The sequence below is a fragment of the Hyperoodon ampullatus genome (assembly GCF_949752795.1).
Source record: "Hyperoodon ampullatus genome assembly, chromosome: 2".
Lineage (NCBI taxonomy): Eukaryota > Metazoa > Chordata > Mammalia > Artiodactyla > Ziphiidae > Hyperoodon > Hyperoodon ampullatus.
Genome location: NC_136915.1, coordinates 33279816 through 33350207, shown reverse-complemented (window position 1 = coordinate 33350207; position 70392 = coordinate 33279816). Strand labels below are relative to the sequence as shown.

At 51.1% G+C, this 70392-nt stretch overlaps 2 protein-coding genes and 1 pseudogene across 4 annotated transcripts in view; 2 read left to right on the top strand and 1 right to left on the bottom strand.

Annotated features, from left to right (window-relative positions):
• Nucleotides 1–32536: 32536 nt before the first annotated feature.
• LOC307048627 (bone morphogenetic protein 8B) lies at nucleotides 32537–60181 on the top strand (the record flags this gene model as incomplete). 2 transcript variants are annotated; one of them, XM_079697742.1, is made up of 7 exons in its annotated part: nucleotides 32537–32873; nucleotides 47751–47940; nucleotides 48672–48820; nucleotides 56475–56669; nucleotides 57450–57529; nucleotides 58086–58196; nucleotides 60032–60181. In XM_079697742.1, the coding sequence occupies 7 exons, from the start codon at nucleotides 32537–32539 to the stop codon at nucleotides 60179–60181; spliced, it is 1212 nt and encodes a 403-aa protein (XP_079553868.1). The 2 variants fall into 2 exon arrangements, with proteins under 2 accessions (XP_079553868.1, XP_079553867.1); XM_079697741.1 differs by having other exon boundaries at nucleotides 58086–58253.
• LOC307069280 (succinyl-CoA:3-ketoacid coenzyme A transferase 2, mitochondrial-like) lies at nucleotides 50498–52563 on the top strand (annotated as a pseudogene). The gene is made up of 2 exons: nucleotides 50498–51938; nucleotides 52199–52563. The product of its transcript is annotated as a succinyl-CoA:3-ketoacid coenzyme A transferase 2, mitochondrial-like (transcript).
• Nucleotides 60182–66552: 6371 nt separating the features above from the next.
• Nucleotides 66553–70392, bottom strand: part of PPIE (peptidylprolyl isomerase E) — a 16001-nt gene continuing 12161 nt past the window's right edge. The window contains exons 9-11 of the mRNA XM_079697743.1: nucleotides 68287–68472; nucleotides 67103–67245; nucleotides 66553–66902 (exon numbers count right to left, since the gene is read on the bottom strand). Of these exons, the coding sequence (XP_079553869.1) occupies nucleotides 66834–66902; nucleotides 67103–67245; nucleotides 68287–68472 (398 nt within the window). The 3' untranslated portion in view covers nucleotides 66553–66833. The remainder of the gene's footprint in view (nucleotides 66903–67102; nucleotides 67246–68286; nucleotides 68473–70392) is intronic.

Below are 70392 nucleotides of genomic sequence, written 5' to 3'. Positions count from 1 at the left end.
CCCGTTTCTGTTCTTTACCATCCTCCCGAGGGTCCCCCAGTTGAGAACAGCCCATAAGTGTACTGAACTTCATTCAGATGCCAGGGTTAGGTCAAAACCAGCCTCTGAGGAAATCTTAAGCTATGGCCAGCCCTTTCATTCAGCCAGCAGATATTTTAGAACTTACTATGTGCCAGGTGCTGTGCTGGACTCTGGGAATTCAATGATCAAAGAAGTCCACATTGATCAAATAATTACAGCTGTAGTAAGGGCTATAAAGAAAGGACACTCACGGTGAATGCAGGTAATCCACAGTCCTGCCCCTGCTTGGTGTGTGGGAGAGTGTGTGTGTGTGTGTGTGTGTCTGTGTCTGTGTGTGTTGGGAGGTGTGTGTCAAGGTGCATGGTGTGACACAGCAGGATGCTGGGGCAGGAGTCTGAAGCCAAGACTGCACGTGGTATCCCGTGATCTGGAAAGCTGGGCTTCTCAACTTGACTTCAGTGGCTTCTCCTCCCCCAGTCTGTGGGATATCCTGGCCCCCTTGAGTTTTATTGAGACTTACCCACGTTAACTGATTTGAATCTCAAGAATAAATGTATTCCTTGGTCAGAGAAGAAATTGTCATTGAATCCACATCATCTTATTCTTTAGATTAAATGTGTAATTTTCCCAATCAGTTTATTAACCACTTCAGGAGCTAATGGGGTGGGAAGCGGCATCTTCCCACTGGAAGTGGAGGTGAATACTTATTGTGAGCCAAGGGGGACCAAGCAGTTTATATACATTAGCTTCTCATACAGCCCTGGGAAAGAGATGCTGTTTCTATACATGTTTACTAATGGGGAAACGGGCTCAGCAAAGGCACCCACCTAGTAAGTGGCAAAGCCGGAATTGAGACGAGGCCACAGAATTAAGAGTTCAAGCTGTTGAGCCCTGTGTTAAGGTGGCTGGTTTTAAGGAGGAACATTAGTCTCTGAAATGCTCTTCACAAAGTTGCTAAATATGTTTTAAGGCTTAAAAAAAAGTTTCAGTGGAGAAGCAGGAAAAACTAGTTTTAATAATCCTTCCTTAAAAACCTTTAATCCGTCCATCTGAAATACTTGGAGTAGTAACTTCTCGTTGAACTAACTCACTGCTATCTCTCTGGCAGTTGGAAATCAGGGATTTCTTGAAAAAGAAGAATCAAAGTGCCCAATATTTAACTAAGTTTAAGGCACTGTGGTTGTGCCTGCTACCCCTGTTCTTAGACTCAGCAGGATGGAATTCCTTTACCAGCAGCAGAGGGCCTGAGGAAGGCAGAACCCTCACTAGGAATCTACTTGGTGCCCTGGTCTGAGGCACTGCCTTGAGGTAGATGTCCCCTCTCTGCCTGCTGCCCTCTGAATGACTTTGCTGTTGTGCGTAGGGAAGGGAGTAGCTCTAATGATTTTCCTATATGTAGAGATGAAAGGCTCCTTAGCACCTTCTTGTACGGATGGGGAAACTGAGGCCCAAAACGTGGATGTTCCACAGCCACAGAGCAAGTTTTGACAAAGCCAGAACAAGCCTGAGGTCTCCTCTCTCACTCAACTGCCCAGTCTCATACCAAATCTCATTTGAGAGCAGGAAGGGGCCAGCTTTGGGCATTTTGTTCAGCCTGGAGTGAGGATAAGGAATGCCATTTTGTACCATCTTGCCTCAGATAATCCCTAGACAAGCAGAGCCTTTCAGTGCAGGTACCCAGAGTCTCCAGTCCATAGCAGTGCTATCTAAATAGCTTTGGCAGTTAATTCCAGCGCTCAGCAAGCTATTAGGTCCATCTACCTCTGTCAGTAAAAACCTTTTCCCCTCAGTTTTATTGAGAGATAATTGACAGGTAAAACAGAAATCTTGACTAGACTTTAGACACTTCTTGTAGTTCAGACAATGCTGTTTTAAGTAGGTAGGAAATACTTTGACTCCGGAAAGAGAGGTGGATTCTTAGTCTTTAAAATACCTTGCTTGTTTTTTAGGGCTCAGCAAAAGAACATTTCATCTATAGTCTAGGTACATGGTTTGAGCCTTTGTAATTCTCAGTAATTATTTATGTTCTTAGCCTCAATCCCACATTCTACAAAGAAGATTTTTCTGCTTAAAACACTCAGCACAACATTAAAACAACAACAATAAAAACAAACAAAAAAACACTAGAAAGTAAGCTTTTATGAATGCAGTAACCTGTCTCTGTATCCCCAGCATCTAGAAAGTCAAATATTTGTTGAATTAGTTGCGTGAAAGCCTCACAGTTAAGTGGATTTCTACATAAATAATCTGCTTTAATTGTTAAATAGCTTTTAACTAAGATGAAGAAACCTTGGGATAGTAGCCACAGGAAGGAATTTCATTATTTGATTATCACCTACTTGGGTGGTTAGGGCTGTTTTCTGAAAAGATGGCCAAAGGGTCATTGGTAAAGCTATTTTGAATACGTACAAAGGACGCTGCCTGGTTGTATTAGTTAGGGTAAAAGGCTAAGCTGCTGTAACAAAGAGACTCAACAATACAGTGGCTTAAAGAACAAAGAAGTTTGTTTCCTCCTCACATAACAACTCTGAGGGGAGTTAACATTTCCGAAGTGAGCGGTCCAGGTCAGTGGGGCAGCTCCACTCTAAGCGGTCATTCAGGGACACAGATTCCCTGTATCATGTTGCCTCTCCACCCTCTGGGGGGCATTGTCGACACCTGCCTGGTTCAAGTTGGCTCATCTCTGGTTCCAGCCAGTGGGAAAGAGACAAAGCATGGAGCAGGCACGCCAGATGCCTTAAGGCCTGGACCCTGCAGTGGCACACATACTTTTGCTCACTTTCTTTTGGCAAGAACTTAATTACGTGGCCACACCTAACCTGCAAAGGAGGCTGAGAAATGTAGTCAAGCCAAGAAAGAATGGGAGAACAGATTTTGGTGGGCAACTTGGAGTCTCCACTAAATTAGTCTCATGGAAAGAACACTGGTTTAACTAATTAGCTCTGCTAGCTCGCTAGGGGCAAGTCTCTCTATTTCCCCATCTGTGAAATTAGTGAGTTGTATGAGCTGACCTGAAATATTTCAAAAAGTAAAGTTTGACAAAATCTTGGCTGCTGAGATTTTAAGATGAGAATTAAAAATCGTTACAGTGAACATGAGACTGAGCCTTGGGGCCAATGGCTAATGCTCTAAAGATGGTGGAAAGGAAAGATGGAAGGTATTTTGGTGGTATTGCAGAATACCTGAACTAAGGGCCGTAACCATCTACCTCCAGACTTCTTTTGATGTGGGGGAAAAAAAAAGAAACTGCTATTTGTACCTGCAGCTGAAGGCTTTCCTGTCTAATATGCTGTCTGTGCGGCCCTGGGAAAGTTGTTCAAGCAGCCTGCATTTCCTTGTATATAAAATGGAGTTATTACCTCCATTCCAAGGGACATTGTAAGGATTAAATGAGGTCCTTCTGAAAGCAGCATGGTGTTTGGCACTGCAGTGCCTAGTAAGTGGTAGGTATAAATTGGATTTATTTGCTTCATTGGGGAAAAAATGGTTAATGCTACTAAAGTGTTGGTTTATAGTATGGTGTCAGTTCCCAGAAGTTATCAGGGCAAGCTCTGACTCAAAACTGACTGGTTTGGTGGTCCACTGGGCTACTGGCTAAAAATGGGGCTACTGGCTAAAAATTGTGCCTCAAGCTTTATCTGTCATCGAACCAGGCTTCAGCTGTTAGTCATTACTGCTGTTGTTTTTTAATGCATATGATTTCTTCATGAGTTAGCTCATTTGCTCGAACAGTCTCATTCACCTGAAATGCCCTTTCCCCTACTCTTCACTTAGTGAACTCCTGCATATCCTTCAAGGCCCAGATCTGATGTCCTCTCCTTAGACAAAGCTTCCTTGGCTCCTTAGGGAGGTTTAGTTTTTCCTTCCTACGTGTTCCCATAGCAGTTTATTACATAATAGTAGCATATGGTACTACGTGCCAGGCACATTCTAAGTAGTTTACATATAATTCATTTAGTCCTTACATCATCATTGTTGTTATTAGCTCTGTTTTTCGGTTGAAGAAACCGAGTAGAAGAGTTAAAGTGATTTTCTGGAGGGCAAGCTGGGATTTGAAACCAGGTGGGTGGCTCCAAAGTCTGTGTTCTTAGCCACCATATTCTCTTCCCTCCTCATTACTCTGCTACAGCACATATCACCTGTAACTATCTCATGCTCTCGTTGGAGAGTAAGTCCTGCCATGACGTGAGTCCTATCTTAAGGCAAATGTGAGGCGCACAGTGGGTACCCAATAGATATTAAGGCTGGTTTAGACAGGACATGACTCCATGTCTAAATGTAAACATGGCTACTCTTCATTGGGTGTTTTGCTGTGTGTCAGGCATTTTGTGTTAAGTACACTCATACCTTATAATGATTTCTTTAAACAAATGGACAAGGAAATTTATTATTCCCATTTTATAAACAGGCATATATATACAGAGAGCCTAATGATGGTTGGCACAGAGTAGACATGCAAACATTTGCTGAGGACTAGAGAGAAAGTCCTGTGAGGACAGGAATTTTTGTCCACTGTTAACTGCTTTATCCCTGGCACCTACAAGGGGCCTGCTGCTTGAAAGGCACTCGGTAAACATTTCTTTCTTTTTTTTTTTCAATATTTGTTTATTTATTTATTTATGTGTTTATCTGTTTAGGCTATGCTGGGTCTCACGGGATCTTAGTTGCAGCATTCATGCAGGATATAGTTCCCTGACCAGGGATCGAACCCGGACCCCCTGCATTGGGAGCATGGAGTCTTACCCACTGGACCACCAGGGAAGTCCCTAAACATTTCTTGAGGGGGGATATGAAGCCAGTTTGGGCTGCCTTAAAACCTATGCTGTAACCATTAAGCTGTACTTCTCCAAAGGCATTCCTTTAGGGGTTTTCAAATGTACAAATTATTTATATCCCATCTATGTATAAGAAGGAATCAAGACAAGAAAAAGCAAAAAAAGATTCCTGAAGAAGTAACCCTTCTACTAAGATGTTTCTGTTAGGTAAGACTTATGGTTACAAATGAAACAAGCCAGATTCAAATGACCTTAAGCAAAAAGGTGATCTTATGATAGGGTTATTGAGGTATCTCATCAAATTCAAGCACAGGAAAGGATCAAGGCCCCAGGTACAACCAGTACCACCTACCCTGGTGCTGTGGAGTCTCCCTCTCTTTTTTCTGTCACTGCAAACAGGCTTTCTCTTTGGTGGGAGACAGGACTGCCCATAGCACCTAAGCTTTACCTCTTCCAGCTTTTACATCTGAGAGAGATTGTGCTGATTCTTTCTCTGGTTCTAAGTTCAAAAGTGCCAGGATATCTCACACCCATTAGGATGGATTCTATTTAAAAACAAAAAACAAAAAAACCCAAGTGTTGATGAGGATATGGAGAGATTGGAACCCTTGTGTTGGTGGGAATGTAAAATGGTACAGCTGCTATGGATAACAGTTTGGTGGTTCCTAAAAAACTTAAAAATAGAATTGCCATAGGATCCAGTAATTCCATTTCTGGATATATACCCAAAAGAACTGAAAGCAGGGTCTTGAAGAGATTTTTGTACACCCACGTTCACAGCATTATTCACAGTAGCAGAAGGTTGAAATAACCCCCAAGTGTCCGTCGACAGGTGAATGGATAAACAAAATGTGGTAGATACATACAATGGAACATTATTCAGCCTTAAGAAGGAAATTGTGACACATGCTGCAACATGGATAGACCTTGAGGATATTATGTTAGATGAAATAAACCAGTCAAAAAAAAGAGCAGATACTGGGGCTTCCCTGGTGGCGCAGTGGTTAAGAATCCGCCCGCCAATGCAGGGGACATGGGTTTGAGCCCTGGTCCGGGAAGATCCCACATGCCATGGAGCAACTAAGCCCGTGTGCCACAACTACTGAACCTGCATTCTAGAGCCCGTGAGCCACAACAAGAGAAGCCACCGCGATGAGAAGCCAGTACACCGCAACAAAGAGTTGCCCCCGCTCACTGCAACTAGAGAAAGCCCACGCGCAGCAACAAAGACCCAGTGCAGCCAAAAATAAATAAATGTTTTAAAAAATAAAAAACCCAACAACAACAAATACTGTATGTTTCCACTTATATGAAGTATCTAAAGTAGTCAAATTCATAGAGACAGAATGTGGAATGAAGGTTGCCAGGGCCTGGAGCAAGGAAATGGGGAGTTGTTTAATGGGTATAGAGTTTCAGTTTTGCAAGATGGAAAAGATCTGGAGGTTGGTTGCACAACAATATGAAATGCTTAACACTACTGAACTGTTCACTTAAAAATGGTTAAGATCGTATATTTTATGTTACATGTATTTTACCACAATTAAAAAAAAAAAGAGTCCCAGGAAAGGGATTCATTAGCTTAGCTTGGGTTTGGCGCTTACCCTGAGGCCCATCAACCAGACTAGGATGGAGTCTTGAAAGGATAGGGCAGTTCCCATGGAAACCAAGTGGATGGAATGGAAGTGGAGTGATTTCCAGAGGTAGGGTGTGTGGGTTGCTGGGAGGGAGGGTAACTGGACAGACAAGCAGTGGGTATCCACTGTGGAGTAACTGCCTTCTGGTCAGCAAGACACTTGTTTTTGTAGCATCAGGGGTGGTCTTATGCTACGTCCAAACCACTGGGGTAGCACTTGCATTTATCTTCACCAGCAGACATCTGTCGTAGTCACTCCTTACATAGTTATAGCTCAGTATGGTTTTAACAGAGTTACATATCTCATTAGTCTTTGCCAGAAATCTTTGAAGTAGTTTCTACAAATGAAGAAACAGACTCATACTACTTAAGTGACTTAATGTAGGGTTGGTGTCAGTTGTAAGGGACTAAAATCCAATTTGAACTAATTTAGGTATAAAGAAGGACTTATTGGCTCATGGAACCTATAGACAAGTTGAACAACCAAGCCCCTCCTGAAGGGCAGGTCAGGTGCCTCTGGGCATCAGGAACAACTGCCACCAGGGACTCAGGCACCACCGGCTCTATCTGCCCCTCCTTTCTCTTCTCTGTATGCTGACTTCACTTTTTCCTCCACACCAAACAGTTGATCGCTGGAAGCTTCCACGCCTCACATCAGAAGTGGACCCGAGTCCCAAATTTAGAAATCCCAAGGAAGGACTCTGAGTAGAGCTGAATTCTGTTGTCCACCCCCCACCCCAGATTAATCAAGAGAACCAGTCACCCGAGAACTTGGCAACTCACTGTAGAACCATAGGACTAGAATGGGGCTGGGGGAAGAAAACAGTTTTCAGAAAGAAGGAGGGGATGGGATTGATGCTGAGTAGAGCAAACCCTACGTGTCCACAGCAGTGACACAGAGCAAGTAAGTGGCAGATGAGAGAAGCCCAAGTCTTCTGACTGCAGTCCTCAGTGGCACACACACACTAACTGCTGAGTACTTTTCGTGCAAAAGGAAGGCCCTCTCTGTGCAAGGCCCCAAGGACAGTGCATCTCACCTGTGAGGCTGGGGTCAGCCTTTGAGTCACCAGATTTGGAGTGATGAGCCATCTGAAAGCAAGACTTGGACAAGAACCATTTAGGCCTGTATCTTTTCGGTCTGAGCTTCCTGGTTATTATCAAGGGGATTGAGGGATAAAGATGATTTTGTAGATGTTATTTGTGGATTCAGAAATGTCTCTGCATCCTACTAGATCTGCATAACGAGGTAAAGTTGCATGACAACCAGTGAGTTCTTAATGGCAGACGGAGGTGCCAGCCCACCAGATGTTCAGAGTCCTCACATGCTTTTTAGACACTACCTTCTTGATAACGACACCCCTGCCTTTCATTTGTTTTAAATGTCAGCATGTAAAGAGAGCAGGGAATTCAGTGATCATATGGTTCCGTTTTCAAACTTGCTTTAGCTGTGGATCCTTTTTTTTCTTTCTCTAAGGAAAACCTCACCTGAATTCCAATATATAATATAGATAGGAGCAAAGTGGCTTGGGGTCTTGGTTGGTCACGGGCCTCTGGACCCTCTGATTCAGCCTCCTCCCCTGTGGTACACACTTTGAAAATCACTGATCTAGAGTAGAGTAGCCATTTTATTTTGCAGATGGAGAAATTGAAGCTCAGAGAGGCTAAGTGGTCACCCATAACAGCACAAAGAGCAGCAGAGCTGAGATTGGAACCCTGGTCTCCTGGCTTAGGAGTTGTGTTCCTTCTACTGTGTGATGCTGCTTCTAGGCAAGTCGAGAACTCTGGGAGCCTAATCCAATAAACATAAGAGCTTTATGATTAGGAATGTCTGTTTAAATTGTTCGACAGACTTAATGCTTACTCTTCACCATTTTAGGTGCTAGAGATATATAAGTGAACAAGACAGTTCCTGTCTTCAAAGAAGTTCAAGTCTCTCAGGCTATTTCAGTGGGTGTGATAAATGCTATAATAGAGATGTCCAGGGAATACTCATGATTGTACCTGACCCAGTTCAGAGGAGTCTGGGAAGACTTTCTGAGGAAATGACATCTAAGAAAACAGCAGAAAAAGTGACAGGAGTGAGTCAGGTAGGGAAGTGTTAGGAGAAAGTCTGGAGAGGTCTGTAGGAACCGGGTCATAGAGGGCCCTGAAAACCATTAACCCCAAGAGAGCACCTCAGACGTGTTTACTAGAGAAATCACTCTAACAGGCTGGAGACAGCCTGGAGACAGTAGAGGCCGGGGGGATGGTTCTAGTATTTACCAGGTAGAATTGACAGGACTTGATGATTGTGAGGAAGTAGAAGGGGTCAAGAATTGAGCAGTTGATTGATGGTGGGTCCTTTGGCCAAGATGGAGAGCACTGGAGGAAGAGAATGCCTGAGGATTGGCCTGAGGCGTCAGATGAGTTCAGTTGAGGACTTGTTGAGATTGAAGTGTCTGCAGAGAAACCTAATGGGAGGTACAGTAAGGAACTGGATATTCAGGTTGAGCCCGGAGAGAATTCTGGGAGATAGGGATCTCTAAGTCATCAGCACTCATGGTATTTGAAGCTGCAGGAGATGAGGTCACTGGAGCAGGGGGTGTAGTGAGAAGAGAAAAGGTCCAGAACAGAACTTGAGGAACATCGACAACTGCATAAGAGGAGCTTGCATCGGAAACTGAGGAGTAGTGAGAGGGGAGAAACCAGGAGGCTGGGACCACTGAAAGAGTCTGAGAAGGGAGTGGGCAGCAGGGGAGAACGTGTAGAGAGGCCACATACGATAAGGAATGAGAAACATTTCAGTGGATTTTAGTGACAACATCACTGATAACCTTGGCAAGGGAAGTTTCAGTGGATGGTTAGAAAGTGGAAGCCATATCTCAGAAGTTTGAGGAATAAACAGGAGGAGAGAGAGTGGCCATAGTGAGTGTGGTCTGATCTTTAAGTTACCAAAGGACGGAGAGAGCCAGTGGGAGGCTTGGGGTTGCTGGTGATTTCCTTTATTTCCGAGACACTGTCACATGTTTAAATGCTGCTTGGAAAGGCTAGTAGTTCTAAGTACTAGAAAATGGTTTCCTCCTTTTGTGAAAGATTTGGAGGAGCGTCGGTACCAGTGTGACAGAGCACCTCCTTGACGCCATCTACAGCTGGAGGTAGAGTGGCCAACTCGTCCTGTTTAGTCTGGGACTTTCCTGGTGTTGGCACGAAAAAGTGACATGTCCTGGGAAACCCCTCGGTCCGGGCAGACCAGGATGGTTGGTTACCCTGGATACAGACTTCCCTCCGTAAGGCTAAGTAAGAAATATTCTGCAGCTGCAAAGAGGGTGGTTTATCACTTCTCTGAAGATTCAGAGGAGCTGCCTACCTCAGAAAAAAACCTGTCGCAAGGAACAGAAGAAAATGTAGGCAATGCCTGATGGATGTTTCAGTAGGCTTCAAAAAGATGTACATAAGTAATGCAGAGCTAGCAATCCAACAAATGAATCATTTGTTGGAAGAATAAGGAAGGATTGGGGGGAGATTAAAAATGTGGCTGTTGAATTAAAAACTGCATAGAAGCAGTGATGGCCAGGTTGAACACCGTCGTTGATTTAGTAATGGAAAACCAACTTCAGATGGTCTCCCAGAGCCCAGAGGACCCCGATAAAGCTATGAAAAGAAGATAAAATTGGAGATATGGAGGGCGGAACAATGAAAGGTGAATTTTAAGAATTCAAAAATGAATGGACTAGTGATTAATGATGAATAGTAAGTGAAAACACGTTGAGGCCTTACTCTGTGGCAAGCACTTTGTAAACCCTTTTTTACATGTGTGAACTCATTCAGTCCTCAAACAATACCATGGGAGCGGTACTCTTATCCTCCCCATTTTGCATATGATAAGTCCAGCAACTTGTGCAAGTTTACACAGGAAGCGCGGGGGTGGGGGGTGGGGTGGGGGCGGGGACTGGCGAGCCAGGCAGCCAGCTCCAAAGCCTTGGTTGGCTGCGAAGTGCCGTGCCTGGTGGTCCCATACTGAAACCAAGTTACTCAGGCCTGCCTTCCGTGTTATGTGGTGTCTCCTATGTACCAGACTCAGTTCTGCTGCTGGGAAAATATCTAGGTCCCTGCTCAAATAGAGCTTACATTCTAATACGGAGAGAAAGAAAATATACTAGTAAACAAGGGAAGTTCAACAGGTATTATTAAGTCCTATGAAGAAAAAACTAAAAAACAGGTGAGAGGGTAACTGGAGTTATGTGTGTTGAGGTAGGTGTTAATAGTTTAGATGGGACAGTCGGGGAAGAGCCTCTGAGGCGGTGGTGTCACCTGAGTCTGGAATGATATGGAGTCAGCTGTGCGAAAATGGGGGGGAGGGAAGAGCAAATGCACAGGCCCTAAGAGGGGAACGAATTTGGCTTATTCGAGGACAAGCAAGGTCAGAGTGGCTACAGCAGAGTGAAGGAGGGGGAGATTTATAAGAGATAAAGTCAGGGAGGTAACGGGGTGGAGGGGGGCTGCTAAATTAAAATTCGAGTGATGGTGAGTAAGGATGTCATCCTAATTGCCACTGGAAGGAGTTGGAGAGAGGTTTTTTTTGGTTTGTTTTTTGTTGTTTTGTCTGTTTGATTTTAGCAGTGGAAGAATATAGTCTGATCTGCATGTTAAAAGATAAATCTAGGGCTTCCCTGGTGGCGCAGTGGTTGAAAGTCCGCCTGCCCATGCAGGGGACACGGGTTCTTTCCCCGCTCCCGGAAGATCCCACATGCCGCGGAGCTTCTGGGCCCGTGAGCCACGGCCGCTGAGCCTGCGCGTCCCGAGCCTGTGCTCCGAAACGGGAGAGGCCACAACAGTGAGAGGCCCGCGTACCGGGAAAAAAATAAAATAAAAGAAATCTAGCTGCTATGTGGAGAATGGACTGTAAGGATTTGGAATGCGGAAGCAGGAAAAAGATGTTCTGGCTAGAAGCAGGGCCTGGAGTTCAGAAGTTCTGGGTGGGTTAATGGTTAATGTTAGTTGGCTCTCTGCTCTGGGACATCCCCTCCCCAGTTTATCTAATCACATCTACTAATTTACATGGAGATCTTCCTGTGGAAAAAGGAATCAGAGATTTCCAACCCACTTGGAGGTAAGAAATACCCCTCCCCGCTGGGTTCTAGCTGCTTAGAGCAGTGCAGGACCCGAGGCTGAGTCAATCAGACTCCTCCTCCCGAGAATTTCAAATTGCGACTCAGTCTTTGCTGGGTACACTTGAACGCAGAAATGTAATGTCTGGGCATATACGTAAAATAAATATTCATTGTATGAATGGGTGCATGGCAGAAAGATCTGCAGAGAAGGAGAAAAGAAGCAGATGTGCAAAGGAGGCCCAGACGAGGAGGAGAGAGAGGTTCCTGCTGGCTTCCCAGTTCCTGGTTTCTGACCCCGCCCAGGCCTCAGGTGCTTCCTTGGGTTTCTGGACACCTCCGCTTCCTTATTAAAACACCAGTTTTGCTTAAATGGATTTCTTTTATGTGCAACTTAAGGACCCCTGTTCCAGGGTATGCACGCTATTATAGCTGCTGTCCAGATGGCCATGCTGCTCTCACCCGTGGCTGGCGGTGCCCTTGTTTCCCACAGCCTCACCAACTTGGGGCTTCGTTACCTATCTTTGTTTTTTCTAGTTTTATGGGCCTATAATGTTGTCTTAAGGCAACTGAATTTTCAGTTATTTTATTCACCGGTAAGACCGTCATTTTCCTGAGATCACTTTATATTCATCTTGTTTATAGTTTAAGCCCTTTCGGAGTAGAATCCAGTTTCACACTTACATGCTTAATTCAATTATTTGGAAAATAAATGCATTTGGTTTTTGGGTTGTTGTTTTTATTGGTACACATATTTCCCCACATACTCACTCTTTCCTTTTTATATTCTACAGAACATAAAATACAAATGAATCCAGTCATGGAGCATCTGTTGACTTCCCACTGGATGTCAGTCCTGGGGATATAAGATGAGGATGTCAGGGTTTCCCCCCCGCACCGTCTTCTTTTGCCCACCCTCTGGAAGTTGGGTTCCCTGGCCCTCTTCTCTTGGGCCACAAGCCCTCCCTGAATGATCTCAATGATCTCATGTGCTCTCAGGCCTCAGCTCCCACGTGTTTTGCAGGATGAGCAGGCTTTGGTTTTTTGTTTTGTTTTTTTAACGATATGTGACTTTCACCCTACGCAGTTTGTATTCAGAGTCTGAATGTTCAGTTTGACCCATGGGAAACTCCACTGAGACGTTTTTGTCCCTGTCAGAAACACCTTGGTGCTGTCCCCAGGTACACCTGAGGTAAATTGGCTCATGCACTACACTGCGTCTTCCAATGAACCAGTGGGATCCCATAGAGCTCACCCAGAAGTGGCTCAACAGAGCTCACCTACTTGGACCTTTGCCCTGTGGGTAAAGGTCGCAGCCCCTGCAAGGCCCTGGCAGGTGTGAGGCTTCCTGTGCCACCAAACATGATACTGGGTACCTCTTTGGAAGAGTCAAGTTTGTTTGCCATCTGGACTAAGTCTGCCATCCAGTCCAAAGAGGGGTATGAGGAGGATGCTAGGACAGGGGCTTAGGAGCTCAACGGCTGCATTTAGGAGAGCCTTTTGACCCCATATCACAGGGTATGAGCTAGAAAAGGAAACCCATGTCTCTGGCCACAGGGGTCTCCCAACAGTTTCAGACCAGAACCTGTGCACACAGGTGGTGTCCAAGCTCTGTCATAGGCTCCAGACCTTCTTCCTGGACACTTCACCTGGGCACTTCAATCTTGATATGTGCAAGACTGAACATCCCAGCCTCTCACTGGTCCCCAAACTGCCCCTTTCTCACTATTCTCAATCCTGACCATAATGATCCCACTACCAGCCTCATCACCCAAGCCAAAATCCTGGCCATCATCCTCAACCCTTTCTGTGTCCCCTCCCTTTTCTTCTTGCATAACTACATGGTCATCGGGTCTTAACCATGTGTATTTGTTTCCTATTGCTTATATAACAGATAACTACAAATTCAATGGCTCAAAACAACACACCTTTACTATCTGACAGTAGTGGAGGTCAGAAATGAGTATTACGGGGGTAGAATCAAGGTGTAGCAGGGCTGGTTCCCTCTGGAGGCTCCACAGGAAAATCTGTTCTTGTCTCAGCTTCTAGAGGCTGCCCACATTCCTTGGCTTATAGCTGCTTCACTTCAGTCTCTGCCTTCCTTTCCCATTGCCTTCCTCCTACTACTCTGGTCTCCTGTCTTCCTCTTTTAAGGACCATTGTGATTTACATAGGGCCCACCCGCATGACCCAAGATAATCTACCCATCTGGGGGTCCTTAAGTTGATCACATTTGTAAAGTCCTTTTTGTCACATAAGGTGACATCCACAGGTTCCAATCATTAGGCTGTGGCTCTTTCACACCATTCTACCCACTTAACATTCCTGTTCCAACTGTTCTGTCTCTGCTCTTCAGGTCATGTCATCTCTCATGTAGACTCATAAAACCACTTCCTAATTGGTCTCTGCCTCTGGTCCTGCCCCCTCCGATCGATTATCATTGAAATTGCATCCTGTATGCCCTCCTCTCTTGGTTAAGTTTTTATGGACCCCTCTTTACTCTCAGGGTAAAGTCTGAGCTCCTAAGATGCTGTACAAGGTCTTCTGTGGTCTCTCCCCTCAGTCCTTCAGCCAAATCTCCCTCCCGCCTTCACAAAGCCACTTTCGATGCCTCCATATACAGAATAATGTGTGTTATACAGCTTCTGTGGCCAAGTGTCTCAGGCTTGAATCCCAGCTCTACCACTTGCCATATATGAATTTTGGGGCCAATAACTTAACCTCTCTGTGCCTTAGTTTCATCTTTTAAAAAACCTGGTTGTTGTGATGATTAAATTAATAATTTAAATGTACTTATTAAAACAGTGCTTGGCACACAGTAGTCTTTCCTTCCATCATTCCACGTTCTTTCAGACCCATTGATGCTGTCTGGAATGCTCTCCCGACACTCCTATGTCCCTGGAAATTCTTACTCATCCTTTCAAGGCTCAGCTCAGTATCACCTCCTCTGCATAGGCCTCCCTGCTGTCTCTTCCCACCACAGGCCCACACTCTGGAAACTCTGCAGACCTGAACTAGAGACCCTATCATATTGTTTTTACAATTATTTGATGATGTGTGTAGGAGGAAAACATCTTGAAATATAAATCTTTGTGCTTTTCTTTTCCACATATCCTTGTTTGTGACCTTCTGCCTAGTCCCTGAGTCATTCACATTGCCTTCAAGAAGTAGTATTTTTAGGGCTTCCCTGGTGGCGCAGTGGTTGAGAGTCCGCGTGCCAGTGCAGGGGATGCGGGTTCGTGCCCTGGTCCGGGAGGATCCCACATGCCGCAGAGCAGCTGGGCCCGTGAGCCATGGCCGCTGAGCCTGTGCGTCCGGAGCCTGTGCTCCGCAATGGGAGAGGCCACAACAGTGAGAGGCCCGTGTACCACAAAAAAAAAAAAAAAAAAAAAGTATTTTTATAGCAAGAGTACAATACAAAGAGAAAGGGGGGAAAAAACCTATGCTTAGGTTTTCAACTTCCAAACTAGGCTTCAATGTGGACAATGTGAATAATACTGAAAGCCAAGTGGTGGGCTTTATGGAAACCCAAATAGGGGGTCCTAAAGGAAGCACGGTGTAAAGTTTATACCTTTATAACCCACCCGCTCTTCAGTCCCCAGTGGTGGACCGGTAAGAGCGTAGAAGGATGCCGAGCCCATCCTGCTAGTGGGAAGGCTGGTTAGGGGTCACTCAGGTGGAGAATGGGGACAGGAGTTGATCTTGGAGATCAGGGTGGTCTGAGATGGAAGCAAAGATGTGGAGAGGAGCAGAGTCAGTGTCAAGAGACTGCCCGGCAGCTGGGCGAGGTTGTGCTATGACAGCCAAGCCAACATCAGTAACCATTCATGGCCCCCTGCATCAGCACTGCCACCACCTGTGCTGAGGAGCCACGATCACTTGCCGGTGAAGTCCTTCTCTTGTCAGCTACCTGCTGTTGCCCTTGAATCACCCAGCAGGAGTGATGCCCACCCATGCCATGCCCCAAGTGAGCCATTTCCTGTGGACACCCACTTTCCACAGCAGCTCAGGGACATTATAAGCCTCATAAAACAAAGCGTGGGACCCTGACGCTGAGTATCAGTGGTGTGGGAAAGTCTGCAGCACCTGAACTTGGGCAGAACTGGCCATTGAAGCTGACCTGTTTCACATGATGACACCCCACGCCACACTGAGGAAGGAGCCCCTGGGAAGGAGCAAGCACTGAGTTGGATTCATCTCTGTATCCCTAACGTATGGGTGGTGCTTGGTAGACATTTATTATGTTGAAAGAATGAATGAAAATCACAGCCTAGTGAGGAAGACAGATACACAAACACATAATTATAATATAACCCAAGTGCCAAGATAAAGGACTATGGAAGAGGAAGAGCGTCCAGAGACGTAGAGATTTCCCGAGGCAAAACCAGGATTAGTGCACAAGTTTTTTGAACTCTACTCTGGAGCACCCCTGGGGCAGGTAGATGCTCTGGGGAACATCTGTCCAGCCCATGCCGCTGTCTCCGGGCACTAGGACTGGGTGCCTGGTTGTGCCCTCAGCCACAGCTGACGGGCTCTTCGTGCAGAACCCAGGGAGGGTTCTCCCTCCCCTGATTTTGCTGTTGGGATTCAGAGATGCCAGTCCATTTCTGCTGCTCACCTGCCCTGAGAACCAAGAGCGGGTCACATTTGGCCATGTGTTTAGGAAGTGGACAGTGAGGCCCAGAGAGGAAGAGAAGCTTGCTGTCTGCTCCATGGTTTTAATCAGGATCCTCATTCCCTTGAGGTCTGATTGCCCCCTACCCTTGGGTTCCGTGTGACACCGCTGAAGACTTGTATTAAATTCCTCTTTTACTCAACTTGCTGGAGCGGTTTTTGTTTTGTGCAATCGAGAGTCTTGGCTAACATTAACCTCACTGATGTCACCATCACACTCTCAGCAAACACTTCTACAACTCCTACCCTGCCCCAGACTTTGTTCTGAGAGCTTTACATGTAATAACTTGTTAAATCCTCAACATTCCCCCGAGGTAGGTACAACTATCATCCCTCATTTTCAGATGAGGAAACTGAGGTACAGAGAGGGTAAGTAACTTGCCATGGCCACACAGCTACGAGGTGATGGAGCTGGGATTCACATCTAGACAGAGCCCATGCCCAACGCTGCAGTTTTATCATATTTTCTTGAACCAGTTTGTATTTTTATATATCTTTAACCCATTCTCCTGGAAGAATGTAGTTCTCAAGACTGAACACCACGAGGAGCCCTGAGTGAGTCCTGACAGGAGGCTGGGGGGCCTGCTCTGTCCGTCCTCCCCCCCACCCCGGGTCCTGCCTCTTGCTTTGCCGGGACTGGCAGAGGAAGCGCGGGAAGGAGCTGCTGGGCCGGGCGAAGAGCTTGGCGGCAAAGCTGCTTGTGCGCGGGGGGCCAGAGCCGCGCCCTGGCACCTGGCAGGCAGCCCGGCCCCACCGTTGAGAAAATACCTGGAACAAAGGAGTCCTCCCACCTCCACTGGCCGCCTCTCCTGTGCCTGCAGTGCCTCGGCTGAGGAATCTGACCTCCGGGCCAGGCCAGGTCTGGTCCTTACACGGCCTCAGGAGGCCACGGAGAGGCCTTGATGCACAGCGTGGAACGCCTGCCTGGCTGTCTGGGGTGGGCGTCCCAGAGGGATGCCTTCACCTCACCCCATTCCCACCCAGGGGCTCTGCTGGGCTGCCTGGACCTCCTGTTACTGCCACCCCCCCACCCCCCCCAAGGTGTCTTCACAGGGCAGGTGGCTTCAGGGCTCTAGGGACTGGCATTCCTCCCAGCCAGGAGGTCAGTCTCAACAGCCATGGCTGCTCAGAGGAGCAGACCGGGCAGACGTGAGTCTGTGGTAAAGAACCAATGGCCCTGCAGAGGAATTTGGACATGCCACCAGGAATTTGGGGGAGTAAGTCTGGACTAGGGGCCCGGGAGAGTGAAAAGCGGAAAAGACTCTGGACCCCCGAGGGCAGTGGTGTGGTTCGTGTTAGACATATCTTGAGCAAAGCACTAGAAGCTCCTCAAAGGGGAGGTGCAGCCTCCTGAGGGGGTGGCCAGCCTATGACCTGTTCCTTCTCCTTCCTTCCTTCCTTCTTGTGAGCAAGACTTCGGGAGCACGAATCTGGGCAAGAGACCACCACACTGCAGCTCTTTCATTCAAACAGGGCCCGGCCCAGAGCCCCAGGCCCAACTCCCAGCCCCGGCCGCCATCAAGGCTTACCCCACCACAGTGCTCTAGTGACCCCTGCCATCAGGGCCACTGCCAGCCCGTGTGGTGGTTAATGATGATTCAGAAAAGGAAGCTCTTTACTCCACGTGGACACAGCCTTCCTCCAGGGCCCCCGGCTGTGCTAAGCAGAGCAGGGCATGGAGCTGGCCTTCAACCCCCGCTTGCTTCTCATTTATGTGAGCATGCGCAGATCCAAGCTGTGTTGTCTTATGCAGGGGCAACAATGCCTGGGAGGATAATCCCTGAACCATGACCCTGGGCCCCTGATTCCCAGGCCAAACCCTGTTCCCCTGACCTGGATATTCCCCGGGCTGGACAAAAGGAGGCCATTCCAGAGGTGGTCCCTCTTCATTGGCCCAAATCAACTCCAGACAGCAGGGCAAGGACTCAGGAGGGGTCTCTTAGAAAAAGCTCCCAACACCGTTGGAAGGAGACTTCTTCCCAGGCAGCACTCCCTAGCCCTGGAGTAGCCCCTGGATGAGAAGCTCCCAGCTCTGTTGGTAGCCTCGAGGCTCTTCTGGGGGCAGAATGCTACCCAGGAGATGCTCTGACCTGCAATGTGTCAGTCCATGTGGAAGATCAGGCACAGGTGGCATGGAGCCGGCACACTCAGGCCTGGCTTTCTGGCCCCTGAGCTCACTGCTCAGTGCCCAGACTAGGGAGCCCGTAGGCTCGGGGCCTGCAAGCGTGTTTCTGCTCATTTCAGTCCCCATCATTCACCACAGGGCCCAGGGCATGGCACCCTGTACCCACGACAGGGCCAGCTTGGGGTGAGTCCTGCACAAATGAATGAGTGAAAGAATCATCCAGAGGAAGAGGCCCCCTCCTGGGGCAGGAGGGGCTGCCCGGGCCCGGGGCGCCAGGACCCCGCCCCTTGCTGCTGTGGAACTCCCTGAGCCTCACCTCCTTTTCTCCAGAACGGGCCTAAATGATGCCCGTCTCCCTTGGCTGCTGGACAACTTCCTATTAATAATAAAAACAGCAGCAGCAACAATAACATAGCCACCACTTCTCGAGAACTTCCTCTGTGTTAGTGCTTTGCATGAATCCTCACAACAGAGCTGTGAGCGGGGCGCTCTCCCCATTTTACAAAGAACTTGGTAATGACTTAGTGAGGATGAGCCTTGTTCAGGAGATGCAGCTGGATCCCTTCTGTGTGTAGGGCAGTGTGGGTTGTGCATGGGGCCACGGGTGTCTGTGGAGTTCACAGCTAGGGGAGGAGCCCCGATCACAGTCCAGAATCCATGCCCACCCGGTCTCCCCCCAGGTGCTGAGTGTCACCTGAGTCTAGGGCCAAGGTCGTAGCTGCTGGGAGGCTGGAGTCCTGGGCTCTGGTTGCACTTCTGCTTCTGATCGGCTGTGCCACCTGGGTCGGTCACTATACCTCCCTGGCCTTGGTTTACCCTATTGTAAAGTGAGAAACAGAGGTCAGATCCCTGATCACCAAGATCTCTCACCACAAAGAAAGGCCAAGAGGAAGTTCAGGCAAACTTGGAGCCTGAGTCTGAATGCCTGGCTTCTCTCTGCTCCCTGGTGGACATCAGCAGCCTAGCACCCGGGGGAAGTGGTAGCCAGAAAACAGTAACTCCCAAGGACTTGGGCACTAGCTATGTGTCCTCCACCAAGGATCCTATCCCTTGGAGCCCCAGTCCCCATCTGTTAAATGGGGATAATAATAGTACCACCATCATCAGGATGTTGTGAGGATTAAGTATAACAGTGAATATAAAACACTTGCTACTGGGTCACACACAGGATGTGCCCAATACCTGCCCATCATTATCATTACCCCTTCTTCTCCTCCACCTCCACGTCCTACCAGTCACCAGCCCTGCTGGTTCTGGTTCCTCTTGTATCCCCTGTACCTCTTAGACCAGGCCTCATGATCTGGATTTCTCCAAAAGCCTCAACCCTGCTCCATCTGCCAATGCCCCATCTTGGACGGCTGTCTGAGTCCCTCAGCCAAGCCCTCTGGGACCCCGCCTGCCTCTGCAGCCTCAGTCACCCTGTACCTTTCTGCTCCCTGTATTCTGACCACACCCAGCTCCCAGCATCCCTTCACTTAGGTGAGTTCATTGAGAGGTTACTTCAACTCTCTTTGCTTCCCCCTTCCCCACCTCTGCTGTAGCCCCAAACCCTCTCTAGGTCTCAGTTTCCTTATCTGCCAAACTGAACTGTTGTGAGGATGCAAAGAGGTAGTATACAGAAGTACGTAGCCCACAGTAGCCACCAGACAGAAGCCAGGTGCCTACAGTTGGGAAGGAGGGTTCCAACGTCAGTGCAGTGGGGAGTCACATTTGTGGGCGGGGAGGGGACGGAGGCATGCAATGTGGTGAGAGCTCCAAGACCCCACCACGGCCCTCAACCCCAGCAGGGGCACCATCTGAGCAAGTGAGCACAGACTCGGCTTCTAGGTAAAGCACAGAGCTTGGTTGGCCCCTCAGTGTGATCCTGCTGGCCCCATCCCACTGGAGGACCAAACGGAGAACTGTCCCTCTGGCTCAGTGGCCCCAGGGAGCAGCACTGGGACTGAAGCACTGACAACCCTGAGCCTGACTTAAGAGGAGGGAGGCACCTGACATGAGGCAGACCCCTTCCGACCCTCTATCAGGTCTGGGGCCAGAGCAGTAGACCAGAGTCCTAGAGCCTGTACACAAAGTAGAGGAACCAGTGATGGGAAGGCCCTCAGTGGTCCTCCAGGCCACGTGGGGAAACTGAGATTTTGATTAGGGAAAAGAAATTCCTTAGGGTCATATGGAGCATTCATTAATTCAACACATTTTTATTCTATTTAATATTTTGATTAAGTAATATATTCACAACATCCAAGAAACCACATATAGAACGATATACTTTACAAGGCCTTCCTTCTACCTCTATCTGCGTTCCTTCACTTACCTCATCCATGCCCTATAAGTAATCCACTTTATTAGTTTCTTATGTATCCTTTCCAGGTGAACACAACCAAATAGGAATATGCATTCTTATTCATTCACACCCCTGTTTTACTCAAAGGAGGGCATACCATGCTCTGTATCTTACCTTTTTCACTTGAAAAGGTGTTTTGTAGTTTAATTAGTCCATAGAGAGTTTTCTTCTATGAGCTTTCTAGTACATGATGGGATGTAGCAGAGTTTATTAGCTAGCTCCTTCCTTAATTACACTTGGGTTGTTTCCAGACGTTTGCTATCACAAACAATACTGCAGTGAATGAACTTGCCTATCCAGGGCTGATAATTAAGCAAGAGTATCATGGGTAAGGCTGTACCAGTTGTTAAAATATTGAAATACTTTTTTTTTTTTTTTTTTTTTTTTTTTTTTTTTTTTTTTTGCGGTACGCGGGCCTCTCACTGTTGTGGCCTCTCCCGTTGAGGAGCACAGGCTCTGGACGCACAGGCTCAGTGGCCGTGGCTCACGGGCCCAGCCTCTCCACGGCATGTGGGATCTTCCCAGACCGGGGCACGAACCCGTGTCCCCTGCATCGGCAGGCAGACTCTCAACCACTGTGCCACCAGGGAAGCCCTTGAAATACTTTTGTAGTGTTTGGTAAATAGTACAATTGTAGCTGTAACAATCAATAACTTAATACAATTCTTCTATAACTCTTTAGTTCAAGCTATGGTTGTAGGATGTCAGGACTTGCCCAATGGGCCTTCCGGACGATTCGAAATGTCAGGACTGGGATTTCCCTGGTGGCACAGTGGTTAAGAATCTGCCTGTCAATCCCTGGTCCGGGAAGATCCCACATGCTGTGGAGCAACCAAGCCTGTGTGCCACAACTGCTGAGCCTGTGCTCTAGAGCCCGTGAGCCACAACTACTGAGCCAGCATGCCACATCTACTGAAGCCTGCATGCCTAGAGCCCCTGCTTCGCAACAAGAGAAGCCACCTGAATGAGAAGCCCACGCACAGCAACATAGAGTAGTCCCTGCTCACCACAACTAGAGAAAGCCCGCGTGCAGCAATGAAGACCTAACGCAGCCAAAAATAAATAAATTAATTAATAAAAATTAAAAGAAAAAAAGAAATGCCAGGACCAGTTGGGACTATAGCCCATGCTGCAGGGTGACTGTGTTGATGTATTGAGCAGTCTTTACAGAACACTCTGTAGTTTAGAACCATCACCGGTTTGATATTTGTAAATTTAAGATTTATAGTAAAACTTTAAAAACAAACACCAAAATGAAGAGACAAGAAATGTTGAATGTTTCTTAACATTTCTTTTAAATATTTTGTTTTTTAAATTTATTTGTTTATTTATTTTTTGGTTGCATTGGGTCTTCGTTGCTGCGTACAGGCTTTCTCTAGTTGTGTCAAGCAGGGGCTACTCTTAGTTGTGGTGCACGGGCTTCTCACTGTGGTGGCTTCTCTTGTTGTGGAGCACGGGCTCTAGATGCATGGGCTTCAGTACTTGTGGCATGCGGGCTTCAGTAGTTGCGGCACGCAGGCTCAGTAGTTGTGGCCCACGGGCTTATTACTCTGCGGCATGTGGGATCTTCCAGGACCAGGGCTCGAACTTGTGTGTCCTGCATTGGCAGGTGGATTCTTAACCACTACGTCACCAGGAAAGTCCCTCTTTTAAATATTTTAAGTGTGAATCTTCCTTTCCGGGGAGAAAGAAGAAAGAAGAAATAACAATAATAATCCATCACAGCCTGGGATATCTTTTATTGCTGTGTCCAAATCTGAAGAGCCTAGAATATTTATTAACATGCAAGAATCAGTACAAAATAAGACAAATAATTTTCATTTCTAGAATAAAAAGCAAATTGATAGTCTTGTGCTTCAGGTTATTATGGACAGGGTAATTCTAATCAATCCTCTTTTTGAGGAATAGAAAAGTTGGACAAAAGTTGGACAAAGTAGAATCATTTAAAAATCATTCTACTTAACAAGTGAATGGGTTTTAAATGTGTCCAATTATTGATGACATGCCTCTTTTCAAGAGGTAAAGCCCAATTCCCCCTCCTTTGAGTGTGGATTGGACTTTGTGACTTGTTTCTAATGAATAAAATAGAGTGTAAGTGACTGTGAACAGCTGGGCCATTAAAGAGATTGCGGTCTCCTCCTGCTCTCACTCTGGGAGAAGTCAACTGCCATGTTATGAGGACACTCAAGCATCCCTAGGGAGAGGTCTATGAGGTGAAGAAACTGAGGCTTCCTGTCAACAACCAGCACCATCTTACCAGGTGTGAGTGCACCATTTGGAAGTGGGTCCTCCAGCCCCAGTCAAGCTTTCAGATGACTGCAGCCCTGGCTACCAGCTTTACTGCAACCTCATGAGAAACCCTGAGCCAGAACCACTCAGCTAAGCCAATCCTGGATCCTGACTCTCAGAACCTGTGTAAGATAATAAATGTTTATTATTTTAAGCTGCTAAGTTTAGCAATTATTTGTTATTTGGCAATCAATAACTAGCACAAAGGCAGTGGAGTGGTAATAAGTTAGTGAAGAGTTACCAAGACTGGGCCAAGACTCTTGGGATTGTAGAGGCTCAGGAAGGTGAGCTTATGTTTGGGGCTGCTTTTCCCCTGAGGGGGAGGCTTAGAAGCTGAGTAGTATTTCCACAAATTTGCAGGGTAAGAGGGACAGGATTTGGAGTCAAGGACCATCAAGGAGGGCTCCTTGGTGAACGCCCCTCCCTCTGAATTAGGACACTAAAAGGCTAACCTCTGGGAGTATGTAAGGACAAATGGGAAGTAGATAGATCTTCATAAAGAATGCACCTCAGGGACTTCCCTCGCGGTCTAGTGGGTAAGACTCCATGCTCCCAATGCAGGGGGACCGGGTTCGATTCCTGGTCAGGGAACTAAGATCCTGCATGTCACAGGGCACAGCCAAAAAAAAAAAAAAAAAAAAATTCACCTCCACTCCGTACCATCACAATCCCTGAAATTGTACTAAGGCGATCCCGGATTGCAAATTTCTCCAGGTGCTGGGCAAAAACAAAAAAGTAAGTCCTCTCTGGACTTACTCTCTGGAGGAAGCTAACACCGCCCTCAGCCTGAAATTCCTACAAGGAATTTTCCAAATACAGTGACTGTCTAGCACATGCATGTGTGCACACACAAACACACAACAAGCACACAAGGAGTTAACATGAACAAAACCAGTAGAACAAGAGATAAGAAAAACGGACTCTCAGAGGCTTCAGATATTGGAGCTATAGACAGACCTTTAAATAACTTTCTACGTTCAAAGATATAAAAGGCAAGCTTGAATTTCAGCAGGTACAAGACTCATACTGCTTATATACAACCAGGAGTCAGTATATGCTCCCGGTTCCTAGAACTATCCTCTTTATCCGGGGACCCAACAAAAGGAATGTGACCCAAGGGGAGGGCAATTGTCAATAACTATAGAGGATGATAGGGAAGCCAGAAAGCAAACCCATCCTTAATGGAAAGACTTTAATGGCTCAATCTCCCCCACGTACAAACATATGCCTCCAAGACCTTTGTGGTGATGTAGTGGGGCCAGTTTGGAACCTATACAGGCAGGGGGTTGCACCATAGCTGAGGAACTCAGGGCCAAGGGCCCAGCACCACCAAGGAAGTCCCAAAAGTTACTATTTAAACCATTTTTAGGTGTACGGCTCAGTGGCATTAAGTGTATTCATAATGTTTTCCAAACATCACTGCCAACCATCTCCAGAACTTTTTCAGCATCCCACAGTGAAACTCCATACCCATTAAAAAAAATAACTCCTGGGACTTCCCTGGTGGCACAGTGGTTAAGAATCTGCCTGCCAATGCAGGGGACACGGGTTCGAGCCCTGACCCAGGAAGACCCCACATGCCGCGGAGCAACTAAACCCGTGTACCACAACGACTGAGCCTGTGCTCTAGAGCCCACGAGCCACAACTACTGAGCCCGCGAGCCACAACTACTGAGCCCGCGAGCCACAACTACTGAAGCCCACGCACCTAGAGCCCGTGCTCAGCAACAAGAGAAGCCACCGTGATGAGAAGCCCACACACTTCAACAAAGAGTAGCCCCTGCTTGCCGCAACTAGAGAAAGCCCGTGTGCAGCAACGAAGACCCAAAGCAGCCATAAATAAATAAATAAATAAATAAATAAGTTAATTAATTAAAAAAAAAACAAAAACACTCCCCTCTCCCCCACCTCCTGTAAACCACTATTTACCTTCTGTCTCTATGAGCTTGACTACTCTAGATATCTCGTATAAATGGAATCATAATATCTGTCCTTTTGTGTCTAGCTTTAATTAAGCATAAAGTCTTCAAGGTTTGTCCATGTTGTAGCATGTGTCAGAATTTCCTTCCCTTTAAAGGCTGAATAATAGTCTATTGTATGTATATTCCACAGTTTGTCTATTCATCTGTTGATAGGCATTTGAATTGTTTCCACATTTTGGTTATTGTGAATAATGCTGCCATGAACATTGGTGTACAAATATTTATTCAACTCAGGACTTTCAAGTTTTGGGATATATATCCAGTAGTGAAACTGCTGGATCATATGGTATTTCTATGTTTAATTTTTTGACAAACTTCCTTACTGTCTTCTGCATTGGCTGCACCATTTTACATTCTTGCTGGCAATACACAAGGGTTCCAATTTCTCCACATCCTCACCAACAGTTGTTATTTTCTGTTTTTTTGATAGTAGCCATTCTAATGGATCTCATTGTGGTTTTGATTTTCATTTCCCTAATGATTAGTAATGTTGAACATCTTCTCATGTGCTTATTGGCCATCTATACATCTTCTTTGGAAAAAATGTCTATTTAAGCCCCTTGCCCATTTCTAAATTGGTTGTTTGTTTTATTGTTGCTGAGTTTTAGGAGTTCTTTATGTATTCTGGATATTAATTCCTTGTCAGATATATGATTTGCAAATATTTTCTTACATTCTGTGGGTTGCCTTTTATCCCTTTACTCTATTGATAGTGTCCTTTGATGCACAAAAGTTTTAAATGTCCAATTGATCTATTTTTTCTTTTGTTGTCTGTGGCTTTGTTGTCATCTTGATAACTTTCTGCACAGCTTGCGGGATCTTAGTTCCCCGAGCAGGGATGGAACCAGGGCCACTGCAGTGAAAGCTCCGAGTCCTAACCACTGGACCGCCAGGGAATTCCCATCGTCTTGATAACTTTTAACTGCATTTCTAACCATTCTAACCTCCAATATGGAGGTCCTTCTCTATATAGAGTTCAATCAATATTCCCCTTCAGTTGGGCTATTCATAAAAAAGAGATCCCCTGAATTGGTAAGGTTTGTATGCTTTTCTCAGGCAGCACAAGTTGATGGAGGTCCTGCTGTTTTCAGGCCAGTTTATGGACATTTTGCTGGCCGTGGTCAACTGGTTGTACAAGGTGGAGCCGCAGCTGGCTTGAGGACCAGCCTATGCACGGGGATCTCAGCCTCATCATGAGCCTCACGGATGCCCACAAGGTGAGGGATGAGATCTGGGCTTCATGGAGGGCAAAGCTGTTGGGTCCTCCACCTGTATGTGCCTTAGGCTCATGGTACCCTCCTAGGGGAGAAAGGAAGTCTCAAAATGTCTGTATCTCTGCTTGTCAGAGAGGCAGCTCCTTGCTCTGTGTATTTAAACAAACTGTTGCCAGGATTCTGCATCAGCCACAAAGAGTTTACCAAAGTTGGTTTGATTCAGATTTGGCGATATGTAAACGTCACTTCGAGAGGTTTCCCCCACCTCCACCCCCATCCCCAATCCAATCATCCATTGGTGTCATTTGGGTCACAAAATGGATTTAATTTCAGGTGGAAAGACACCCATTTCCACTGACTCCCAAAATAAACATGAGGACTTTTTAACCACTTTGGAACCATACTCATCAATATTTAGTGTAGCCTGAGCCTGTCATGTTCAGGTGCATAATACCCTCCTGTTTCAGTTGGATGGATTCTGATGAAGTGACACTTTTATCATTATCTCTGCTAACATTCTTTTTCTTGAAGTCTAGTGTCTACTTGATATTAATACAGTCCCTCTAGCCTTCTTACTTTTTTATTTGCATGATATATTTCTTCCATCCATTTACTTCCAACCCGTGTTTTGTATTTACAGTGCATCTTTTATAGACAGCTTATCATTTGTTCTTGCTTTTTTCCCCCTCCCTTAACTCATCTGACAATCTCTGACTTTTAATTGGAGCATTTAGTCCATTAACAGGAGGTGACCTTACCCACTGGCTGGAGATTCCCCATGAAGACAAGACTGTCTCATTATATCTATATGTTTATTCTTGCCATGTAATCACACCTTCGGAGCATGATGAACTGGATTTTCCCAGCATCCTGGATGCAGTCAGGAAGGTGAGTGAGGCACCTCTGAGGCCCCTCATTGGTCATTTAATGAGGCATTATAGTGTGCCTACACCAAGGCAGCCTGTGGGTCTGACATGATCATGACATAGGAGCTCAGGACAGGATCCTGTGATTGTATTCATATCTATGATAGGTCCTCAGATCACAAAATGCAAAGATTACATGTATTGGTGATAACATCGGATAATCTCCACTCCTGTAGTATCTCTTATGAGAAACTTGTCCCTGCTCTTTTATTATTTATTTATTTAGTTTGCCTGGCGCAGCTTGCAGGATCTCAGTTCTCTGACCAGGGATTGAACCCAGGCCATGGCAGTGAAAGCCAGGAATCCTAATCACTAGGCCACCAAGTTACTCCCTCTGTTTTGTTTTGTTTTTTTAAATTTATTTATTTATTTTTGGCTGTGTTGGGTCTTCGTTGCTGTGCACAGGCTTTCTCTAGTTGCGGCGAGCAGGGGCTACTCTTCGTTGGGCTGCGTGGGCTTCTCATCGCGGTGGTTTCTCTTGTTGCGAGTTCAGGCTCTAGGTGTGCGGGCTTCTGTAGTTGTGACACGTGGGCTCAGTAGTTGTGGCTCGTGGGCTCTAGAGCAGAGACTCAGTAGTTGTGGCGCCCGGGCTTAGTTGCTCCGCGGCATGTGGGATCTTCCTGGGCCAGGGCTCGAACCCGTGTACCCTGCATTGGCAGGTGGATTCTTAACCACTGCGCCACCAGGAAAGCCCCTCCCTCTGCTCTTTTAAACTGCTGTCTCTTTTTCATATTCTATATAGAGTAGGTCTTGGCGATCATGAATTTAACCTTGTGGTTTCAGTAATGAAAGTTCATAGATTTGCATTTGTGGTTGGCATGCAAGAAAGCCAGGCACACAGCAAGAGAGGAAGGCTTACTGGACGCTGACGCCCACATTCCAACACAGCTTTGTTCTGTTCATTGCTCCCACGCAATAGTGAGCAAGTCTTAGTGGAAGGATTCATGAAAGTTGGAGGCTACTCTTTTGTCAGAGACTAGTAAATTCACAGATATTTATTGAAATCTTAAATATGAGCGTGGGACTTTCCTGGTGGCGTGGTGGTTAAGAATCCGCCTGCCAGTGCAGGGGACACTGGTTCGAGCCCTGGTCCTGGAGGATCCCACATGCTGCGGAGCAACTAATCCCGTGCGCCACAACTACTGAGCCTGCGCTCTAGAGCCCACGAGCCACAACTACTGAGCCCGCATACCACAACCACTGAAGCCTGCACGCTCAGAGCCCGTGCTCTGCAACAAGAGAAGCCACTGTGATGAGAAGCCCGCGCACCGCAACGAACGGTAGACCCCGCTCACCACAACTAGAGAAAGCCCCCGTGCAGCAACGAAGACCCAATGCAGCCAAAAATAAAATAAGTAAATAAGTGCTTAAAAAGAAAAAGAAAAAAAAGAAGTAGGTAGGACGGAGTAGTCAGGAGAAGGGGGAGAGGCAGGAGAGCGGGTGTCCTGGAAGCCGAGGGAAGAGAGTGTTTCAAGAAGAAAACAGTCAGTAATTCCCCTACATGCAAATGACAGCGGTAGAGAGATGTTTTTACCTGCCAAATTAGCAGAGACTTATTTATTTACATATTTAACAATAACACCTAGTGTTGGCAAGGGTGAAAGAAAATGGGCACCCTCATACTGTTTGGGCAGCAGATAATACGTAGCAAAAACCTTAAAAACTGTGTATGCTCTTTGACCCAAATATTCCATTTCTAGAAATTTATCCTATAGAAATCACCATGGGTGAGCACAGATTATTCGACAAGATTGTAACAGCAATGCGCATAATATTATAAAAACATATTATTCAATCAAGTATACTTGGTTAAATGTTATGATAGCCATACAATGAAAAAATACCATGAAGCCGAAAAAAACCACATGTGAAATAATCAACGGCACGGTGAAATATTGCAATATATTGTAAGTCAATAGAGCAAGTGTGATCCTGGTTTTTTTTTTTTTTGCATTAAAAATGTACAGATGTGTTTAAGAAAAATACACCAAATATTACCAGTGGTTATCTCTTGAACGTGGGTTTGGTGATTTTTGTTCTTTTTGTAATCTTTCTGTACTTTCAAAAGTTTCTGCAATAAGCAACCTGTTTTTGTAATCAGGAAAAAAAGTTTTTTTAGTGCTTTGAATAGTGTAATAATAATACGTTAATAATAGTAAAAATAACAATAGCTAACATGTATTGAGTGCTTCCCGTGTGCCAGTCACTGTGCTAAGTGCTCTATGTACATTCTCATGTAATTCCCATCACAATCCTACAATCATGAGCCTCGCTGGTAGATGAGAGATAACCTGAGAGGTTCAGTAACTTGCCCAAGGTCACAGAGTTGCCAGGTGGCTGGGGAAGCCCTTGTTTGACACTACTTTCTCCAAGAAACCTTCCTCATTTCAGTTCCCCTCCAGTTCAGGAGTTCCAGGATCACCTGTCCCCACTTCCTCTGTCTTTCCAGGCACTTTGCCGGCCCCTCTGTCAGAGCGCATTCTGCTTTTGGAAAAGATTGCATGTTCACATGATGGCCACCCCTGTTAGAGTGGGGCCTCTTGCGCACGGGGAGCTGGTCCGCTTCATCTCTGGCTTGGAGCACAGCACAGAGCGCCCCCTGTGGTTGTTGCTAAACTGAATTGTGGGGTGATGCCCTTTGGACTGGCTATAACCTGCTGTTTAGGTTTATGGGAATGTGAGCCTACTGTTTAAAGATCACAGTTATTTCCACTCATCTGAAATTGAGATAAATGATCTCAGCTATTACAAGAATACTGGTACTGGGCTGCTTGCAGTCTTGCTGGGAGGCCAGCATTGTACAATACACAACCAGAGAATTACAGGCTCGATCTGAGACCCCCAGTGATGCGGTGTGGACTCAAAGGGGAATGCAGAGGGATGCCCAGGGACATAGACAGGGACAGTGAAGGGGGCAGGAGATTCAGAGACCCTGACAAAGTGTGACAAGGGGACACCCCCTTTGACTTGGCCCCCTGCCTCTGCATGCAGTCACCAAGCCCTGTGGATTCAGCCTCCTAAACCGCCTTCTCCTCTGCCTTCCACCCATTGCTACTGTCTTCCTTCCTGCCCTCCCATTACTGTACCTGCCCCAGCTGTGGGCCCTGACTCCAGTCTCCCTCCTTCCAACCTGGTGTCCCTTCTGCATCCAGGCTCTGGTCTTGTCTTGGGCACTTTCAATGGCTTATCTTCATTATCCTTATGATAAAGTTCAGCATTCTTATCTTGCCTTACACGGGGTGTGGAAATCTATCTGTTGGGTAAGACAGACTAGGCATGTTGCTAAGGCAAGAGCAGATGATTATTTAAGGATTTATTTGATACTTAAAATTTTTTGAAGTGATCATGGAAAAATGTGAATTTTATTGGACATAATTTTAAAGTTTACTCTTTTTTTTTTTTTTTTTTTTTTTTTTTTTTTTTTTTTGTGGTACGCGGGCCTCTCACTGTTGTGGCCTCTCCCGTTGCGGAGCACAGGCTCCGGATGCACAGGCTCAGCAGCCATGGCTCACGGGCCCAGCCGCTCCGCGGTATATGGGATCCTCCCAGACCGGGGCACGAACCCGTATCCCCTGCATCGGCAGGCAGACTCTCAACCACTGCGCCACCAGGGAGGCCCTAAAGTTTACTCTTGAATTTACATTAGGGCACCATTATGGTCAGGGGCCCAGAGCCCTCTTCTAGTCTTCTAAGGCCCTCTGTGGTCTGTCCCTTGTCAGTGCCTCCAGCCTCACCCTCAGCTGGCCATTTGCCCCCCAGGCTCTCCGCCTCCACTGAACAGCTCACCTGCACGTGCCCACCTGCTGCAGCCCAGCTCCAGCGTTGTGTGACCTGAGGGAAGTCCCTTAACCCTTGTGTGCCTCAGTCTCCTGGTCTGTTAAATGAGGTGGGGGAGGGGCGGTTAGGTATCTACCCTATGACAACGTGTGAGCATGAAGAAATGGTACAGAACACGGCTGGCACATGGACAGTGCTCACTGTCACCTGCCACTGTTATGCTCCTTGGAGTCTCGGCCTTCGCACAAGCTATTTCCTCTGCCTGGAACATTCTCCTCCCACTGACCTTTCCTTCATCCCAAACAATTCCTTCCGGCCTTCAGAGCTCAGTCTAAGTGTCTCTTCCCCTCAGCGCAGCGCCTTAACTATAAACGAATAAATGCGGTGAGAAGGCGCCTAGGGAAGAGCAGGGTGTGCAGAAGGGGGCTAGTCAATGGAGGAGTTTCCGTGAGGAGCCTTCTCTCGCAAGCCGCTGAGGGCCGTGACAATTCAGATGCGCAAAGGTTCAGGAACGGCACCAGAGCTCCTTGACCGGCGGGAGGCGGGAAGCGGGTGCGCGTATCCCGCGCGCGGCTGGACCGGCACCGGGGTCCGAAGTGCGCCCAGCCAGACCTAGTGGTGGCAGTGCGGCTGCTGGAGCTGCCGGGGCGGTCCGCCGGAGGCGCCAGCCGGGAGCGCGCGGAAGCCAGGCGGGTGGGCGCGCCAGGACCAGTGACGGAGCCGGCGTCAGGTGTCCGGGAAAGAGCTCTCAGAGGCGCACGCAAGGGGACTGCGGGGAAGGCGCCAAGAGGCCAGCGAGGAGCTGCGGTGGCTGGGAACACGGGCCCGGCTGCTGGCAGAGGGATGCGCCCCATTCTCGGGCCTGGCTGTTACCCACCTGAGGCGTTTCGGGTCCTGAGGCGACACTCCGCGCACCAGGTGGGGCTGCAAGGTCACTCTGCGGGCCGGACGGAGAGTTGGGATCCAGCTCTGGAAGGGCGATCAAGGACATGCCCCGCTGCAGCGCAGGGTCTGATCTCCCCGAACTGCACGGCTACCCTGGGTCCCCAGGCCGAGTCCCCGCGGCCGCCCGACAGCGTGGCCAGAGGCGGGAAGGGAGCCCAGGACAACCGCGAGGCCCCAACGGCGGGGCTGCGGACTCCTCGGCAGTCCCGCCCGCCACCCACAAGTGGGTAGTATCTCGGGGGCATCAACACCCGCCCCCCAGCACCCCTTCCTGGGGCTTACGTTCCGCGGCCTTGGCCCCGCCCCTGTACCTCCATTGGTCGGGTCCGGAGGGGGCGGGACCCGACGGCTGCAAGTTGGACTGAGAGAGGCCACCTCGGCCCGGGGCGCGCGGCACAGACTCAGGGTCTGCGCCTCCCGGAGCCCGGCGGGAGCTCGCCCTCCGCTTCTGAGCTGAGCTGCCTCGTCAGCAGCCGGACTGTCTGGCGCGGCGGCACAGCCAGACTAGCCGACGGTCCCCGGTCCCCGGAGGAGCCCTTGCCCGAGGAGGTTCTGCCCCATCCGACTACTCGGAGCCGCGACAGGCGCCGCGGGCCGGGCGCTCTAGGGACTGCGCTGCGTTCGCGGGCGACGCCCGCCCCGTCTCGCCGGCCCCAAGCCCGGTCCGCTGCTCGCCGTCGGCGCGGCCCCAGCCCCGGGCCCGGCCGGGAGCGGATGCGCGCGCGGTGAGGCCGCCCGGGTCCCGCCATGGCCGCGCGCCCCGGGCCGCTCTGGCTGCTGGGCCTGGCACTGTGCGCGCTGAGCAGCGGCGGCGCCTCTGGCCCGCGCCCCTCGCCCGGCTGCCCGCAACGGCGCCTGGGCCCGCGCGAGCGCCGCGACCTGCAGCGCGAGATCCTGGCGGTGCTCGGGCTGCCCGGGCGGCCCCGGCCCCGCGCGCCGCCCGCCGCCGCCCGGCTGCCCGCGTCCGCGCCGCTCTTCATGCTGGACATGTATCGCGCCATGGCCGGCGACGACGACGAGGACGGCGGGACCCCCGAGCGGCGCCTGGGCCGCGCCGACCTGGTCATGAGCTTCGTCAACATGGGTGAGAGCGGGCCCGGGGTGGGCGGCGGCGACCTAGCGAGAAGGCACGTGGGGGACGGCTGGCCGAGGAGCCCCTCGGGGGCTGAGCGAGGGCTGCAGGGGCGTGTGCGCCACCTCGGGCAGGGCGAGCGCCCTGCTGGGAACGGGGAATCCCCTTGTCGTGGACAAGGAACCGCGGGAGGGAAAACCGCCCGGGTCAGGGCAGCGAAGTCTCAGGGGGGTGGGGGTCGGTGAGCTGCCGATCTGGCAGGGACAGATGAGGGATGTGAGTCCCAGAGGCGTACATTCACCCGCGGCCAAACACACCCGATGGTAAGATTCATGTAGTGTGGGGGGACGCGGGCAGTGCCAGGAAGACAGTGTAGTCCTGGGGAGGCAGATGAGTAAACAGAGGCTGTGATGCTGTCACGTTGATAAGGGCGGTACTGAAGAGAGGGACAAAGTTCAGCGTGGAAAACCCTGGTCACGTCATCAAAGCACCAGAGTAGAGATGAGGACCCAGATGTTCTGAGTCCACAGCAGCCTCTTCCCTGGGCCACCCGGGGGTGGGGTGCTGCTGGGGGGTGGGACGGTGGGGAAGGAGTAGACTCTGAGCTCAGCAGGGCAGGGACTGTGGTCTCGTCACCCTGGGCTCACACCCGGGACTTGGCTTGTCATGGCATGAGTGTCCAGGCCATTGAATGACCTGATGGGCATCTTGGACCCTCTTTGTCCTCCCAGGTAAAGCCCAGCTTTTCCTCTCTGCAGAAATTATACTCCAAATCGTGGAGCCATTTACCCTTAAAGTTCTCAAAGATAAGTTTTCCATTACTAAACTCTCTTTAATCTACATTCATGAACATATGTCCCCCATCTGCTTTGCCTCTTGTCTGTGGCCAGTGAGGGGCAGGAGTCTGGGCTGAGGCAGACACTAGGCTGGACCTGGGGACCCAAGGACTACAGCTCAGCCCCAGGTGGGGAGAGCTTTGGGACCCAGAGCAGGGAGAGGACCCTTGCCATGGTCACCAGCCTCCCTTCACCTACAGCACCGCTCTTGACCCTCCCAACAACCCTGTGGGCGACATGATATTCATCCCCATGTCCCAGATGAGGACAGTGAGGCTCAGAGAGGCAGTGTCTTGCTCAGGACAATGTGGCCTCTATGTGGCCAAGCCAGGACAGGCCCAGGTTGTTTGGCCCTCCATCCAGTGCTCAAGGAGGTGACATTTCTGTGTCAGGAGGGCAGGCTTTCAAGGTGGAGAGAGCTTTCAGAGGGATTTCGGCAGAGGAACCCAGGGGTCAGAGTGACAATAAGTTTTGTGGGTCTTCAGCCGTTTGCCTCAAGGAGGCCCGTCCCCCCCAAACCAGAGCTCGTGATGGGCTCAGGTGGGGGAGCGAGCAGCAGGAGGCAGCTGTTAACCTCTATGGAGAGCCCAGTGCCAGGCACAGGACTTGGGCTGGCGGGTTCTAGATGCCACCTTCCTGGTTAGAGGGCAGGGGTGGGGACTTGGGACAGAGGCGACCACATGTGGAACTGAGGCTGCAGCTCCGTGCTGGGGTCATGCTGACCCCGGGCTCAGGACCAAGAAGAGCTGTGGATGCAGTCACCCTGAGAATGCCTCCAGGGGAGCCGTCCATCTGAATGAGTCACCGCCTAGCCCATGTCCCTCTTCCCCCAGCATCCCCTGGGGCAAGGGGTGCACAGCCCTGGAGCTGCTGCTGTGAGTCGAGCAGCACCCTGAGCTCAGGAGGAGCTGGTTGCCCTCCTGCTTCTGCTCTGTGATCTTAGGGAAGTCCCTTGCCCTCTCTGAGCCTCAGATCTCTCCTTGTAAAATGGGGCTCCTAGTGATCCATCCTCAGAGTTGTTGTGTGATAGGTTGACAGAGGGGGAGGGGCAGAAAGTCAGCCCCCTTTTTAGGGTGAACCTGGCCCTGGTCAGTGCTGATACCAGACCCTCCCAGCTGCTGCTCAGCCTTGGTGTGGATGTAATGGAAATGTCCCCACATGTCTTATAGACATGTGAAACCCAGAAACAGATTTTTAAAGTCAACCAAAGGTGTTTCTATCTGGTTTTGAATAAAAACTAGCATTTGAAGTTCCATAGTCCTATAAATACTCATTTCTTCCATGCAGCAACTTGTGAAGCTGTTTTACCAGCCTCATTTCATGGGCTCAGAGAGGTTAAATAACCAACCCAGGGCCACACAGCACGTCCATGGCATCATCCAGGCTGTGGATTCCAAATCCCAGTTTCTTCCCACACCACCTCTGTGTTTCATGAAGATCTAAGGCCTCTGACACTGTGGATTAACAAGAAGATCTTTGTTCAGTGGAAGCCTGGCCTGTGGGCAGTCCAGCCAGCTGTCTGAGGGCCTTCTTTATTCTCACGTACTAACTGCACTAGTAAAACTCCTTCAGTTCGAGAAGTTTTAACTGGTAATTACCTAGGCTGATGTGGGGGATTAGAACCTACCAGGATTGTTTCCTCCTTTGGAGGCCCCGGCTCCAGGCACCTGAAGGTCAGCGGCCCCTGAACCACCGTGGAGTCTAATAGCAGAGTCGCTGTGGCATCTGCGCCCACGCCGAGGCTCCCACACCTGTTGGCTCCAGCTCCACCTCTGCTATTGGCCTCATCAGCTCCTGAGAAGCCAGCCGGGCCTGGTGCTTGCTGGGCCCCTGACTGTCAGTGGCACCTGTAGGACCCAGAGGCCTGGGCCTGCCATCCAGGGGTCAGGCCTCTGCTTTTGAGCAGATGCTTTAGGAGCCGTGTCGTGACTGACAGGGCCTGTGTTGGGGGCCAAGGCTGTGGTCAGAGCTGGGCCCTGCCTGGCCTGCTCGATCTCCGCCTGTGGACTCTTGGCTCCCCTTGGCCAGGACACAGTGACGGGGCCGGTGCCCTCGAGGAGCAGACAGAGCCTGTCCCTGGTGCCGCCTGAGCTCAGGGGAGGAGGCCCTGATCTGGGAGGCAGCGACCAGGTTCTTGTCCCTCCTGGGCCTGCCGTGGACTCCTGCATGTCCCGAGCCACATCCCTTCCCTTCTCTGGGCCTCTGCTTTCCTGTCCAGTCCACAGCGATGGTGTCAGAAAAACGAGGTGCCTCCCAGCTCCGGCCCTGTGGCTCCTCGGAGACAGCTTCTCACACCACCACCCATCCCTCCGCCCAGCTCGGTGTGACTGATTGGACCCCTGAGGGCCTCGGCCAGCCCAGCCAGCCCTGAGGGAGGAATGAGGCAGCAGAGACCCACCTGAGGCGTTTCGGGTCCTGAGGCGTCCTGCATGTTCCTCCTGAGCCCTTCTCTGCCTCCTCTCCTTGAAGCACCAGGTGCCCATGCTCTAGAGTGAGAAACTGAGGCACAAACAGCACTGCAGGCAGAAGTGTAGTCAGAACTGGATGGGCCATCTTCACTTTTGTCCTGACCCTTCTCTGGACTGGACTAATTCACTCCCGTGATCCTGGGTGGCTGAGGACAGGGGTGGGGATGAGCTGAGGCTGTTGGATTCGGGAGACACAGGGCTCAGTGCGAGCGAGGGACCTGGCCCGGGTCCTGCTCAGCCCCCTGACCTTCACCTCCGTGAGCCCCAGGGTCACTTTCTTTGGTTCTTTAGTAGGCAATTCTTGCATATTTTCCTGAATTCACTCCACAAATTGTCATGTAGTACCTGCTCTGTGCCAGGCTCCATTCTAGTTCCTGGAATATAACAGGGAATGAAACTAAGTCCCCCCTTGTGGAGCTGACCTTCCAGTGGGAGAGAGAGACAGATAACAGTACATCAGCCACAAGGTGATTGTCACATGGTCTAGACAGTGACGCCTCTCTCTGGAAACCGGGAGCGGATGGACAGTGGGAGGGCAGGCAGGACTGGGCTGGGGGTTCTGACCTGGGACTCAACAGAATTTGCATCTTGACTCCACCCACTACTCTCAGTGTGATCTGGATTTTCAGTCCACCTCTAGGAACCTCAGTCTTCTCCTCTGTAAAATGGAGATACTCACAGTACCCACCCTAGGGGCTGTTCAGGGATTGTGTGAGATGACACCCAGGGATGACCACATGCCCAGAACCTCCATGTCTGTCCTTTCATTTCATCTCACAATTACTGTCATATCTTTCTTTAAAAAGAGGACAGTGAGGTTCAGGGTAGTTTGGTGGTTTTCCCAAGGTACACAGCAGGTTGTGTCCCTGCCTGCACATCCTTTGCTCTTGTCCTACACGGAAGCTGCCTCTCCCCCTGGCCCAGGGCCCATCATTAGGTGCAGTACGTGCCGCTGAATTGGACTGTATTCAATGTGAGCGTGTGTTGTAAACTGGGAACGTGATTTTCAAAATATCTTTGTTTTGGGATTTATAGAACTGATGCATACTCACTGTAGAAAATGCATACCATATAGATTCATTATAGAATTTCATGATAGAAAATTCAGACCATATGTCTAGAAACATATAATATGGAAGCTCCTAGTAATCCTCTGTCTACCTCAGGGAGAACCAATGTTTAATCCTTTAGCTTAGCTCTTCCCCAGCAACCAGCCCTGACATTTTATCAATTTGTGTTATTCTTTTTTACAAAGTGGAATCTAAATGCCCACCATTTTGCCATTTTGCCTTTCACTTAACAATAAATCCTTTATCCATCTTGAAAGTCGACTATTAAGTGACCACATTATTTTTCTTTTTATCTATCTACCTTTTATTCATTTATTTTTATTTCAACTTTATTGAAGTATAATTGACATATAAAATTGTAAGTTATTTAAAGTGTACATCAGGATGATTTGCTATACATATACATATAACATTCCCCCCATCTAGTTAATTAACACATTCATCACTTCACATATGTATTCTTTTTTTTGTGTGAGAACATTTAATTTCTACTCTTTTAGCAAATTTCAAAATTATATAATAGTGTTATCAATTATAGTCGCCATGTTTTACATTAGCTCCTCAGACCTTATTCAACTTATGGCTGAAAGATTGTACCCTGTTACCAGCCTCTCCCTATTTCCCCCACCCCCAGCTCCTGGCAACCACTTTTCTACTCTTCTGACTTTTTAACTTTTTAAAATCCACATATAAGTGATATCATGAAGTATTTGTCTTTCTCTGGCTTACTTCACTTAGCATAATGCCTTCAAGTTTCATCCATGTTGTCGTAAATGGAAGGATTTCCTTCTTTCTCATAGTTGAATAGCATTCCCTTGTGTGTATGTGTGTGTGTGTGTGTGTGTACGCGCGCGTGCCTTAACTTCTTTATCTATTCATCTGTAGATGGACACTGAGGTTATTTCCTCATCTCGGCTGTTGTGAATAATGCTGCAATGAACATGGGAGTGCAGATATCTTTTTTAAAATTGAGATATATTTGACATATAATATTATATCAGTTTCAGGTGTGCAACATAATGATTCAATACTTGTACATATTGCAAAATGACCACTACCATACTTACACTTTTTTCTCTTTGATATCCTGTTTTTATTTCCTTTGGATATATATCCAGACGTGGGATTGCCGGATCATATGGTGGTTCTATTTTTAATTTTTTGAGGAACCTCCATATTATTTTCCATAGTGGCTGCACCAATTTACATTCCCACTAAAAGTGCACAAGAGTTCCCGTTTTCCCACATTCTCACAAATACTTGTTATTGCTTGTCTTTTTGATGATAATAGCCATTCTAACAAGTGTGAGGTGATAGCTCATTGTGGTTTTGGTTTGCATTTCCCTGATGATTAGTGATGTTGGGCACCTTTCATGTACCTGTTGGACATTTGTATGTCTTCTTTGGAAAAATGTCTATTCAGTTCCTCTGCTCATTTTAAAAATTGGATTGTTTGTTTTTTTGCTATTGAGTTGTATGTGTTCTTTATATATTTTGGATATTAACCCCTTATCAAGAAATGTGGTTTGCAAGTATTTTCTCCCATTCAGTAGGTTGCCTTTTCATTTTGTTGATGGTTTCCAAAGGTATTTCTCTTTCCAAGAGTTGAAGGTGGGTCTCTTTTCTCCAAAACCCTGTTTGACCATCAGAATGGTGTGCCCTATGAATCCCTGATGACTGGCTACTCCTCCCTGCCCCCATCTTCTCAGTCTTTTCTCACCCTTCTGAGGTAAATGACTACTATTGCCCCTAGGTGACAGGGGAGAAGTCTAGTCTCAAAGAGTATAAGTGACTGGCCCAAGGTCCTGGGTACCCAGATCCAAAGGAGCAGATATGAAAACTGGGTCACAGCAGTGAGGAGGGTTGGCCTTGGAGGTGGGAGAGCACAGTGGGGAAGACCAGGTTTCAATTCAGGGTCTGCTACTTGAGATCTGTGAGATTTTGAACAGGTTACTTGAAGTCTCAGCATCTCAGTTTCCTCATCTTTAAAATCAGGATAATAATACCTGTATCATAGTGCAATGGTTATATAGGCTAAGGCATTGAAAAACTTAGCAAGTGCCTGGCACCGCTCAGTAAACAGCAGCCAGAATTATGAGGAAGAGCCTGCTGTGTTTGTCTACCCTCCCGCCCCCATCATTTGCTTGGGGACCTGGAGCCGAGTGGTAAGAGCACGGTTCCAGGATCAGATCCCCATTCTACCACTTGTTTTTAGTGGATGCTATGGTGCTCCCCAGATATTCTCTTTGGGACTGAGTCACTTGTTGCACCAGCTGCTTGGAGGGTGGGCTGCTGACGGCTGGGTTCTTCTCTCAACATCAATCCACCAGCTTCTTGCTCAAGGTTGGGCACCCTCCTTGAGGGCACCCCACATCCAATGACTGGCTTATTGGGGTATAAATGCCCAGCCCCCTTGCCTCAAGGAGGGACAACTGTGAAGGGCCATTAGCCCAGAGCTCCCCGTGCAGATGGGCTGGGCTGGCCCTTTTGTGATTGCGTCAACTGTTCAGCTGTGCCCACTCCTGCTCGTTCCCTGCAAGAACACTCTCCACTAAACCTACCCACTCAGCCTGTTGCCCAGGAAGTCTGACCTAAGATATATTTATATGACTTTTGTGTAAGTTATTTACTGCTGTGTGCCTCAGGTTCCTCATCTGTAAAATGGGAGCAATAATAGTTCCTGCCTCCTAGGATGGCTATGAGCATTAAATGACTTACTCTATGTAAAGGGCTGAAACAGTGCCTGGTAAATGCTCAGTAAATGTTAGCCTGGTTTGATTGTTTGTTTGTTTTTAGCCCAAGTCCAGCTGGTCAGTGACAAGACCAGAAGTAAAACCCAGTTATTTCCTTTAACTGCTGGCTCTGCCCCCTTCAGCAGCCATTCCTTCAGAACAGTCTAGGGCTCTGAATACAGGAGGGGTTCTGGGGAAGCCAAAGGCTGCAAGACCCAGGTATGGAGAAGGTTGGATCCTTCAGTCTGAGGTCATTGCTTCACAAACACTCCTGGGAACCTACTGTGTGCTGTTGCCCTCCCTGGTTATCTTGGTGCCCACTCCAAAGCACAAGCCCCAGCCCAAGATCCGCTCATTACAGTGGGAAAGGTAGGCCCACAGACAACTCAATGTATATGATTGCAAAGTGGGAGAAATGGCCATTCCCCCACTCAGATATGAGCGTGAAGGTTCAGTGCTGCAGAAGACAGACCAGGTCCCTCTCTCATTTGTGGGGGATGAACAAGGCCAGAAGAGGGGGAGGAATGAATGGCCTCCTGGCTGGGGGACAGAGAAGGCTTTGAAGGAGGTGGCATTGTGCTGGACCTTGAAAGAAGGGTAGAACTTAGTCAGAAGCGGGTGAAAGGAGGTGTCCAGGCAGAGGGGAGGCATGGAGGTAAAAAAGCTCTCAGCCTGTTCTTGGAACTCCAGCTCCTCAAGTGAAAATCCACTCATGGCTTCTCCTGCTTGGGATCCTTCTGCGTGTTCCTTCTTGCGAGCCTGGCACTCAGCGTTTGACATTCTAGTCCAGCAGAACCCTGTGGTGTTCCCTTGACATGTCCCCAACCTGATGAGGCTGTGGATCGGGAGAAAGAATGTAGACTTTGGAGACAGACACACCTAGACTCTAATCCCACTTTGGGGGCTTCTGGGTGTGGTCTTGTGCAAATCGGTTAACTTCCCTGATCTTCGGTGTTCTCAGCTATCAAATGGGGTGAAGAATGCCTCTTTCACAGGGTTGCTGTGGTTGCCAGCTTCCAGTATAGTTCTCAATGATCCCTGCCTCCTGGTTTTCACACCCTTATGTCCTCCCACACTGGGCCAGCACTGGCCTATGTGACCGATAGGATGTGACAATAGGGTTGCTGTGTCACTTCCAAGATTAGGTTATAAAAACACTGCAGCTTCCGTCTACCTGCCACCCCCCAAGATGACTCATTTTGAGGAAAGGTCATGTCGTGAGAGGTCCACATGAGGAGCCTTCTACCCTCAGCCACAAGTGTGAGCTTAGAAGTGGATCTGTTCGTCCCAGTCAAGTCTCCAGAGACCACAGCCCCACCTGACAGCTTGACTGTCACGTCATGAGAAACCCTGAGACAGAGCCACCCAGCTAAGCACCTGGATTCCTGACCCTCAGAAACCATGTGAAATAATAAGTGTTGGTTGTTTTCAGCTGCTATATTTGGGGTAATTTGTTACACAGCAATAGATAACTAACACAGTTAGGTAAACTTGAACAAAAATGGCCTGTGTAACATGTCCAAGATGGGGCCTGACACACAGTTCAGTGCTCAAAAAATGGGAGCTTACGCATTATTTCCCACCTCCGTGCTTTGCCTCAGATACTTTACTCCATTTCTGCTTGTCAGAATTCTTCCACCACTCTCAACTATGTTGCCTAGAAAAGTGTTCTCTGACCACTCCTCCCCAAGGCATCTCCACGAGCGCCCTCCACCTTGATCATCTGTATTTCTCTTAGGAATGGAGTTGCTTTCTGCCTGTCTGATTCAGGGGCACGTCCAGTCCCTTTTTCTCCTACCCCCGCCCCGGCCCTACTAAGAAACTATGAACAACCTCAGAACGGGGACCAAATCTGACTCTGGGCCTGGACAGATGGCACATAAGCAGGTCCAGCCTCTTGTCTTTTGTTTTTTATTATTGCTTTTTTTTTTTTAATTTGGCCACGCCGCACGGCATGTGGGATCTTAGTTCCCTGATCAGGGATGGAACCGACGCCCTCTGCATTGGAAGCACAGCGTCTTAACCACTGGGCCGCCAGGGAGGTCCCTCCAGCCTCCCCATCTTTTCAGATCACCTTGGCCCTCCCCTGGGACCCGAGTCCCCGCAGGGCCCTGCCTGGAGAACAGTGGCCTCGGCAGGCCACCTCTCAGGCACCTGTTGATGGAAGAATCTTGTGGAGAGGTGATTTCCCCATACCAATATCGCCACCCAGAAAGTCCAGGGCCACTCATTTTACATGGGCTCCAAGTCTGCAAGTCCATGTGAAGGGCCCCTAACCCGACACGTGACCCCAAGCAAGTCTCTGCCCCTCTGGACCTCAGTTTCCCATCCATGCAGGATTGCCACGAAGGCCTTTCCAGCTGCCACAAAAGAATGTGTCCCCCACCCTCCCTGCCCACTGATGGGGCTCCTCCAGGGCTGAGGCACAGGGTGGGAGGACACTCGCCGCTCCTCACGGGCACCCATTCTCCACGGGAGAGAGGGGATGTGTCACCGTGACCACGTCTTTCTGGAAAGCCCCACAGTTCAGGTCTTTCCTGGGTTTGAACTGGAGGAACCGCATCCTTCTTGCTCACATCTCCTTGGATCTATTTTTGGCCTTGGCGGGCTTGATGTGGTGCAGTGGGCAGGTTGTTCCCTTTCAATTTGGGCTCTGAAGCCGGCTGAGGCCTGGACCAGTAATTATAAGCACAGAGCCATTTATGGAAACAGCTCTTGAAAAAGTCAGTAATGAGAACTGACTAAAAATACCCCCAGCAGTGAAGCGGGGGGCCTGCTCTGGGCAGCGCTGAGATTCCTGGGCGGGAGGAAGCCCTGAAGAGGCAGAACCGGGAGGTGATGGATTCTGCAGCTCACTCGGGACCCGCACGGGCCGCGGAGACCCGGGTGTTTCCTTAGGTCTGAGGGGCCCCTCGGCCTTGTTACCGGCAGGACCAGCCAGACGGGCCCAGCCCATCTGCCTCCGGGGCCCCGAGGGAGCCTGTCCTCCACCTCGGGGGCCGGGCCGTGAACGGAGGCGAGTCCCACAGTAAAGTGAGAACGTGGGTGGCTTGGGTTGGAAACCCTCGGTGGTGTGGAAGCCACTCCCAGACCAGCAGGACGCCCCAGCCCAGGGGCTGCGCTGCTGGTTGCTGAGCCGCTGTCCTGGGGACCAGGAGCCCTTGGGATGAGGGGCCGGGCATCCCCTCTCTGGGCCCCCGGGACACGAGGGGCTGGACGAGCAGACTGCTGAGGCCTCCCGTTTCCACCCCACACTGTTCAGTCTCTGTCCTCAAATTGGTCACCGTCCAGAGGGCAGATGAACCGGGGACGGGGACCCCCAGGACAGGGAAAGGGAGAGACCGGCAGGCTGATGTGTGTGGGGTCAGAGGCGGGCGAGGGGACTTTCACAGGTGGACCGAGAAGAAAGTAGCCTTTATACCTGGCGGAATGGGGCAACCCCGGAGAGAGCGGCTTCGAGGAGGGACTCCAGGGGGAGGGTGCTTGCACCAGAAGGCCCAGGAGGCCGTGAGGATGGGCAGGGCCAGCCTGTGTGGGTGAGGGGCGGTGGCTGGACAGCAGAGCCAAGCGTAAGACCCTCCCATGGGCCCTGAGGGGCTGGGGAAGGGTTTGAGGGCAGGAAGGACTGTCAGGTCAGAAGATGCCATTCTCTTAATAGCCACACTGGACTGGAGGAAGGGGGTGTCTTTTGAAGTCTTACTTTTTGGTCAGGAACAAGACAGATTTAGGTTGTCCGGGTGACTCTACATTTTGTTGAGGGCACAAAAATAGCCAAAGCCGATGTAGGTGTTGGGCAGGTGGCATCTGGACCTCTAGCCTGAGCTGTGGGTGCAGGGCCTCAGACATGGAAAGGCAGAATGAGGGCCACAGACGGGGTGGTGGAGGCCGCCTCCTCCTGTGGGCCCTCCCCTCAACTGCGGGGTCTGGAGCTGGTTTATCAGGGGCTGGAGGCGAAGGCCGAGGGTCCAGTTAGCACTCACTGGTGAATCGTGACTGCTTATTGTTCTGGGGGCTGCATTAAGGCGATCCAGAAAGTAAAGTAATTTGCTGCTGCTTCTCTAGACAGAAAAGCTGGTTCAGTGATTGAACATTTTGGGCAGCTTTTTATAATTTTGTGGAAAATAAACATGTCAAGGTGCCTATGGAGCCAGACATACCTTTGTCTGCTCCCTGTGGCCAATGAAGTGCATTGTGCCTGTCTTTTCATGTCTTTACCAGTGTGTCTTTGGGAATCTTGGGTCAAAGGATAAATTCATAGGTAATTTTGCCAGGGTATTGCAAAAGGATGTTGCCAAATTCCTCTCCATGGTATCCCTACCAGCACCATGTGAGAATACGCACATCTGCGCTTACCTATTTCCTTCTCACAGGCCATACTGAGCACCCAAGCACAAGCCCCCCTACCCCTTCCAATCCTCTTGAAACCATCATGCTCTGTATTTTACTTACAATAGAAATGACATTCCCTATTTTATTTGTCTTGTTTGTTTCTATTCTGTCTCCCCTGTTAGACTGTAAACACTGTGAATGCACTGTCTTGTTCTGTCTGTTCACTGCTGTGCTCCCAGTCAGAACAGACTCTTACATACCATAAGAACTTGATAATTTTGTTTATAAATTGAACTTGATAAATTAATGAATAAATAAATGAATGATGAGTACACTTACTTAGAAAACAATCACTCAAAATCTCCCCTTCCGGGCTTCCCTGGTGGCGCAGTGGTTGAGAGTCCGCCTGCTGATGCTGGGGACATGGGTTCGTGCCCTGGTCCGGGAAGATCCCACACACCTCAGAGCGGCTGGGCCCGTGAGCCATGGCCGCTGAGCCTGCACGTCCGGAGCCTGTGCTCCGCAATGGGAGAGGCCACAGCAGTGAGAGGCCCACGTACCGCCAAAAAAAAAAAAAAATATATATATATATATATCTCCCCTTCCCCTCCACCCCATGGCCTTGGAGTTGCTGACATGGCCTTCGGAGGATATCTCATCTTGGCTCAAAGTTGGGAGATTGCAAGTCAGGCTCATCCCAAACTCCTGTTGAACAGCCATCCCTCTCAGTCCATTGCCTATTTACAAAGTCCTTTCATGGACTTGTGAGGAAAGCTGGGTGTCTCCTCATTCCCAGTTCACACAGGAGAAGACCAGGCCCAGAGGGGATTTCCATACCTGGTCAGTGCAGGGACAGGCCTGCAGTGAGGCCCTGACCACTGGCCAGAACCCTCCAGGCTGCCCTAAGCTGCCTCTCTGGCTAAAGCAGGCTCGGTCTGCACAGTTAACGAGGGGGAAATAGAGGTGCCAGAAAATGCTTTCCCAGAACACCAGCTTTTGGGAACTCTCTCTCCTAACTCAAAGCCACAGGCACTGAAAAACCTGCAAATCCACAGGTGGCCTCGCCCTCCCCTCCCCATTGACTGTCAGATAAAGGAGTTACTCTCTTTACCCAGTTCCACACTCAGGACATTTCACCAATTTCTGATGAAAATCATTTTCCTAAAAGTGTCCCACCTCTAGTGCTTGCCTGGAACTGCTGGGGTGGGCAGTTTCCTGTGCTGGAACTGTTGCGGGGGTGAGGGTGTGGGTGGGCATCGATTTCACAAATCCACAGGATGGCAGTTTGGAACTGGGGTCAGCCCAGGTGAACAGGGCTCTGTTGACCCAGCACACGCGGGCCCCCAGCTCAGCAAGGGAGGGAGGCCACAGAGCTTGGTGCCCGCAGGAGCTGGCAGGTTTTTGTGGTTGTTCCCTCAGTCGTGGATACAACATGAATGAGTCAGTGTCAGGCCTGCAGACAGAGGTTCCCAGTGACCCACCAAGGGTCACCCACTGTGCCTTGGGGGCAGATATACTTAAGAATGCTTTGAGAGGGGTCGGGCTCAGGGCGTGGCTGAGTGACCCCTCCTTATTCTCGGGGCCACACCCTGTGACAGCCAACAGCTGGGACCTATTTCATCCTGCAGATCAGGGATGCTTACACAGCCATGTAACCGAGGTGGTCTCTGCAGTTACCGAATCCACAGAAATTGACCCTAAAGCTCTGTGTGTGAGTGTGTAGGGAGGAGGGGACTCTTATGGTGATATTCATGGCGAGCATCACTCGGCAAAGGTCCAGAACCCTGCCCTCCGTGCCCTGCCTGTATGGGAGGACCCGGATCCTCTTATGTCACGCTGCCCCTGGAACAGCCTGGCTCGTGGCTGGGCATTTACTGCGGCTCCAGCACCCTGTCAGACAATGGAGGTTCTATTTCCTCTCCTCCCTGGTCAGGGGATGAAACACCCATCTCCTGCCCAAACATGTGTCCACTGGCCCCGCCTAGCACAGCTGTTTGCCCATCCATCACCGGACCAGGTCTCCACCGCAAGGACAGGAAGTGCTCCCACATCCGCCTCTGCCACCAGCCTGGTGACTTGTGGTCTCTGAGTCCAGTAGCCAGAGAGAGAATTTTTAAAAAGACTCACAGACATGTAATTAAAATCTCAGTGTTAGTTTTGGGGGAAGGCTCTGGGAGGCTCCCGCCCCTGCTTTGCGGAAACACAGATTTTTAGTGTTTGAAAGTGACAGGAGGCTAAAGTGAGACGCTCTAAATATACTGTCCTGGGCATTTCCGGGCAGCTGAGGAAATATGGGGTTTATTCTGCTCCTGTGGTCTCTTGCCCAGACTGTTAGAGCAGCCCTGCCACTGGCCTGCCTCGGGTCCCCTCCAGCCTGGGCTTTACCCTCGCCTCCACAAATAGCTTCCACTCTACCCTCAAACCACACTCCCTTGCTGCCCAGAGCCCTGACCCCCCACTGGCCAGAGCACAGCCCACGCTCCGAGGCCAGAATTCCAGCTCTCCGCAGTCAGGCCACAGCCAGACTTATGCCCTGAGCCGCACATTGCAGGATGGTGGGCGGCCCCAGCACCTCACACCTGTGCAGGACCTCTGCCTAGAATGTCTTCTCCCCCACCTTGTCCACCTACCAAGACTCAGTCCCATCCTTCAAGGCCAGTTCAGGTGTCACCTCCTCCGGGAAGCCTGCTCAGATCATGCCATGGGACCCTCCAGCTTCCCCAGCACTTGACCCAGCATCTCCAGGAGCTGTCATCCTACCTCATCTCTTCCTGGTTCTTTCCATGTCTCCCTCCGGCCCCCTTCCTGCTTCCCCTTGTTCCAAAAAGGGTCCTGCCATCCTTTCACCCTTTGCTGGGTCTTATGGCTGTTGTTTTCCCTGCCGGTGTTGTCGTTCCTCGGCTCTAGGCCTTTGCTCAGGCTGGACCCTGCCTCTGCAGCGTCCTTCTCCCTTGACATTGTGGCAAATTCACTCTCACCCCTCAAGGCCCAGCTCCAAAGCCCTCTCTCCCCTCAACTCCCATCCACATACCGGCTGACTCTGGGAGCCCAATCCTGCTCAAGTGTACTCAGCTATGTCCCTGCTGCCACCGTGGCCCTTTTCTGCCTTGGGTCTGATGTCCATCTCCCCAGAGGAGGGACCTGTCCTGTGCCCCATCTGTGGGTCCCAGAGCCAGCAGGGTGCTGAGCTGGGCAGGCTGGGTTTGGGGCTTGCGGACCAGACATGGACACTGCCCTTGTGGCACCGCCGTGTGCCAGGTGCCGTGCCAGGCGCCTCACGACACAGCTCCCGGAGACTTCTCGGCACCCAGGAGGCAGAGCTGGGACAAGCCTGTTCTCGAGGAGGGAGTGGTCCCACCCAGACAGCCCAGGCCCCCAGACCCCACCTGGCCCTGCCGACCCCGGAGCCCGAGCTGGAACCCCAAGTGACCACCAGTCCCACTTTGTCTTGCAGTGGAGCGGGACCACACCCTGGGCCACCAGGAGCTCCAGTGGAAGGAGTTCCGCTTTGATCTGACCCAGATCCCGGCGGGGGAGGCCGTCACAGCCGCGGAGTTCCGGATTTACAAGCTGCCCAGTACCCACCTGCTCAACTGGACCCTCCACGTCAGCATGTTCGAGGTGGTCCTGGAGCAGTCCAACAGGTGCCTGCCCTGCGCCCCACGGCCCCACTCAAGCCTCTGTCGGAGGGTCCGGCCCAGCCCTGGGTGCCGGGGGGGACATTTCCCAGAGGACAGAAGGGGAGCTTCCTGGGCAGCCCACCCTCAGAGAAGAAAGATGGTTGGCCCGAGGCCTCGTGTCACCGCGGGGAGAGGCCCAGCATCAGTCCTGGATTCAAGTCCCCATCCTACTGTCCTAGCTCCTCCTAGCTCCTCCTCCTCTGGGGAGATGGACATCAGACCCAAGGCAGAAAAGGGCCACAGTGGCAGCAGGGACATAGCTGAGTACACTTGAGCAGGATGGGGCTCCCGGAGTCAGCCGGTATGTGGATGGGAGTTGAGGGGAGAGAGGGCTTTGGAGCTGGGCCTTGAGGAGTGAGAGTGAATTTGCCACGATGTCAAGGGAGAAGGACGCTGCAGAGGCAGGGTCCAGCCTGAGCAAAGGCCTAGAGCCGAGGAACGACAGCACCGGCAGGGAAAACAACAGCCATAAGTGGGACCATAGACAGGTCACTGAGCTCCTGAGCCTCAGTTTCCACAGCTGTACACGGGCACAGTAACACCTTTGTACGGTAGACGCAGTGAGAAAAGGCATGTAAGGCCCCCAGGTCAGAGCCAGGTGGGGTAGATGCCCCACTAATGGTCCCCCAGGAGGGCACTGGAAACACAAAGGCAGCTGTGCCGGCCCTCGGTTAATTGTTCTTTCGTGTCCACAGGGAGTCTGACTTGTTCTTTTTGGATCTTCAGACGCTCCGATCTGGGGACGAGGGCTGGCTGGTGTTGGATGTGACAGCAGCCAGTGACCGCTGGCTCTTGAACTGTAACAAGGACCTGGGACTCCGCCTCTATGTGGAAACAGATGATGGTAAGACTCGGGTCAGCAGCGAACCTTCCCCTGGGGGCTCCTCCGAGGAAACTGCTGGTGACAGGCACAGCTGGAGCCCCTCACGTGGCCCTGGAGGCCTGGCCTTTTCCACCTGTGCCGCTGGGGGATACCTCCACCCCTCCGCGGGGGCTCAGTGGGTAGAGAGTGAGGTTCCCGCAGTGCGGGACAGCGGGAGACCCCCTACCAGCCGAGAGTGCCTCCTCTCCTTCTGCAGGACCAACAGTTGTGTTGCTCAGAGTGAGTCCACGTTTTCCCTCCCCAAGAAATGGGAGATTCTTTCTACTCTACGGATCTGCCTTCTGCACCAGGAGTCTCCGTCCTGGGCTGGGCGAGGGGAAGCGCTCACACCCTCAGGCTCTGAGGCAGAGGCCTGGGTGTGAATCTCAGCTCTGCAGCCTTCTAACTCGGTGACCTTGGCAGGTTACTTACCTTTCTAAGCCTCGGTTTCCTCATCTGTAGAATGAGGATTCACACCTTCATTCATTTAGCAGGTGTTTGGATGAGAGCCTCCTGGTGGGCCCAGGGTTGGTGTGTCTGCGGTACAGCGGGGGCCACCATGGCTGGAGCACAGGGGGCTAGGCAACGGCTGTGAGGAGGCTGAGAGAAGTGGGCAAAAGAGTAACTCTGAAATAAATGTCATCTTATTTAATAGCAGTGGAGGGGGACAGGATCTGATTCAGCGTTCTATAAAACAACCCTCTGAGACACTCCCCCTCAAGGGGGTGTAGCATCTCTCCCCCTCCTTCAGTGTGGGCTACGCTTACAGACTTGCTTCCCAAAGTATGCCATGGGCTGGGGCAGTACCTTTGCAGGGGCAACCTGAGCGGCACCCCTCAGCCAGGTGCTCAGGCTCCCATGAGCACGTCATGTAGCTCCCAGACACCCTTGATCTGACGGGGTGGGAACAGCACTTCACCTCCATGGTCTTCGTCCCCAAAACCCAGAACCCCAGTCTCACCATGAGAAAAACATCAGACAATCTGGAACTGAAGGACATTCTACAGAATACCTGACCAGTACTTCTCAAAACTGTCAAGGTCATCAAAAAACACAGGAGGTCTGAGGAATTGTAACAGCCCAGAGGTGCCTAAGGAGTTGTGATGACTATATGCCAATGTGGGACCCTGGGTGGGATCCTGAAAAAAAGACACTGGAGAAAACTAATGAAATCTGAGTAGATCGTGATGTTTAGTAAATAATAAGATACCAATATTGGTTGATTAGTTGTGACAACTGTCGTTCCAGGACAGTACGTGCTGGGGACACAGGTGTAGGAACCGCTGACGTGCAGGTGGATCTGGGGGCGGGGGGACGGGAGTAGCGCGCCGGGGAGGAAGGGTGACGATGGAGAGGAAGGAGACGGCGCCCAGGCTTCCCCGGAGGGACGTCGCCTCGGGGCCTCCGTGCGCCAGTCCCCGGATCCCTCCAGTCCCTCCTGACGGTCCGGACCGGTCCCGCCTCCCGCCTTCGCGACCCGGGAAGCTCGGCGCCTCGGGCCCTCGGAGCGCGGAGACGGAGCGGGGCGGCGGGGAGCCAGCCGCGCGGGCGCGTCACCGCCGGAGCCCCCTGCCCTGTGACGCGCGGGCGGGGCGCGCACGGCCGCCTCCTGTCCCCACTGGGCCCGGGGCCGGAGCCCCAGCCGGAGCTGAGCGGACGATGGCAGCCCTGCGGTTCCTGGAGTCTGCGCTCGGGCGCCGGGTCCCCGCCGGCCGCTCGGTGCCCGCGCTGGCGACGGGCGGTGTGTGCGGCTTCGCCAGCAGCGCCCGCGCGCGTGCCAAGTCCTACGCGGACCCCGTGGAGGCCGTGAGAGACACAGCGCGAGGATCATGGTCCGGGGCTTCGGCCTCTGCGCGATCCCGGAGAGCCTGATAGGGGCGCTGCTCAGAAACGCGTGAAGGACTTGACCGTGGTCAGCAGCAACGTGGGGGAGGGGAATTTCGGGCTCGGCCTTTTCCTGGGGACCAAGCAGATCGCCCGCAGCGTCTGCTCGTACTTGGGGAAGAACTCGCTCTGCGAGCACCGGTACCTGGCGGGCGAGCTGGAGCTGGAGATCTCGCCCCAAGGCACCCTGGCCGAGCGCATCCGCGCGGGGGGCGCCTGCGTGACCGCCTTCCACACCCCCACGGCCTACGGGACCCTGGCCCAGGAGGGAGGCGCACCCAGTAAGTACTTAGAGGACGGCCACATCGCCATCCTGAGTCAGCCCAGGGAGGTGAGGGAGTTCCACGGACAGCACTACCTTCTGGAGCACGACGTCACGGCCGATTTTGCTTTGGTGAAAGGGTGGAAGGCCGACCCGGCAGGAAACGTCATCTTCACGGCCAGCGCGAGGAACTTCAACGTGCCCATGTGCAAAGCTGCGAGAACCTTAGTGGTGGAGATTGAAGAAATTGTGGACCTGGGGTCGTTTGCCCCAGAGGACATCCATGTTCCTAACATTTACTTAGATCGAGGAATACAGGGGGAAAAATATGAGAAATGAGCGTTTAACGATGCGGAAAGAGGATGATGAAATATGCAAGTCTGCAGATAATATAAGGACACGGGTCATCAAGCAGGCAGCTCTTGAATTTGAGGACGGCGTGTATGCCAATTTGGACATAGGAATCCCTCTTCTGGCCACCAGCTAAATCAGCCCCAGTATAACCGTTCATCTTTACAGTAAAAATGGAATCTTGGGCTCGGGTCTGTTTCCACTGAAAGAGGAGGTGGATGGAGATCTCAACAATGCGGGCAAGCAAACAGTCACCCTTCTTCCTGGGGGCTGTTTTTTTCTCCAGCGATGAATCATTTGCCATGATTCGAGGGGGACACATCGACCTAACCTTGCTGGGAGCCACGCAGGTTTCCAAATACGGTGACCTGGCTAACTGGATGATACCTGGCAAGAAGGTGAAAGGAATCGGCGGTGCGATGGATCTGGTGTCCAGAACCGAGACCAGAGTGATGGTCACCATGGAGCACTGCACCAAGGCTAATGAACCCAAAATTTTGGAGAAATGCACCATGCCGCTGAATGGAAAGCGGTGTGTGGACTGAATCATCACCGAGAAGGCCGTGTTTGACATGCACAGGAAGGGCGGACTGGGCTTCCCTGGTGGTGCAGTGGTTGAGAATGCGCCTGCCAATGCAGGGGACACGGGTTCGAGCCCTGGTCCGAGAAGGTCCCACATGCAGCAGAGCAGCTAAGCCCGTGCGCCACAACTACTGAGCCTGCACTCTAGAGCCCGCAAGCCACAACTACTGAGCCCACGAGCCACAACGAAGAGTAGCCCCCACTCGCCGCAACTAGAGAAAAGCCCACCCCAACGTAGCCAAAAATAAATAAATAAATAAATAAATTAAAGAAAAAGAGAGGACTGACCCTGATCAAGCTCTGGGATGGCCTGATGGTGGAGGACATCGAAAAAAGCACGGGGAGCACCTTTACCGTCTCCCCGAATCTCAGACCCATGCAGCAGGTCGAAACCTAGCCAGAAAGTGAACCTTGGTCCCAGAGCGTGTGCTTCTCCCTTTAACCTCTTGGATTGCATCCTGAGAAAGCCACAATCACATTTCTACATTTCACCAGCATCTGGCCGGCTTTCTCCTGCCGTCCCAGACTGGCTGCCACTGGGTAGGCTTTGTTCTCTCAAGAGGGACATGCCTTTAATTAAAAATAAAAGGAAAACAGAGGCACTGACCTTATACGTCCTGTGAGTTCTGAGAAAGCTCTGCTCCGATCACCCTCCTCCCTGTCTGTGGTATTTACATTAAATTCTATGCAGCTTGAGATGATCCCATGGGAAAGGTTTCACTGAAGTGCCTGCTCTTGTGAATGAATCATGAAATGTAGGGAAAAGTGATGGGGGAGGAACAACTCCACCCAGAGTCTGTGGAAGTCACCGTTTTAGTGTACTGGAACAATGAAAACATACACACATAAATGTGAATTTGTAACCAGGAGAAACGCTGTCTAAATGAAAGATTTTTTCCTTTGGCCCTATTGACTTTCCTTCTGGGGACTTTCATTTTGTCGCTAAGTTTTGTTTCCTTGTAGCCTCACTTCCTCTGCCTCTCACATTTCTCCCCCTCGTAGCTAAATAGATGTCTCTAGAAGGGAAGCACGACCGTCTAGGTGGCCAGTAAAGTGGTAATAGGGGCAACTGAAGGGGGAGAGACTGTTTGGTGCCGACATTCCACCAGGAAGTCTCCTCTGTGAATAAACAGCTCGTCTGTGTGTGGCCAAAGGCTGCGGCTTAGGATGGGAGGAGTTCTAGAAACCCGGGCGATGGACTTAGATGGGTTTTCTCTTCTTAAATCATAGTATTCCTGTGTCGTCCAGATCAGACACTTAGACCCTTCTCTGTTATGGAGCCTAAACCAGCCTCTTGTTCATACTCCCTTGAAACTCATGAGGGGCAGTGAGGTACTTCATCCTGAAACCACAGTCTCACAAACTAAACAGAAAAAAATGAGTTTTTGTTTGCGTGCATGTGTGCGTGTGTGCGTGTGTGAGGTTCAAACCCAGGCCTGCCATGGAAGCTGAGCTTTCTCAATGCGGCTCTAGGGCTGCACAAAATGGATGGGAGCTCATAGGTAAGAACAGGAAGCTCCAGCTAGCCAAGGAAGGCCTTTCAGAGAGGTCTCCCTGAGGCCTCACCCTGACGGGAGGCCCGGATCCTGGAGTGGAGCGACAGTGCACCTGAGGGGACAGCCACAGAGTATCAGGGGACCGTGACCAGGCGGGCAGTGGATGGATGTCACTGAGTGGACTGTGCAGCACCTTCTGGGGCTTCTGGGGAGGAGGACTGATCTGCCCTGCATGTTGGGAGACGTCTTCCAGCATCAGCCTGGGACAGGCAGAGGTTTCCAGAAGCAGACGAGTTACAGGGCTGTTCAGCAGTAGAAGAAGGAAAAGCATTGAGTTCCTAGTTCTCATGCGGTGAGGAAATAGATACCCAGTGGGACAAAAGCACACCTGGTCACAGCTGGCTCCCCTCCAAGGGTTTCAGCCAGGCGTCCTGATTGTCCTTCAACGTGGCACTAGGGTCACATCCATGACCGCAGGCTGAGGTGGGGCAGGGGCTGCAGGGAAGGGGCAGGTGGCACCCAGAGCAGAAGGAGGCCTTGGGGAGAGAACTTGGCCTGGCCCAGGGGGAGGGGGCATGAATCCCCAGGGATGGGATAGGGCAGGGGAGCTGCCAAGATACCCGGGCCCTGATGGGGTAGACTCAGAAATGGGGGGAGGCTGGAGGTGTCAGGGGCCTTCCTGGCCCAGAGGAGCAGCATCTTCATCTGGACCTGCGTGCAGGGGGAGGCCACAGTGTGGCCCCCATCTCGAGGTGTGGCCACACATCCCACGTCTCTCACAAAGGGGACAGCGTGCCTGCCAGCACCCTCACAGTTCAGGTCTAGAGGCAGGGACCCTGGGCCTCAGAGGTTCCTGAAATTCCTGCCTCTGCTTTCTGGAAAGGATCCTGCCAGAGCCAGGCAGCCTGGGGGCCACCACCTGGACAGCCGGGGCCTGCCCTGTGACCCAATCTCTCTGCGCCCAGGAGACCCCAGTACGATCCTTGACCAGACAGTTGCACAAAGAAAAGCCTACAGTGAACACAGCCTCGGAAGCACCGAAGGTCTCCCTGGCCTCTCAGTGGACAGGGCTCTCCAGGGACTCACAGGACAGGGCAGCTGCACACACAGGCCTGGAGGGCTGCCGGGCCAAGGCCGCCGCATGTGTCCACCAGGTGTGGAGCTCCGCTCCAGTGCCACGTGGAGGACAGCCGCCCGCCGGCCCCCGTCGCTCACGGCCTCCTCCTGCTGCCCTCACGGGCCTTTCCGGCTGTGGCGGCGCTGCTCTGTGTCTCGTGGCTCTGCATCCTCACGGGCCTGCTGTTCGTCCTCGTGACCCTAACCTGCCATGACCCAGACTCCCCGAACGGCTTCTCCCTGGGCCCCTTCCAGTGTCAGCTCCTGTCTCAGCAGGGTCATCCCTGAGTGGCACTTCTGATGGGCCCAGTGCATGTTTGTGGCAGGTGATGTCATAAGTCAAAGGTTAGTCTCTGGTCGATTAGTTGTTTAGTCAACTGTGGCCCATGGACTCAAGGGTAAAGCACAGCTGTGTAAGGGCCAGTGATGTCCTTGACCTGTAATGTGCAGTGGAGGATCATGAGACCCACTAATAGAACACACGTTTATGTATGTGCACATATGTACACTAGCTGTATAAATGCACACGTGTGTGTACACATACATATATGTGCATGTGTGTATATGCCTGTGCATCACTGTTGCAACATTGGGGTGAAATGTACAAGGAAGTGGGATGTTCGGCCCTGTGTTTTAAGAAACATTAACAGTGAGCTTGTAGTCATCCCCTGTTGTTTAGTGTGAGAAAATTCCACAGGGAAAGGAAATGAAGAGGTTCTATCACATTCTCATCTTTACGATGAAAGCCAGGAAATAACTTAAATGTCTAAAGATGAACTAGTATCTAAATATTCAGATATACCTACTCAAAGGAATTTTATACATTTGAAATGTTCATAGTTGAGACTTAACAACCGAGAAAATGTTTATGTGGAAAAATTGGGAAAAATACAGACTTCTTTCTTACGCTCACAATATAAATTAACATATGAAAATATCCCAGAAAAATGAAAATGATGCGTTGTAGCAGGGGAGGGGTTGTATGGGTGATGTTTTTTCTAAGTTCTTTACAGTTGTTATATATCACTTTGACAATTAAAAAACAAGAGGTCATTGGAACTACAGAGAGCTACAGGAAGATAGTTTTACTGGTGGAGGTGACTTTTCCAGGGATAACCAGTGTGTTTTTTTCTGGCATCGTCAGGCTTTAAGCAGCTGCGGGTAAAATCCCAGTTTTACAAGCATCACAACTCCTAGGCTGAGGCCCCAGTCATGTCACTGCCCACAGCCTTTTCTCTCTTTCTTCCTTTTCAAACCACAAACCCGCTGGTTAAGAACTTAAATGGATAAGAAGGGCTCTGGAATTAAATGCACGTGTCTGAACGTGGACTTGGGGTAAATGTCTCTGCCCATGGAGGCTGGGGTCTCGTTTGGAGGCATCGGGACGGTGAGTGGCCTGCTCTCAGGCGGTGCTCAGCAGAGCAAGCACTGAGTCCTGGCAGCCGCTCCCGCCAGCCGGGTGTTGTAAATCCTACACTGATCCCCAGGAAGGATGGGGTGGAAGGTAGAACTCGGGTCTCGGAGCCCCGAGATGGATGGGAACCCTGGTTCTGAGAGTCCCCGGTAGTGGTGCTCCGAGCCGTCACTGAGGGGCTCTGATGTTGCCCAGTGAAATGATGGGTCTGGCGTCACCATGAAGACCGGTTGAGATCATCACGTGAACTGACTGAAGGCTGTAAAGCGCTGTCACAACTGGCGGTGCCCTGGCCCATCACTAATCCCGAGCCTGTGCTCCCGAGGACCCTCCCCCTCTCCTGCAGACCTGCCTGCTGGGGGCTGGGGCTGGACTTGGGACTCGGGTCTTCAGAGGAGGAAACCGAGGCCCAGTGGGTCCCCTGCAGCCTCAGGCTCCGTGCTCCTGGCCCACCCACAGAGAGGTCCCTGCTGTGTCCCCGTGCAGGGCCCCACCCTCGAGTGACCGCCCTCTCTGCTCTCTCCGTCTCAGGGCGCAGCGTGGATCCTGGCCTGGCCGGTCTGCTGGGGCAACAGGCACCGCGCTCCAAGCAGCCTTTCGTGGTCACCTTTTTCAGGGCGAACCCCGGCCCCGTCCGAGCCCCTCGGGCAGTGAGGCCCCTGAAGAGGAGGCAGCCGAAAAGAACCAACGAGCTGCCGCCCCCAAACAAACTGCCGGGGATCTTCGGTGAGGTTGGGGACCAAGTGGTGGGGACAGAACCCTCCTGGCCTCAGTGGGGTCAGGCTGACGGTCAGTCACCCAGCCACCTTTCCTGACACCGCTTTGCCCCTGCACCCTGGGGACCAGCCACCGCACGGTCTGCAGGGCTCTGAGCATCTGCCCTCGCCGCCCTGAAGTCCCTTCCTGCCCTCCCTGGCTCACCAGGCCCCCCCTCCCGCACCCCCGTCAAAATCAGGTGCCCCTGGTGGCCCCCGGTGCTGCCCCGGGCGCCCTGCAGGATCCAAGCGTTTGTGTGAAGGTGTCCCTACCAGGCCAAGCCCCTCGGGATCAGAGCCCCCTGGTGCCCTCCTTTCCTTCACGGGGAGCCAGGCTTTGCTTGGCCTCAGTGGGAGCCACTTGTCCTGTGGAATGGGCATGGCTGGAGAGGCGGATGAGGTCAGGGGTGTCTCCGGAGGAAAGGAGGAGGGGCTGCTGGACGGCAGAGGGTCCCCGGGCTGTTTAGTGGACCATCGGGAGTCACAGGCTGAAAGTCAGGGGAGGCTGGGCTGAGCGTGGGGTGGCTGTAACCATGGGGAATCATCTGGAGCCATTGAAGGTTCTTGACCAGGGTCACGGCGCCAGCAGAGCTGCAGAGCTGGGCTTTATGAGACCAAATGTTTTAGTTTCCCATCATTCATTTACTCAACAAATGAGCCCATCAGGGCATCCCCCGCCCCAGGAGCTCCCCGTGGTGGGTGCACAGGGCAGGAGCCCCAGCAAAGACCTTGCCCCTTCTGTTCCCCACAGACGACGTCCACGGCTCCCATGGGCGACAGGTGTGCCGTCGGCATGAGCTCTATGTCAGCTTCCAAGACCTTGGCTGGCTGGTAATTCCTGACTCTCCCTCTTTCCTAAATGACAGTCCCCACCTTGAAGATGGCAAGTGTATGTCCAAGAGGAGGTAGAATCATGGGGGATTTGGATTTTCTTGTTTTATTTTCCTCTGTGTTTTTCCAAGTTCTCTAAAGGGAGAATGTGTTGCCTCTGTACTGAAAAGTGCTTTTTTTTGTGAAAACCATGAAAATGGAGACTATCTGAATCCTTAGCCATAAAATGTCAGAGCTGCAACAGGAAAACTGAGGCCAGGGTGGGCAGTGCCTCTGGCCTTTGCTGTGACTGGGGGTGGGCTGGGGAGGACGAAGCTGAGCGCTGATGGCGCATGAAGGGGACGGAGATCGTGCCCAGCCCTGTCTGCTGAGGGTCTTCCGGTGGATGTCAGGCCTCTGGGGGAAACTGCCCTGGGAGGGGCCCGAGGGTGGGTTGATGGGCCCTGAGGCTGAGGGGGGGTAAGGGGCAGCCCTGAGTTGTGCTGTGACAGGTGCTGGACTGGGGGGCTCGGGAGGGGCACATGGATGGGACTCACCTCCCATTACCTGCCCCCAGGACTGGGTCATCGCCCCCCAAGGCTACTCAGCCTATTACTGTGAAGGGGAGTGCTCCTTCCCACTGGACTCCTGCATGAACGCCACCAACCACGCCATCCTGCAGTCCCTGGTCAGTACCGCGTCCCTCTGCCTGGACGCCCAGGGGAGGGGTTTGCAGGGGAGAGGGGCGCGTGCAGCCAGCAGGTGATGGCGGCACTGCTGTGTCAGGGAGCTTTCCCTACATGGAAACCTTTCTGCGTGCACGTGCAGTGAAATCTCACAGCCGTGCAGAAACTGGTCCCCGTGTGGGCCACCCCCAACCTGTGCACCTGAACACACGTGCACGTGGGGGACTTTCACGTCCATGCAGTGGGTACCAGACTTATAAAGCCCCGCCTGCTGGTGGTCAGAGGCACAGCCCGTGCATGATAGGCGGGCATCCCACACGGCTACTTGTGCCCTCGGAACACACACGTGCACCATGTTCACAGGCACGTTCGGCCTCCTGTGTGTCACACACGCCCTCAGGGTTGGGGTGGGTGACACACGTGTGGGTTCTGCCCCGTCTTCCTGTGCAGGAGTCACCAGGTACCCCGTGCCCTTCTGGTTTCCCCTCCCGTTCCTTTCCCGTTGGCTCTTTTTTCTGGGTCCCTCTCGGCTCTTTGTGTCTCTACAGGCTTTTGATGCCCTGGTGTCTGGGGAAACTTTAAATGCTGAAAAAGTTTCTAATGGGAACACTGTTGCTGCTGCTTATTGCTAAGTGTTTTAAATGTTTTTTAGGGCTGAGGCTTCTTTCTAGAACATTGACCTGGACACTGTAGTTACAGGTTGTTCAAGGTGATGCCCTAGAGCAAGTGAGTTAAGGCAGCATGGACCCCAGGATAATGCCTCCTTTCCCAATGGTCACATGGGATTTGCTGGACCCCTGGGGAGCTGCCTTCCTTGAAGAAGGTCAGGGGTGATGGAGCCTGTCCTGGCAGCAGGCTGCTCAGAGCTGGGGCTTCTGGGGTAAGGCTGGGCTCTGGGGACCGGGCGCCAGGCTGCCGGACAGGGCCCCCCATGAGACGGCTTCGCCCAGGTCCTGCTCAGCGGCCTCCGTGAGGTCTGGGAGGTCCCGGTGGATGGAAGCAGGTTCCCTTTTCTCTCCAGCCCCTGACAGGCTCGGGGGCTGCCTTCAGGGCCCTTCCATGTGGGGCCCCGATGAAGAGTCCAGGGTGAACGGCAGCTCATCCTGCCGAGTCTCCAGATAAATATTTTTGTAGAGGCTGCAAGAGTTCACTCAGTCGGGCTGTCTTTAGGGGTAGAGCTGTTTGGAGGAGGGTAGCGGGATCCCCGTGCCAGGTCCCAGTCATGCCGCGGCCTCGGCCTCAGCCATGGAACTGGGCAGGTGACTCGGTCCCTGTGCCCTCAGTGGTCATCTGCCCAGAACAATCCCTGCCTAGAAATTGTTAGGAGGGGTGGAGGTGCTTTGAGAAACAACAGTGTCGGACACCCCAAGGGTGAGCCTAGAAGTCTGGCCGCTAGCAGGTGTAACACGGACCTTCACCGGCTCCCAGTCTGGAGGGGGAGACGGACCAGAAACAGCTCATGCGGACAAGACACGATCAGGGACGTTGCAGAAGCGCAGGGAGGAGAGAGGAGCAGAGGGGACCCCGGGGGGCGGCGCTGCGGGGGCGCAGGCAGGACCTGGCACACGTGCCGGGGGCCAGCAGGGTCAGGGTTGTCCTGTCTGGGGGGAGGGGTTGTGACAGGAGCCACAGGTGCCCAGGCTGGGCCTGAGGGCAGCGGCGGGGTGGCCAAGGGGGGGGCGGGGCCGGGGCAGAGTTCGCGCCAGCACCTGCAGGGCTGCGGGGCGAGATGGCGCCGGGGAGGGGCGAGCAGCTGGAGCCCGGGCGGCAGGAGCTGGGGACTGGGACGGGGTCCCCGCGGTTCTCACGCCTCTGCCTGCCGCCCCCTCCCCTCCAGGTGCATCTGATGAAGCCTGACGCGGTCCCCAAGGCGTGCTGCGCGCCCACCAAGCTGAGCGCCACCTCCGTGCTCTACTACGACAGCAGCAACAACGTCATCCTGCGCAAGCACCGCAACATGGTGGTCCGCGCCTGCGGCTGCCACTGACGCCCCGCCCCGGCTGCTGCACCGCCCCTACCGGGTCAGGTCAGCCCTCCGCAGGGGGCACCCCCCAATGCCCTCACAGTTCAGGCAGGGCGGCAGCGAGGGCGCCCCTCCGCTGCCCATATCCTGCCAGGGGCTGGTCCTCTGCCCCGCCCCCGCCCGGCGCCTGAGGCGGTGGTGGAACTGTGGCCTGGTGGTCTACGTCCGCAGCAGGGTCCTACCCCAGACCCCTCCCCAGAGGCATGGGCTGACCGTTCTTTGGGGTTGGCAGAGAGTCCTGAGGACCTGCCCTTGTCCACTGCTGGCCCAGCTGTGGGCAGGTGTGGGACGAACTCAGAGGCACCTGCAGCCCAGGATGGCCACCTCAGGCCCTTCACCGTCCACGACAGGGTCTGGGGGTGTGTAGACAGGTCCTGTTCCATCTCCAGTTGCCTGCCCTTCCTAGGTGCAAAACTGGGCATTTCTGGGCACTTCTGTTAGAGTGTGGAGTTGCCCTCGGTGGGCTATATTTGTGGATCTGAATTACCAAACCGCTGGCCACAAGGAGGCATGTGGGTCACCTCTAGAAAGAGCTAAATGAACAGCATGATTTAGGGCCAGGGCCGATGGCATTCATCTTCCCTGTCTTCCTCCCTCGACCTGCCTCTGCTGTCTGGGGAAGACGTGCAGTGCACGGACACTTTAGGGAAACAAAAAATCCTGGGGGCTTTATTGACCCCATCTGTCTGTCACCATGTTGAACCATCAGGAGTTCAGCTCTGTGGAAGAGTTATCTTTTTGCTGAGCCAAGTATGGTGGATACATCGGGTGGCCCAGGGTGACAATGCCCGGCACGGGTGACATAGTTTCCCTTAACCTTCTGCACGGCTGTCATCAATAATCAACCTTGATATTTTTTCTTTCAAATCTGGATAGAATTTCAAAATGACCAGCACAGAACTCCAGGTGGCCACCACCAGGTTAGAGTTGGCATGTGGAGTGAAAACTCTCTGCCATCTCCTGCCTCCAGTGCTCTGGGACGCGGGGCAGCCTGGGGCCAGGTGTGGAGCGAGGGCAAGGCTTGTTAGCACCTGCCCGTGTCCAGAAGCTGTCAGAAACAGCCTGGTCAGCCAAGTCTGCGTCACCCTGTGTGCCCAGGGGCCCTGTCCTGTTTCTTGGGGCCTGTGAGCCAGAGAAAAGGCCCCCGTCCCAGGGGAGTGACAGGAGGCAATTAAGCTGAGCTGGGTGGGGAGGTTCCCGGAAACCACTGTTCTCCTTGGAGCGGCCGCCGGCAGTTGGAGTGTTTATTTGATTTCTGACTTGGTAAGCCTATAATTTACCTGGTGGAGCAGACTGCGTCCAGCTGCCCGAACCCTGAAATACTGTGTCATTAAAAGCAGAACCTGGGCCCGCCCCAATCCACGGGCACAGCCCAGGACCTGCAGCCCTGGAATTCAGTCTGCGCCCCAAGGAGGGGCTCCAGGAGCGCAGCTCTGGCAGCAGGGGTGGAGGCTGGGGCCTTGCTGCAGGACAGCAGCCCCTCCACCTGGACCTGGGAGGGCCTCTGGGAGCCAGTGCACAGGAAGAGACCCTCCCCATGGACACTGGCGACTGGAAAGTGGTGAGCTTCCCATCAGTGTAGGGATCTAAGCTCTGGCCTACATGTTAGGGAACATGAGTTGGTGGCTTCCTCCTCTGGGCCTATTTCCCATCTGTAACATGAAACATGGACTTTTTGATCTGAAAAGGGCCTTCAGCCAGGGAATCTGTCTGCCATCCCTGTCTCACACTGAGCCCAGAGGCAGCTTGGTAACCCTGAACACGGAGCTCAGGTGGCCATCACGAATCAGAGCTGGCACGTAACATGGAACCTGTTTGTTATTCTAGTACTTACCTAACAGTTCTCTCTTCCCAACATGGAGGATTGTCTCTTAGGTAAATATAAATCTTAAATTAGCATATTATTTTGAGAACTAACTTTTTTCACTTGAAAATTTTAGTTGTAATTTTCTGAATTTCAAAATTTTTTTTATTGCAGAAATGGAAAAATCAAAACATGTTAGCTCACCAGCTACAAATTACCGAAAAAAATGGTAGTATTAATGGTAATTTCATCAATGACTACCATTAAAATGGAATTGACAACTAATTTTTTTTTGACAATTTTTTTTTTTTTTTTCGGTACGCGGGCCTCTCACCGCTGTGGCCTCTCCCCTTGCGGAGCACAGGCTCCGGATGCACAGGCTCAGCGGCCATGGCTCACAGGCCCAGCCGCTCCGCGGCATGTGGGATCTTCCCAGACCGGGGCACGAACCCGTGTCCCCTGCATCAGCAGGCGGACTCTCAACCACTGCGCCACCAGGGAAGCCGACAATTTTTTAATTTGGTATTTTTAGGCCCAGCCAGTGATTAGCTTGGCCAGGTACACCAGGAATGTCTATCATATTATCCAAAGGTTGGTAGATGTGTAGTACACCTCATCTACCAATCAAGCTGTGCACAGCAGGAGTGGAGTTACAATCCTTTTTCAAGCAGAACAACTGAAAAACAGTAAGTTATTGCTTATGTACCTGGCCGTCAGACTTCCAGCAACTTTTGCCATCCAGTTACCAAATGAAATCAAATAGGAAAAGCCCTGAGGAGTGGAACAGTTGTGAATGGACACGAAGCCCATGTATGTTATCCCGAGAGTTATCTGTTTGCTTAGCCAAGCATTGCAGCTGCAGTACTCTTGCTCAGAGCCTGGCTTGTTTACCTGGCCAGACTAGAATAAATAAGGGTGGTCAATTCAGACCCACTGACAGCAGTAAGAAATCAGTGACAGTTGATAGGCAGGGAGGACACGTAGGAAAAAAGGCTAAGGTGAAATGCACAACAGTTTTGGTGTTTGCGGTGCAATCCCGGCCTCAAGACCAAGCCATCATAATGTGAGGTTCACTGTCTTCAAACTAACATAGGTAGTAACATATTCTGGAAAAATCCCTAAGAAATAGGAAAAGAGGCAGCACAGCAAGAGTATAGATTTTTGGAGCCAAATGGATTTGAATCCTGGTTCTTCTTCCTCTGTAGAGCAGGATACTGGCTTTCCTGCCAAGCTATTTAAAAAGATCATATATGGACACAAACATTGAGGACATGTGGCATATAAATGCTTAACAGCTGGTACCTGTTGGTATTATTACAAATGAATTTGCTAGTTTTGAGCCCCTTCCATGCTTGTCCACTAAACCTTTCCTCCTCCCAGAATGTATTCTGTGGTGTTTTATTTCAGAGCTGTGCTTTTCCCACCGCAGTCCTTTGAGGGCAGGACTTGTGTTCTCACCTGCTTTAAAGGCCTGGGACAAGTGTCCAGTTATGCTGGCAGTGGCCAGGGCTGTGACACTGTGCTCTGTGTTCCCAGAGACAAGGGGATCCCAGTGGCCTGCTGAAGGCACTCAGCACCACCAGGTGCCCTTTTGGCAGTTTAAACAGGGGTTGTCCATTCCAAGTGTTATTCCTTATGGGGAGGCCTTTTGTGAGCACTTGACCCACTTTTTTAAAAAATGTGCTTTTCATTTATTACAAAAGTAATGCAGTTTTGGAGAAAAGTTTGGAAAAAACAAAAAATAAAACAATTCAAATCACTATAATCCTCTAAGTCAGATAAACATGCTAGAAAAATTTTGTTGAATTTATTTCTAGGCTTTTTTCTTAGAATACATATAAAATATAGATGTTTACATATTACGGATAGGTATTTGTACAAAATTGGGACCATACTGTATTATATAAACTGCTTTAGATGTGCTTTTCCCATTTTATTATATGGTGTAATTTTCCCTGTTAATAAATATTTTTTGAAAACATGGCTGTCTAGTTTTCCATCACCTGAACTCCATAAGACTCAGTTTTCACTACTAAAAAGTAGGTCCCACAACCACTTTCTTGTGCTGGCAGCATCTGGAGCAGACACACTGTGAGAAAGTTCAGCAGTCACAGGACTGGTCCCAGGGCTACACCCCCAGGTCTGTCCCTCCATGCAGCCGTCACAGGGCTTGCACAGATGGGGCCCGGCCCTGGAGGAGCTAGTGAGGGGATGCATGAGCAAAGCCAAGCCCCGTGTTCTCAGTCCTGGTGCTGGAGCAACAGAGCAATGGAAACGTGGACGGGGAGGCCAGGCAGTCCCAGGAAGGCAGCTTTGACCTTCAGCCTGCAGCAAAGCCCCCACAGCGCCCCGGGTCCACTTCCCACAGGCCAGAGCCCTTCTGAGCAACAGAGGGTGAGTGCTGTGCTGTGACTGGCTGAGCGAGGTGGCTAGGCCACTGCTCCCTAGACTCTGGGCTCCCCGTCCTGCCTGGCAGAGTAGGGCCCAGACCAACCATGGAGACCATGACTCTGTGTCCCCACAGGCCTGGGGTTGCCCTGCTGTAGACTGAGGCTAGAGCTCAGGAAACACCCCAGGACTCCATTACGACTGATGGGGAGATGGCCACGCTTCCAACCCCAGCTCTGCCACGTCATCCTGGGTGACCTGAACAGTCATGTCACCTGAGCCTTGGTTGACCTCTGCACAGGGTTCTGGTGTGGAGACAGTGAGTTAACACCTGTGGACACCCGGAGGGGCACTGGGAAGGCCACTGTAGCTCCAAACCCACTGAGCTTCCCAACCTGCTGGCTGGTCTCAACCTCCCTAGGCTATCAGGAGTCAGTCCTCTCTTGGGGGGCTGGCTGTACTAAGCTCTTCATACATATCCTTTCTTGGCTCTTATAAAAGCCCTGAAGTCACTGCCATCACCCTGCTTCACTAAAGCCTGCCCTAACGCTGTGGGCAGTCAGGTAGACTGACCTGTGACAGCCACAGTCTGCACTCAGAGGGGGCGCCTGGGCCTTGAGGTGGGGGGTCTCTTTTGGCAGCTCCATAAGGATCAGGGGTAACTGTGGTACACCTGAGGCCCGAGGAGACAGAAACCTGGTCCGCTGCAGCAAAGGGGGCTCAGCTGAGGACCAGGAGTCCATTCGGCACATGGGAGCCAGAGGTAGAGCCAGAGTGCCATCGTCCCTCAACAGGAGCTCTCCTGGGGTCACCAGGGCCAGGGGACAACAGGCCACACTCCTGCCTCGTCCAGATTTCTACTCAACATGTAAAAGCCCAGCCGGGTAGACTCTGAATTGTCTGAGTAACCCCCCCACCACCACAGGGAGGTATCTAGTGGCCACAGGGCTCAGTCTCTGCTCAGTGCCTTCAGCAGGTCAGGGTTCTTTAAAGCCACTTGGCTGACCAGTCCATGGAGGGGGAGCGGAGGGAAGCCAGCCTGACTTGAGCTCCAGGAAGTGGCTGCACACAGGGACCAGACTGTGAGCTCAGCATGGGTGAGACCACTTGTCTCATCAGTGGTCAGCAAACTTTCTGCAAAGGTTCAGATAGTAAATATATTAGGCTTTGGGACTGCGTTGGTTAATTTTGTGTCTATAGCTAAGCCATGGTATCAACTTTTTAGCCAAACACCAGTCTGGATGTTGCTGTGAAGGTATTTTTCAGATTGACATTTACATCAGTAGACTTGGAGTAAAGCAGATGACGCCCCATAACGTGGGTGGTCCTCATCCAGTGAATTGAAGGCCTTAAGACAGAAAGACTGGGATCACCTGAGGGAGGAGGAATTCTGCCTCCAGATGGCCTTTGGACTCAAGCTTCAACATCAACTATTTCCTGGGGCTCCAGCCTGCTGGCCTGCCCTGCAGCTATCAGACTTCTCAGCCCGCACGACTGCAGAGCCAATTCCGTGAAATAAATCTCTTTCTCTATGAACATATAGGCACACCCTACTGGTTCTGTTTCTCTGGGAACTCTAATACAGGGACCATACAGTATCTGTCACCAATTACTCAACTCTGTCACTGTAGTGAGCAAGCAGCCACAGACAGTATGTAAACAAATGGGTGTGGCTGTGTTCCAATAAAACTTTATTCACAAAAACAGGTAGTGGGCTGGATTAGACCCAACGGGTTTGCTGACCTCTTGTCTCCTGACAAATAGGTACGGTACCTGGCATGGAGAAGGCATTTTGAGTAATAAAATATCATTTAAAAAACCTGTAGAATGAAAGTGAGCAAATGAATCACAGAGACTGAGCAGTACACCCACTGGCTACAAGACTGGCAGCATGATTTGGGAGTGGAGGCACTGTAGACAGGAACTTTTCCACTGTCTTTGATTCCCATGGTCTTGACAATGGTCTGACAAGGGTATCTGGCTTGAAGATATATCATCCGACATCTCAGGGAATTGCCCGAGGGAAGAAAGAAAAGCTGTGGGGAAGACGCTATTTCCTATTCCTTCACCAACCTGTCTCGGGGGACAGTTTAGCTTTAGATGCAAACTCTGACAACTCCCAGGAACTAGCTGGAGGCAGCAGTACAAAAACTAGAATTTATTTTACCAGAAGAAAACGTCTAGGATACACACAGGTGGGCCCAGGAGAGGCCCTGGCCTGGAAAGGGCACGCACAGCCGTCCACGGTGCAGAGGGCAGCACCCTGGCTCACGGCCCCACTTGGGGAAGAGCCAGAGGCGGCCCAGGCCGTACCTGCAGAGGAGCTGCCCCACGCTGACCCCAAGGAAGGGTCAGGACACAAAGCCCTGCTTGCTGCAAACGGGACACCTTGGCTGCCGGTTCCCCGGGCTGACAGCTGCCCTCTCACACGTATTCCCCGCAGTCGGAGATGATGACCTTCTGCTTGGGTTTCCCGTCCTTGCTGCCCTGGGCCTTTGCAGGCAAAACAGAAGAGGAGGAATCAGGGGAGGGAGGGAGGGTGGAGAGGAAAGGGCAGCTCAGGATACCCACCCCGCCCCCTGCCCCCCCACCCCCTCCAGCAGCAGCAGCCGTGGCCCCTCTCTCCAGGCCCCGGAGCCCCCGCTCCTGCCCTCCCACACGGCTGTGCACCGGGGGCCCGGGCGGCCGCCCACCTCAATCTGCCGCAAGACATCCAGGCCTTCCGTGATCTCCCCAAATACCACGTGCTTGCCGTCCAGCCAATCCGTCTTGTCACATGTCAGGAAGAACTGGGAACCGTTGGTGTTTGGGCCAGAGTTGGCCATGGAGAGCAGGCCTGGGGGAGAGAATGACCACATCAAGCCCCTCCACCCTGCTCCCGGTGAGGGCCGTCTGGTAGTAGAGGGCGGAGCGTAAATGCTGCTGGGAGGGGGAATGGAATGTGGACCGGGAACTGACTACTGGCAAGATGGAGGCTGCCAGCATCTTTGAGAAGAGTGGTTTCAGTGGACAGGTGGCACTAGAAGTCTGTCTAGAGGGGGACAGAGAGAATGGAAGGCAGGGAGTCTACATAACTTTTTCAAGAAGTTTTGCTTACAAAGGGGACCAGAGGCATGGGTGATAGCGGAGGGGGTACATGAGTCAAAGATTTTTTTGAAAGATGGACACCGCGCGCTTTTGTGCTGATGGACTGATCTAGCAGAGCAGGGGAAACGCATTACACAAGGCTGCAAGGGCACATCCACAGAAGCCAGGTTCCGAAGGAGGGGAGAGGAGTAGGGGTCCAGGCCACGAGCAGAGGGAAGACAGCTCAGCCCCTGTACTTGGAGGGAAGTCAGAGCGGGCATGTGTGGACAGATGCAGGAGGCCAAGCATCAGCTGAGGCAGAGGGTGACGTGGAGGCTTCGGGAATGAAGGAAGGGATGGAATTGTTGTCTCTGACCAGGACTGAGTGTGAACTAGGGAGCTCTATCTAGTACGGCTGCCGAGGGCCTTCTGCAGAGCTTCGGTCATAAATTTCAGTACAGTTCTGTGTTTTTTCTAGTTGCTGGGGGAACAACGACTGAAATTTTTTACTGGATGAGTCTGACAGAGCGAGGCGGGTGCTGGGGCGGAGGGAAGACAAGGGCTTACACTGGCTGACCACAGAATATAAGCTAGGCCGACAGGGAGTGCGGACGTGGTGCGGGGACGGGCAGTACATGAATAGAAACAAGCTCACTCTGCTTAGCCAGGCCGAACGCCTCTCCTCTGTTCACTGGGTGGGTCCCCTCCAGACCCCCAACCTGTCAGCCAGAACCACAGCCCATCACTCCCCCAACACAGTCATCCTGCCCCAGCCCAGCCCACCGATCACCAGCCACTGATCGGGTCTTACCTGTTCCCGTGTGTTTGAGAATAAAGTTTTCATCGTCAAACTTCTTCCCGTAGATGGACTTGCCCCCAGTGCCATTGTGGTTGGTGAAATCGCCGCCCTGGCACATGAACTGGGGGATGATGCGGTGGAAGCTGCTGCCCTTGAAGCCAAAGCCCTTCTCATGCGTGCACAGGCAGCGGAAATTCTCTGGCGCCGAGAAAGGAAAAGGTACCCGGGTTAAAAAACAAACCAATGAAACCTCTAACTAGGCTCTGAAAAACTGTTGTATTTGTTTAATGTTCATATTTTCATTTCAAAATATGACATGCTCATTATAAACCCTTGAGATACTGACATCTTGAAGGACTAGAGGGGATTCTAGTTAAAGAAGGAGTGAACACATGCATTCTGTTCTGTTCCACACTAAACTGGCAGTAAAGCAATTTTTTAAAAGAAAAATCAAACAGGATCTTAGAAAAAAAACACAGGGGCAACTCTTTGTGACTCTGGATTTGGCAATGGTTTCTTAATTGTGATACCGAAAGTGTAGGTAACAAAAGAAAAAATAGGCAAATTAGACTTCATCAAAATGTAAACTTCTGTGCATCAAAGGACACTCTCAACAAAGTAAAAAGGCAACTCAGGGAATGGGAGAAAATATTTGCAAATCATTATCTCTTAAGCATTTAACATCCAGAATATATAATGAACTCCTACAACTCAACAACGAAAAGACAAACAACCCAGTAAATAAATAGGCAAAAGACTTGAATAGACATTCCTCCAAAGAAGATACACAAACAGCTCCTTCCCCTAAGCACATGAAAAGATGCTCCACATCATTAGTCATTAAGGAAATGCAAATCAAAACCACAATGAGATCCTATTTCACATCTACTAGGATGGCTATAATAAACAGAAAACAAGTTTTGGTGAGGATGTGGAGAAATTAGGACCCTAATACATTGCTGGTGGGAATGTAAAATGGTGCAGCCACTGTAGAAAACAGTTTGGCAGTTCCTCAAAAAGTCAAACTAGAATTACCATATGACACAGCATTTCCACTCTTAGGTAGGTACCCAAAACAACTGAAAACAGGGATTTAAACACATATTTGGGGACTTCCCTGGTGGCGCAGTGGATAAGAATCCGCCTGCCAATGCAGAGGACACGGGTTCGAGCCTTGGTCCCGGAAGATCCCACATGCCGCGGAACAACTAAACCTGTGCGCCACAACTACTGAGCCTGTGCTCTAGAGCCCACGTGCCACAACTACTGAGCCCACGTGCCACAACTACTGAGCCCACATGCCACAACTACTGAAGCCCACAGCCTAGAGCCCATGCTCTGCAACAAGAAAAGCTACTGCAATGAGAAGCCCACGCACCGCAATGAAGAGCAGTCCCCACTTGCTGCAACTAGAAAAAGCCCGTGCACAGCAACGAAGACCCAACGCAGCCTAAATAAATAAATAAATAAATTTATATTTTAAAAACACACATACATATTTGTACACAAACGTTCACAGCAGCATTATTCACAATAACCGGAAAGTGGAAACAACGCTCAAGTGTCCATCAACACATGAATGGATAAACAAAATGTGGACTATCCAGACAATGGAATATTATTCAGTCATAAAAATGAACAAAACATTGATACACAGATGACCCTTGAAAACACGATGCTAAGTGAAATAAGCCAGACACAAAAGGACACCTACTGTATGATTCCATTTATATGAAATGTCTAGAATAGCAAATTCTGAGAGACAGAAAATAGAATAAATGTTCCAGGGCTGAGGGGAGAGGAGAATGGGGAGTTGTTGTTTAATGGGTACTGAGTTTCTGTTTGGAGTGGTGAAAAAGTTTTGAAAATAGATAGTGGTGATAGTTGTACAACATTGTGAATGCAATTAATGCCAGTAAATTGTACACTTAGGGCTTCCCTGGTGGCGCAGTGGTGGAGAGTCCGCCTGCCGATGCAGGGGACATGGGTTCGTGCCCTGGTCCGGGAAGTTCCCACATGCCACGGAGCGGCTAGGCCCGTGAGCCATAGCTGCTGAGCCGGCGTGCCTGGAGCCTGTGCTCCGCAACGGGAGAGGCCACAACAGTGAGAGGCCCACAT